General features: G+C 50.5%; 1 protein-coding gene across 3 annotated transcripts; it reads left to right on the top strand.

The window, feature by feature from the left end:
* Nucleotides 1-38,734: 38,734 nt before the first annotated feature.
* SPOCD1 (SPOC domain containing 1) lies at nt 38,735-67,116 on the top strand. 3 transcript variants are annotated; one of them, XM_058660822.1, is made up of 14 exons: nt 38,735-40,094; nt 57,133-57,177; nt 57,979-58,155; nt 58,633-58,696; nt 58,961-59,051; nt 59,343-59,502; nt 59,606-59,722; nt 60,966-61,091; nt 63,329-63,443; nt 63,617-63,746; nt 64,009-64,144; nt 64,594-64,683; nt 64,892-65,078; nt 66,144-67,116. In XM_058660822.1, exons 1-14 carry the CDS (start codon nt 38,784-38,786, stop codon nt 66,809-66,811), a joined length of 3,417 nt encoding a protein of 1,138 aa, XP_058516805.1. In that variant the 5' UTR covers nt 38,735-38,783; the 3' UTR covers nt 66,812-67,116. The 3 variants fall into 3 exon arrangements, with proteins under 3 accessions (XP_058516805.1, XP_058516807.1, XP_058516808.1); XM_058660824.1 differs by lacking the exon at nt 57,133-57,177; XM_058660825.1 differs by lacking the exons at nt 38,735-40,094; nt 57,133-57,177 and having other exon boundaries at nt 57,792-58,155.
* The last annotated feature ends 3,113 nt before the right edge of the window (nt 67,117-70,229 follow it).

Raw genomic sequence — 70,229 nt, 5'->3', positions numbered from 1 at the left:
GGTCTCTAGCTAGTTTTTGTTGTTTGGTGAGGATGCCATTGGTTTTTGTGTATCTATTCTGTCTGATCACGTTCCTGGGCTTACTCAACGTTTTTAATGCATCTTTATATTAAAAAGGGGGGAAGCGCCCCCTCTCTAGGTGTATTTATGTGTATATATATATATTATACACATAAATATATGCATATGTGTATTTATGTATATATGCGTGTATGTATTTATGTGTATGTATTGTGTGTATCTATTGTGTGTATGTATTTACGTGTATATATACATAAATATATGTGTGTGTTTGTATTTATGATCATACTAACTTTGCTTCCTGTCTGGAATCTGTTGCCTTGTTCATGGGTTTCCCTAATTAAATCAGCCAGGACTTTGAGAACGTTGTTCATCCATAGTTATGGTAGGTCTCCTTGATCATTCTCTACCTGTGGGAAGTATTTCTAGAGTTTCATTATGAAACATGATGTTTAGAGCTGGCTTGAGACATTTTAAAAAATAATCGTAAGAAAGTACCTTATTTTTAGTTTACTGAGATTTTTGAAATTTAGGTATGGATGTTATATTTATCAAATGCATTTTCATTATCTTTTTAAATATGTGGTTTTTTCCTTTCTACTTATTAATAAGATAAATTATATTAATAGATGTTCTCATATTGATCTATCTTTTTATTCCCATAATAAATACCACATGGTCATGGTATATTAGTCTTTTAAGGCATTATTGTAATCTATTTTCAATGATGAATTACATTAATAGGTTTATTAATATTGAACCATCCTAACATTCCTATACTAAACACCACTTGATCATGGTATATTTCCTAATATGCTGTCAGGTGCCCTTTGTGAATATTTTTTGAAGAATATGAACTCATGCTACAAACCCAGTTGTACAAGAAATACCACACTTCTTGTCTGCCACGATTTCCTTGGGAGTTTTGCATCCCTGTGAGTAAGCGAGGTTGCTCTGCTTCTTTTTCTTTCCTTTTCTGCACTCTCCTTACTGCTGTGGGCGATGCACAGGCGCTTCCTTAGGAAAGCCAAGAATAGCTGCTCTTCTCTCGGTGCCCTCGGACACTTGTCCCTGTCGATGCCACTCCTGAAGCACGGAATGCACCCTTCCCGTGTTTTCTTGAAGCCACTGTTCACCCTGCAGGACTGACAGGTCATGTGGCCTGGTGCCTGCTCTACCAGAGGACTGGACCCTGGGTACTTTATAAACACCAGAAGTGCACTTTCTCACCATTCTAGAGTCTGATGCGTCTCAGACCAAGGTGCTAACAGGCTTAGTGTTGGGGAGAGGACCTGCTCCTTCAATGCTGTCTTCACACGTGGCATTCTTGTGTAGCATACAGGGGGATGGCAGAGAGGCCTAGTTAGTTCCCCAGTGCCCCATTTTCTATTACCAATCCCTTTCTTGAGGACCACGCCCTCATCACTCAATCATTTCAGCAGTGGGCTTCCTGCTTCCTGCCCTTGTTGTGGAGTTCAAGTGCTGACCCGTGGGTTTTGGAGGACTAGGCCATCAGTGCATTGTAGGGGTTAGGAAGTTGGGGGGCAGGGACAAGTCAACCCGGCAGAAGTCTTCAGGGGAGGAGTTGGGAGAGTCCCCTTGGGAGATGTAATGAGGATTTCACAAGCAGACAGCTTACAGAGCTGACAGCAATGACAGGCACACAGCAAACACTACACAGACACAAGGTGAAAATACAAAGGAGCCAAACTCCATCAGGTTGCTTGGTGAACTGGGAATCGGGCTGAGGGAGAGGAGCCGTCCCAGGGCTGGCACCTGCTAGGCTCAGAAAAAGCCTCAGACACACTGCTGGTGGCGGGACACCCTCTATGGAACACACACCACACGGACTTTCTGGATGCAACCTCTTTCCCTGAGCAGGAAGACCACCTCAACAGCTACTTTCAGCCTGGAGGCCCCAGGTGCTCTTAAACCAGGGTCCGACGTGGTCCATCCTGGCCTGGGGTTGTAGCAGAGGAAAAAAGCGTTGAGCAGTCCATGAGAAGCCAATTCATAGATTTCCTGGCACATTTTAGGTGATGGCTAACTTAAGGTGTCTACTTGAAGAGCTTAGGGGGGTCAAGCGAGCTTGTAACCATCGTTGTTGGGTGTGTCTAACCATGTTTTCAGAAGAGATAGGCCTATGAAATTACAACACAATGTAATTAATGAATAAATTTAATAAAAAAAGAAAAAAAAAAAAGAAGAGATAGGCATTTGAATGTAGAGCGAGTGAGAAAGAGCCCTCTCCCTCCCTGCCACCCCATTGTGGGTGGACGCCCTCTGATAGTCTGAGAGTTTGGAGAAAGCCTAAAGACAGAGGAAAAGCAAATTCTGAGATCTGGGGCACCCATCCTTCCCCGAGCCCTTTGCCCTCAGCATTGCCCCATAGCCTCTCAGGTCTTGGGTCTTGGACAGGGCACACTACGGGCTCCCCTGATCTCAGGCCTTTGGTCAGCTTCCTAGATTCTGTAGTTTACAGATGGCACGTCATGGGATTTCTCAGACTCCATAGTCATATAAGTTAATTCCCTTAATAAATATCGCCCCCCCATCTGTTGTCTATTTATATCTATCTACCAATCATCTGCCCTCATCTGTCAATCATATCTATCTATCTGCCTGTCTATCTATCTATCTATTATCATCATCATCATCATCATCTTTCTGTTCATCCATCCTACTGTTTCTGCTTTTCTGGAGAACTTTGGTGAATACAGATAGGACCGTAAGAGTATTCATTCCTGGACTTGCTTCCTTTCCTTTCAATTTAGCTCAGTCACACCTTCCCATTGCCTGGAACTTCAACCCTTCACTCTCAGCTTCCACTCCTGCTGGAGGACCAGCCTGTCTCTGCCCCCAGGCCTCGCATTGCTCCCAGGCCATTCCCTCACTTCTCCACGTGGTGCCTGCTCTGGGAACTCAGCTCCAACGTGACTTGCACCAGCGAGTCAGCCTACGGGCTGATCCTCCCCCCCCCCCCCCAGAACCCTCCGATGCTGTGCTTTGTTGCCCTGAGGGTGATTTCCGTCTGCAGGGAAGACGATGAAGAAGGATTATTTTTGGTTTTAGAAATGGAGTCAGTTTATTAAAATTACAAATTCTACAAGCATGGTTCCTCCTTAGGCTTTTATGTTCAGTGTACAAATCTTATTATTCTATTTATCAGCCTAATAAATGTTAACAATAATTTTAAAGGAGATCTTGAATAATGTTTAGTCCCGTTTATGAACTTAGTTAATTAAACACCTTCACCATTGTAAAACTGCACTGATAAATTGAAATACATTTGATTTCTTTTCTAACTATTTTAAGTGTTCTCACATAACAAACAGAGCTTTCCTAAGTACAAAATAATGTCTATCAATCTGGAAGATTAAACTAATAAACATAGTGAGCCTATAACACACTTAGATGTTCCAATATTGTGCCTTACTTTAGTGAGGTTTCAACTTGACATCATAAGTTTTCATCAATTTCCTCCATTACCCATTCAAGTTGGAGCTGCAGGGTTGCCATTCTAACTGGCCAAGTATTCCCAAGCCTTGCAAATGCATAAAATACCTCATGCGAGGTGTTTCTTTGTTTTTTTTTTCTCCTTAGCACAAAATTACTAACACTGTGGTTTGGACTGTCCAAGACTTTTCCAGACTTAATTTAAAATTGTGATGGCTAAGATTTGTGCATGATTTTCCATGTTCCAGAGACTTGTTGAAACGTTTCATGTGTATTCAAATCAGTTCGCTGCCCACCATCCTTTAGTGGGCCCTGCAGGCTGCCTGGCAATTGACCCCCAGCCCCTGGTCCCTCACCTCTCCCTTGAGCCTCAGGAATCCACCTGGTTCCTTTTGCAACCCCCAGCAACCTTTCCTCTTTCTGCCCAGCCATTGCCCTGCCTCCCCATGATCTACTGGGTCATTCCCAGCCGGAAATCTGCCAGGAGTTGCCCTAGAGCCAAACAACCCAGAAGTATGGATGCGATTTCCCTGCCGACCCCACCTGCTGGTCTTCACTGCTCTGCGGCTGGCCGCAAAGGGCTCACAAGAGGTGATTTTACTTCTCACTCCTTCTTTCCAGACTCTTCTAAACCTGCCCCCAAGGAGTCCCCCTCTCTGCTTTCCTTTCGTGCTCTGCCGAGTCTGCCTTTTTGGGTCTTACTCCATCTGATGCAGAAGTAGTGTTCCCGGAGACACCGCATCCAGACCCTCACCTCCTCGCCTTTCCCCATTGGCTGCACCAGCCCTGCTTCCTGCGGGGTTGTCTTCTCTCTGTTCTTGACGTGAGATGTGCTGGGCTGTGGCCATGCTCCCTGGGGGCAATTCTTCTCATCTGCTAGGTTCCTGTTGCTCACCCAGTCCCAAGCACTTCAATACATTTCCTTCTACACTTAAGATTTCCCCAATTAAAACAAAAGTGATTTATTTACATGCAAAGTGACAGAAGGAGAGATAAAGAGGAGAAAGGTCTTCCATCTGGTGGTTTATTCTACAAATGTCCAAAACATTGAGGCTGAGCAAGACTGAAGCCAGAGCTAGGAACTCTCGTGTGGGTGGCAGGTGTTCAAGTACTTGAACCAACACCTGCTGCCTCTCAGGGTAAACATTAGTAAGAAGCTGGATTGGAAGCAGAGTCAGGACTCAGGCCCAGGCACTGACACAGTGTACAGAGCCCAAGCGCTGGCTTAATCCACTATGCCACAACACCTGCCCACAATTTTCCCAATTTTTGTCATCAGCCTGGAAGTCCTTACTTAGCTCCACACTCAAGTATCCAACCTATACAACCTCTCCACTTGGAAGTCTAGTCGCACCTCAGCCCCAGCGCAGTCCAACTGAATGCAGGGTCTACGTCCCACTCCCAGGGCTTGCTCCGCCGGCCACTGACTGGCCCCTCCCTCGCTTAACCCATATTCCAGTTGGGAAATTCTGTTGACTGCCATTAAAATACAACCAGAATTTGCCCGTTTCTTCTTAATATTGATTTATTTTAAAGATCTATTTGTTTGCTTTTTTTTTTTAATTGAAAGGAAAATTTACAGAGAGAGAGTAAGCCAGCTGGCTGGCTCACTCCCCAAATGCTACAATGAGCCAGAAGCTTCTTCCAGGTCTCCAATAGGTCTTGGGCCATTCTCCCCTGCTTTGCTAGGCCATAAGAAGACAGCTGTATGGGAAGTGAAGCAGCTGGAATATGAATTGGCTCCCAAATGGGATGCCGGCACTGGTAAGCTGAGGATTACCCAAATGAGCCGTTGCACCAGCCCCTCTGAATCAATCTTTCTTTCTTTCTTTCTTTCTTTCTTTCTTTCTTTCTTTCTTTCTCTCTCTCTCTCTCTCTCTCTCTCTCTCTCTCTCTCTCTCTCCTTCCTTCCTTTCTTTCTACCTTTTATTTTGTCTTATTAAAGATTTACTTATTTTTATTGGAAAGTCAGATACACAGAGAGGAGGACAGACAGAGAGGAAGATCTTCTGTCTGTTTATTCACTCTCCTGTGCGGCTGCAATGGCCAGAGCTGAGCCAATCCAAAGCCAGGAGCCTGGAGCCTCTTCAGGGTCTCCCATGCAGGTGCAGGGTCCCAAGGCTTTGGGCCGTCCTCGACTGCTTTCCCAGGTCACAAGCAGGGAACTAGATGGGAAGTGGAGCTACTGGGATTAGAACCGGCACCCATATGGGATCCCAGTACGTTCAAGGTGAGGTCTTAAGCCACTAGGCTACTGCATCAGGCCCAAAGGTGCCCATTTTTTTTTTAACCACCTCATCCGCTCCTGCCTGTGTCTGTGCCTCCACTGCCTTGTATTAAGTAGCTTTCTGCCTGGTCTCCTTATTTTTACCAAGCCCATCTTTATGTTATTCTCAGTGTAGTATCTACAAGGACCCCCCATATTAAAGGGAAACTAAAACCTTACCTGGGTCTCCCATATAGATGGCAGAATTTTCAAGTACCTGAGCCATCAGATGCTGCCTGCCAGGCGTATGAGTGGGAGGCTGGATTGAAAGTGGAGCAGTGAGGGCTCAAGCCAGGCCCTCTCATCTGGAGTGTGGGTGTCCCAGGCAGATTGACCTACTGTGCCTCGATGCCTGCCCTGCACTGACCTGCCTGATATTTTCCAACACTTTCAGGAAGGTACCTGCCACAGGGCCTTTGCACCAGCTGCTCCCTCCTTGTCCAGAAAGCTTTTTCTGCAAACATGTACTCTAATTTACTTGATGCTTTCAGATCTTCATGCAAATTTCACCACAGCCATAAAACCGTGTCTGGCAACCCCACTCAGCAGAGGCCTCTCCTGCTGACACTGTCTTACTCTCCTTTCTCCACAGCTTATGTTACCTCTGAAAATGTGTCAGGTCTGGTGCTGTAGCCTGGTGGCCAGAGTTCTTGCCTTGCAGCCACTGGGATCCTATGTGGACACTGGTTCATGTCTTCGCTGCTTCACTTTCCATCCAGCTCCCTGCTTGAGGCCTGAGAAAGCAGCAGAGGATGGCCCAGAGTCTTGGAACCCTGTACCCATCCAGGGATTCCTGGAGGAGGCTCCTGGCTCCTGGCTTCAGATGGGATCAGCTGTTGCAACCACTTGGGGAGTGAGATAGCAGACGAAAGATCTTTCTTTCTGTCTCTCCTCTCTGTAAATCTTCTAATAAAAACAAATACATTTTTAAAAACATTTTAAAAATTGTTATTGGAAAGTCAGATATGCAGAGAGGAGGATCTTCTGTCCGTTGATTCACTCTCCAAGTGGTCACGACGGCCAGAGCTAAGTTGATCCAAAGCCAGCAGCCTCTTCTGGGTCTCCCACACAGATGTAGGGTCCCAAGACTTTGGGCCGTCCTCGACTGCTTCCCCAGGTCACAAGCAGGGAGCTGGATGGGAAGCAGGAACACCAGGATTAGAACCAGCGCCCATATGGGATCCTGGCGCTTGCAACATGAGGACTTTAGCTGCTATGCTACTGCACCAGGCCCCTCAAAATAAATTTTTTTAAAGAAAATATATATATTTACTTGCTCATGATAAAGCCTGACAGGTGGAAGCACTCAGCACTTTTGATATGAAAGGACTATTTTTAAAATTAATTTTTTGAAAGACAGATTTTACAGAGGGAGAGAGAGAGAACTCCCATTGCTGTCTCACTCCCCAAATGACATCATTAAGCAAAGAAATGGATGGGAAGTAGAGCAGCTAGAAATGAAACCAGCATGCCTGGAGGAAGTATAACTTACTTTATCATTGCCTCGATCCACAAGAGAAAGACTATTTTAGCTCCATTTTACAGATGGGAAAACTGAGGCACAAAGAAGGTAAGCACCCGATGATAAGCAAGAGAGCTACAAGCTGAGGATCCAATTGCTTAACTGTTCATTCCCACTGCTGCTTTGAAGCTGCGCTTGTGTGTATGGCATGTAGTTCCTGTCCGGATTGGTCGCTCTTCTTCACCCGAGGATGGCTACACCTTACCCAGGCCAGGGCTGCATTGGCCTTTCTTTGTCTCAGAAAGTTCTGCATGCCTGATGTTCCACTTTTACAAGAAAGCCCTCTGCACTGGATGGGATCTTTCATGCTGTCGTGTCCTTTTGTGTCACAGCTCTGTGGACGGAAGATAAGCGCCACGAGCACGGAGGTTCTTGGAAACCGCCCGCTCCATCCTCATTCCCCAGGGATCCACCTGCTTTTCTGCTGCAGTGGAGCAGCATCGGGGCGGACAGAGTTCTCTCCTCTTCTTAGCTGGACTTGAGGTCAGAGTTCATCACGCCATTTCCCATCCTGGACTCCTCACCTGCTCTTGTGTGTTCTCTGTTGCCTTCGCGAGAGTGCGGCCACTCCCAGGGCTCATAGCTCTGTGCGCAGCTACCTCCAAGGCTCCACGTCCCCTGGGTCCAGTCACCTCAGCCGGGGATGTGGAGGGGCACGACCCCGCCTGGCGCCAGCCCTGCCGTTGTCTTCCTCAGATGTTAGGGCTCACGGAACCCACAGCTGCATGCACAGTGAGCTGGCTGTCCCCACCATGACTGGCAGAAGCCGCGGGAGGGCTGGCTGTCCTCCACAGGCTCCCCCAGGGAAGGGGGTGAATGGCAGTGAGGCTGCTGGGTGGTTGGTCTCCTGGGTCACACGCGCAGCATCTCCAGGGTGATGTAGAGTAACAGGAATTTCCTTCTCGCAGTCCTGCAGCCTAGAGGGCTTAGCTCAAGGTGCTGCCAAGCTCAGGGTCCAGCGAGGCCCTGGGCGCTGCCTCCAAGATGGTGTCAGGGCACGAAGGCGGGTCCTCACAGGGCTGGACGAAGGGGGGTGGGGTGCTGCTAATCCATTGCTGAGCTCAGCAGTCACATAGGATCTTAAATTCCTACCGGAAGAAGTTTTGGGAGAACACACAGTAAGACACTAAAGCCACAAGTGGAACCCACACACAAAGATACAGAGAAGCTAGCACTGTGGTGTAGTGTTTTTAAGCTTCTGCCTGTGGTGTCTGCATCCTGTACAGAGGCCAGCTAGTGTCTAAGCTGTTCCACTTCTGATCCAGCTCCCTACTAAAAAGGGGGGAGGATGGCTGAAGTCTGGGTCTCTGCACTCACGTGGGAGACCAGGAAGAAGCTCCTGACACCTGATTTCAGAGTGACCCAGCTCCAGCTCTTGCTGACACATGGGCAGGGAATGACCAGGTGGGAGCTCTCTCTTTCTCACTCTTTCTCTCTCTCTGTAACTCTGCCTTTCAAATAAAAATGAATAATGAAGGAAACAAGAAGGAGGAAAGTGAAGAGAAAAAGAGAACTGGGACTTGTTTTAATTTTTTTTTAATATTTATTTTTATTGGAAAGGCAGATTTACAGAGAGAAGGAGTGACAGAGAAAGAGATCTTCCATCTGCTGGTTCACTTCCCAAGTGGCCGCAATAGCTGGAGCTGAACCGATCCAAAGCCAGGAGCCAGGAGCTTCTCCCAGGTCCCCCATGTGGGTGCCAGTGCCCAAGACTTGGGGCTCCGGATTAGCTCAGCTTTGGCCATTGTGGCCACTTGAAGAGTGAACCAGCGGATGGAAGGTCTTTCGCTCTGTTTCTTGTTTCTATAAAATCTGATCTACCTTTCCCATATTTTATATGGGCAATATATAAATAAACTAAATACATAAATAAATCTTAAAAAAAAAAAAAGCCCGCTCATCTAAGCTAACAGAGGACTTCAAGTATCACTTCAAATGATGGAAAGAAGGACAATTTGAACAACACTCCAGGCCAGGTTCTGCAACAGGGACCTAGGTGTGAGGGCACCATGAGGTAGACGAGGATAGCCAACAGGTCTCACAGTTTCTCACCTCTAGCGTAAGGAAGCTGACAACTTTTCAGAACAATTAAGACCAACCACTTAGCTAACTCTCTGAGAACATTCTTTCCCTCCTCAGGGTCTCTAAGGTGACATCAATGGACCGTCTCCATCCTGGGCGCCGATAGAGTCTGACAGTGAAGAGCAGGCATTTTCTTCCCCTTCCCGCCACATCCCTACAGACATAGAAGGGAAGACGGAATCATTTATCTCACCCACCTTTTCCCCCAACCTTCCCCATCCTAATTGGAGACCTATGTGAGTGTGCAACCTGTTCACCCGGGTAATACATATTAAAATAATGAAAAAGGAAAGACAATATTATCTTCATTATTTTTCTACTTTGTTTATCTTGATCCTTTTCTAGGTTTTTAAGTTACATATTTAATTCACTCATTTTCAGCATTAAAACGATTTATTTATTTGAAAGACTGGCAGAGATAGAGAAGGAGAGACAGATTAGGTGGTCTATCTGCACTCCTGGCAAAGCCAGGTGTGGGAACTCAATCTGGAATTCCCTCGTGGGTTGCAGCAATGCAAGTACTGGAGCCAACACCTGCTGCTCTCAAGGTGTACAGCAGCCGGAAGATGGAACTGGAAGTAGATCGAGGACTTGAACCCACGCAGTAACTTAATCTGTATGCTACAACACCAGCCCTGAGACATTTTTTTTTTTAAAGGACAGAAAAGCTTGAACTGAATTTTAAAACATGACTTGGAAGGAAGCCTCATTGCTAGTCGAAACACTGACGTTGTTTGTGAAGCTGTGTAATGAAAATCACAGTGTGATGCAAATCAATAGGTTATGGTAACATACAGTCTGAGATCTTCCTGTGAGAAAAGAAGTATGAGGGGAAGACCAAGGAGTTTAAATAAAAACCCTGAGGTGTTACGTTTGAACTGGCGATATCAGCAGAAGTACCTAATCCATTTGTTGTTCCTGTTCTGGAATGTATCTTTCTCAGCTCTGTCCACTGAAAAAGTCTAGAAGCAGGAACAACCCAGCGTGGTCTCTCGGCCCAGCGGTTACCATGCCAGCATCCCACATCGGAGCACGGCGCTCCATCTCCTGACTGCAGCTTCCTGCTAATGCGGCGATGGCTCCAGTCTGTAGGTTCCTACCGCCCACACGGGGGACCTGGGGTGAGTTCCTGGCTCCTGGCTGTGGCCCAAGCCTAGCTCCAGCTGTTGTGGGCATGTGGCTAGTGAACCAGCGGATGCTGGTGCTCCATCTCTCTATCTTTCTCAAATACAATACAAGCCCCACTGTAAGGAGCATACCTGGTGCCCAGTTTGTGCCCTCCATGTTGCTGCTGCGTGAGGCACGAAGGATGCTGTCAGGGTAGCATCCGAAGGTCTTCAGTGCCTTCAGGGAGGAAATGTAAACATCAGGAAGAATAATGCCGGCAGGTGATTAACATATATTGACCATGTAGCACGCCGTCCTTGTATTGTGTACAAAGAGAAGAGATCTCAGTTCAGACAAACATCACCAAATACCACTGGAGGGAACTAAGCCCAATTCCTTCTCCTGAAAATTAGCATTGCCAAGGAAAGAATTAGGCCTTTATCCTGTCCTTTTCCCACGAATTCATGTCACCTAAAACCCCTGATTTATTAAGACAAGTTCTTTATTAAAAAAAAAAAAAACTCAATAAACGTGCAAGGATTGGTAGGATTAGAAAGCCAACGTTTTTATAACCCTTAATGAAATAATAGGCTCAAGCACCAAGCATCAGTGGATAAGATTATTAATAGCAAAAGTTGGTGAGGAATTTCATAATGGAGGGATCAGGTAGGGCCACCTGAGACCATGGCGAACCCCCCCACCGAGTGTGCCCTGTGTCTCGTGGAGTGAGGGACACGGCCCATTTCTACCTCAAGTTGGAGTCCCCAAAACACCAGATCCTGAGAAAAGGGGCCTGGGTGTATGTAGTCTTATCTGGGAGGTGATTCCACAAAGTACTGTTAAGGGAGTAGGGAGGAAAGGCAGAAAAGAGATCCAATAAAAAATGAATTCGTAAGAAGTCAGCCTTTAGTGCCATGGTTGAGACAATACTTGCACATCTGCATTCTGCCTTGGAGTGCCTGGTTCGAGTCCCACCTCCACTTTCTTTTTTTCTTTTTTTCCTCTCTCTCTTTTTCTAATCTGTTCTTTCTTTCTTTCTTTCTTTCTTTCTTTCTTTCTTTCTTTCTTTCTTTCTTTCTTTCTTTCTTTCTCTCTTTCTTTCTTTCTCTTTCTCTCTCTCTCTTTCTTTCTTTTTCTTTCTTTCTTTTAGATTCATTTTTATTGCAAAGGCAGATCTACAGAGAGAAAAAGAAACAGAAAATTCTTCCATCTGCTGGTTCACTCCCCAAGTGGCTGCAACACTTGGAGCTGAGCTGATCCGAAGCCAGGAGCTTCTTCAGGGTCTCCCACGCTGGTGCAGGGTCCCAAGCTTATGGGACATTTTTGACTGCTTTCCCAGGCCACGAGCAGGAAGCTGTATGGGAAGTGGAACAGCTGGGACACAAACTGGCAGCTGTATGGGATCCTGGAACTTGCAAGCATTAGTCAGTTGAGCCATTGTGTCAGGCCCTGGCTACACCTTTAATCCAGCTTCATGCTAATGCCTACTCTGCAAGGCAGCAGGTGATGGTTCAAAAGTACTTGGGTCCCTGCCGGCCATGGGAGAGACAAGTTCAAGATTCTGGGCCTACCTGCCAGGCCCTGACTGCAGAGGGTGTCTGGGGAGTGAATCAGTGAGGAGGAGAGCTCTGTCTCTCAGGTGTCCCTCTCTTCCTCTGTGTCTCTCTGACTTTCAAACAATTATACACCAAAAACATTTAAAAGGTGAACAACTAACCATTTTTTAAAGAAAGAAAGAGCAATTTTGTTTATTTGAAAGGCAGAGCTACGAGGCGTGGGGGGAAAAGGGGATAAGGAAAGATAAAGAGGGGAGAAACAGCAAGAGATAGAGAGAGAGGGAGAGAGAGAAAGAAAGAGATCTTCCACCTGCTGGTTCACTCCCCAAGTGTTCACAGTGGCTAAAGATGAGCCAGGCTGAAACCAGTAGACTGGAGCTTCCTCTGGATCTCCCAAGTAGATGCTGGGCCCAAGCACCTGGGCCACCTTCTGCCGCATTCCTAGGCACATTTGACATGAGGAGGATTGAAAGTCCAGCAGCCAGGACCACATGAGATGTCAGTGCCACAGGCGGTGGCTTTACCTGCTATACCTCAGTGCTGGTCTTGAACAATGAACTTGAAAAGAAATTAGTAAGTGGGCCACTACTGAGGCAATGGGGGCTCACTTCCTTTGGGGACCCTCTGAGAAACTGTACAGGACATGTCAAAAGCCTTCCCTAGCTGGGCAGGGAGGATGGGTCTTCAGCCATGGATTAGTCCCCTGCATCAGTCAAAGGCTGCTCTCAGGCCACAGAGCTCCTTTGGGTAGCAGACTCAGAAGTGCCAGGGGGTGGGGTGTCTTCCTGCAGGTGGCACTCTGCCCCAGGCACCTCTCAGCGGCGTGAGCAAATCTCCTATGGTTGTAAGGCTAGCAAGATGAGACGTTCAGCCTGGACTCCAATGTCCTTTAGGTGACAGACACCCGGGCACCTGCTCCCTGGCTAAGAAAGAAGACCCAAGGTGGGAAAACCGAGCAGAATTCTGGGTATGTTGGCAGTGGGGTCAGCTGAGGAGCAGGCAACTATCTGTCAGCAGCTCTGAGTCAGCTGGGAAGTGAGAAGGCCCAAGCATCTGCATGGTGTCCCAGCAGGTTCTCACGGGGACTCAAATACCACTTCCTGCTATCAGCTGCAGCTCCCAAGCACCCAGCTGGGTCCCTGCAGTGGCACCCCCACCAAGTACAGGCATGTCTCAGTGGGGGCTGCAATAAGTGTGCACTTGTGTGTGCATGTGTGCATGTATGTGTATGTGTGTGTGTGTGTGTGTGTGTGTGTGTGAGCTACAGGAGCACCCTGCAGCCCTATGTTGCTCCTCCAAGTCTCAGGTGTCTCACAATGTGGTTTAGCTGGGGCCCAACCCATTTCCTTCTTGCAGATGTGGGCTAAATGAACACCCAAATTTGACCGCGTCACTTACCCACTTAAGGCCATTCAAGTAGCTGCCCTTGATTCCTGAGTCTCCAGCCCCAAAAAGATGCAGAGTAGGGGATGGGCTGCCTCTCAGCTGCCTGGCTCTGACGCCTGGGCCCAGGGTACAGGGAACATTTTTACCAAATTGCTAATCAAAAATGCCTTGTTGGGAAAGGCATTTGGTGTAGCAATAATATTGTGACTGCCTGGGACACCTGTGTCCTATATCTAAGTGCCAGGGTTTGAGTCCCAGCACTACTGCTGAGTCCATCCTGCTGATGGGCGTTCTGGGAGGCACTAGGTGATGGCCCAAGTTGTTGGGTTCCTGCCACCCACGTGGAAGACTCAAACTGAGTTCCCAGCTGCTGGCTTTAACCTTGCACAGTCTATTGTGGACCTTTCAGGAATAAAGCAGCACAACAGTGGAGATCTCTGTTTTTCTCTCTCTGCTTTTCAAATAAATCATAAAATGTATCACATTTTAGATTTTCCTAATCAGCACTCAATTTCTTGTCATAAACTTATTAGATGTTTATATTTCTGTGAATCCTCTCTCTCTCTCCTTTTTCGTATCTTTTGACCACTTTTCTATTTCGTTATTGGTGTCTTATGTTGATTTGTAGAAGCTCTTTATATATGGTGGACCTCTTTAGCCAGGGTACACTGGACCATGATCTAGTTCTACTCAGCACAAGTTGCAGGAGGTCATCACCTCTGAACTCTTACTTCTTCTGTGAGAATCAAGAATCCCTTGGTCTTCTTTGGGAGGCTGATGAGTGGCCTGAGCCCTAGGAAAAGGAAATGCATGTTGGGTAAGTGTGGGTGGGACTCCACAGCAAAGCTTCCAGATGTTTCTGGGCGTCACAGCTCAGAGCCTTCCAGGTAGTGAACAACCGATGGTCACTGTGGCCCTTCATCGACATGGTCTGTGTGATGTGAGTCGTCGCGGAGGGTGTGCTATGGTGGTGCCCCACCAGGAAGCTCTCAGCAGTGCTGACAGGGGGGCTGGACTGTCTCTGGACGCTCCCTCCCCTTCCCTGCCTGTGGTCCTGAAGGTCCTGTTCCTTTCTTCTGCAAGGTCAAGCCTTACTTTCTCTTCCCCCCCTTTTTTTTCTGTCCTGGCGGAGGGAGCCCATTCACCTTCCCAGGGAGCCAAGGTCTCTGGCGGCTCCAGGTCCTTTTCAAATCTGAGGCGGAGACATCCATTTCATCTGCAGCCTCCTCCAGGACTGTCCCCTTTGATTTTCAAGAGCATTTTCTTCTCTGGGCAAAAGCAGCCTCTCACCAATCAAAGGCATGGCCTCTGTCTGATGTGGGCTTCAGTCAGTCTATCTGGGAAGTTGAAAAAACAATGGCGTCTAAACACCGGCTGTTTCTCTCTCTTTATATTTCTGTTATAAAAGCACTAATTCTCCGGGAGCTAAAGTGGAACCTCTGATTGACGGCAGAAGTGGGGAAAATGAAAGCAAAATTGTTATTATTGCAAGATAAGTTCTTGTTGCCTTTCCTGTATGTCTGCGCGGGTTTGTTTTCTTACTCCGTTGTCTTTTCACTTGGTTCAGAATCTTCTGCCACTCAGCAGTTCAATGTTTTGATGAAGTTAAATCGAGCCATCTTTCCTGTTTTATATATATATATATATCTGAGGCTTTTACAGAATTTTTTTTTTTCACAGTTAGGTCTTTAAATCAAAGCCTCTTTTGTGTGTGGGTTTGCTGTAAGACAGAGTCTGAATTTTATATTTTTCAAATTGGAGATCCGTTATCCTAACGCTGTGTGTCTGATAGCCTGGGTGTTCTTCATGGGTTTGAAATGCTACACTAGTTAGCCAGATGGATATGTGCAGAGGGATAACAGAGACAGATAAAAGACAGATAGATGCTACTCGGTTACAGATAGCTGGAGATAACAAATATAACTAGATAAATAATATGTATCTTATTTTACAGCACAATTTTATTTCTGATTTAACAAGCCCTTGTTTTTGCTCATTTAAAATGCTTCTTGCAGCAGGGGGAGTGGGAGGAACTGCTTGGTCATTGGCGTTTCCACCAAGGAAGCTGCGGACGTTCAGCAGGTGGGCAGTGGTACTGGTTGCACACTACCTGAATGATGCCACTGGACTTACCAATGGTTAGAACGATAAGTACTGGGTTCTGTGTATTTTGCTGCAATAAAAAACACTAATTGTTTTGAATATTCTGTTTTTGCATTTTTCCCCTTCTAGATTAGCTTGAGAATCAGCTTTCAGCTTCTACCCAAAATGCCTTCAAGGAGTGGTAAAGACTCAGCGTGGCTGCCCAAGTCCCCTGCGGGAGGGTTTGGCTTTTTAAAAAAATGTTGATTTATTTTTATTGGAAAGTCAGATATACAGAGAAGAGACAGAGAGGAAGATCTTCTGTTCGTTGATTCACTCCACAAGTGGCTGCAACGGCCAGGGCTGAGCCAATCCAAAGCTAGGAGCCAGGATCTTCCTCCAGGTCTCCCACGCAGGTACAGGGTCCCAAGTCTTAGGGCCATCCTTGACTGCTTCCCCAGACCACAAGCAGGGAGCTGGATGGGAAGTAGAGCTGCTGGGATACGAACTGGCACCCATACAGAATCCCGGCATGTGCAAGGTGAGGACTTTAGCCACTAGGCCACCTTGCTGAACCTGGAGGGCTTGGCTTTTCTGCTCTCCATTCCAGCTTTCTATGAACGTTCACCTTGGAGACAGCAGGTGACGGCTCAGGTGTGTGGGTCCCCACCTATGGGAGAGACCTGGATGGAGTTCTAAGATCCTAGGCTCATCTTGGCCCAGCCCTGGCTGCGTGGGGGGTGAACCAAGGAGATGCAAAATTCTCTCTCTCTCTCTCTCCCTCTCTCTCTCCCCGCTCCTCCCCCATCCACATTCTTGCTCACACTCTGCCTTTCAGATGAATAAACATTTTGGATGCTTTGGTCAGAATTGCATGAACTTTGTGGATCACCCTGGGAGTGCACACCTCTTTGAAGTCCTGAGTCCTTGCCCTGCTTCTCCTTCACTCTGAACTCCAGTTGGGGCTTCAGCAGTGCGTTCTTATTTTCCTCAGCTTGCTCCTGGGTAAGTGCTGCTGGGAATGGAATGCTGAGGCTGGCACAGAGCTTGTCACTCAGGTCTGTGCCCTGCTTGCCCCCAAGAATGCGTGACTCACTCAGGTTTGTGCCCCAGGATGCATGACCCACTCCCAGACGTGGAGAGCAGGAAGCACGAACTGTAGGTGTCAGTTTGCGACAGGCAGCAGGGGGTGGGGTGGGCAGAAGATTTGGCAGCCAGAGAGAGGGGATAGGTGGAGCAGAGCTGAAGGAGCCAGAAAGGCCAACAGGAGGGGACTTCATGGACACAGAACCCTGAGTTTGTCACTAAAGGAGTCAGGAGGAGGCAGACACAAATGCTGAAGAGGGCACTGGGGCTGAGCATCAGGGCCCACACAGCTAAGGACACCCCTTTCACACTGTAGGGCTCTGTCACTCACCAAGTACTTAACTTCACAGAGATTCAGCGACCTCACTAACCAAATAGGGCTGAATTCTAATGACAGGTCCCGCTGTTAATTACGTGTCTGTCTCCAATTGCAGAGACAAGCCCTGAGGGCAAGGATCATGTGGGCTTATTCATTCACGTGCAGGGATGCTGCCAGTCCAGGCAGTACTGTGTGGCATAAGAGTAGGATACTCTTTTGGGCAGTCACAGCCCTGTGAGATTGGGGGAGGAACGTGGACCTTGCGTGGGCCAGCATGCTTGTGTACCAGTAGCCTGCCCTGACGACAGTACCCAGGGCTTAGCACAAGCTCATGAAATGCACTGAGGGACAGGTGTTTGGCCTGGCAGTTAAGACGCTGTTGGAATACCATGTCGGATTACCTGGATTTGAGTCCTGCCTCCAGCTCCTGACTCTGTTTCTGCTAATACAGATGCTGGGAGGTGGCTATAATTCTTCAAACCATCAGGTCCCTGACATCCATGTGGGAGATCTGGAGTTACTTTGTAGCTCTTAATTTTGGCCCTGGCCTAGTCATAGTTAGGACATTTGGGAAGTGATGCAGTGGATGGGGGCTCACTCTTTGTGTGTGTGTGTGTGTGTGTGTGTGTGTGTGTCTGTGTGTCTGTGTGTCTCTGTGTGTCTGTGTGTGTGTGTGTGTCTGTCTGTGTGTGTGTCTCTGTGTGTGTCTCTGTGTGTGTGTGTGTGTCTGTGTGTGTGTGTCTCTGTGTGTGTGTGTAAAAAAAGAAATCGGGGGGAGAAGGTGCTGGCTCTACAGCTCAATGGTTAATTCTCCATCTTCAAACACACCAGGGTCCCACAAGGGCATTGGTTCATTTCCCAGTTGCTCTACTTCCTGTCCAGCTCCCTGGTTGTGGTCTGGGAAAACCGTAAAGGATGGCTAAAAGCCTTGGGACCCTGTGCCCATGTGGGAGACCCATAGGAAGCTCCTGGCTCCTGGTTTCAGATTGTCTCAGCTCTGGTCATTGAGGCCACTTGAGGAGTGAACTAGCAGATAGATGATCTTTCTGTGTTTCTTCTCTCTGTAAATCTGCTTTTCCAATAAAAATAAATATATCTTTAAAAAATGCATTGAATAAACAGCCAGATAGGTGCAAGATTTAGTAAGACAGAAGATATTTTGGGGAGCTCCTGAGGGTTCAGAAAGAAGGCTTCTGCTTCTAGGTGCAAAATAGCATGGAATTTTCCAGGTTCTTCAGTTCACCTATGTCTCCAGAGGCCCAGGAGGGAGTACCCCACCACCCTGGCTGAGGACACACAGGAAGAGGCTGGCCTGCTGAAGGGGCAGGATGTCCCCTACAACTATAAAAGGTTGGGGAGCCCCCAGGAGGTATCCTGGGCAGGTGGACCCTAACTTCCCAGCAGAGCCTCAGTGGACACTGCCCCCCCCGGGGAAGGGGTGTTGAAGGGCAGGGCATAGGGGCCTGAAGGATGAGAAGCGTGTTCAAGCCCTGGGAGCGAGTGTGTAAGTGTCCTGCAGTGGGATGGAGGTGGCAAGGCCCCTGAGGAGTTGGATGAAGACAGTGTGGCTGGCCCTCCATGTGCTGCTTCAGAGAGCTTTGCTGGTCAGGTGCTTCCCTGTCAGATTTATAGAGAGAAGGAGAGACAGAGGCAAAGATCCTCTGTCTACTGGTTCACTCCCCAAATGGCCACAATGACCAGAGCTGAGCCAAACTGAAGCTGGGAGCCAGGCCACAGCAAGGAGCTAGATGGGACATGGGGCATCTGAGACACGAACCAGAGCCCAGGTGGGATCCTGGCATTTGTAAGATGAGAATTTAGCCATTAAGCCATAGCACTGGGCCCAGTAGGTGCCCTTTGGAGCCTCCCTCTGCTGGCCTGCTTGCCTTAAACTTCAAGTTCAAATAAGAGGAATGTTCCGACCACAGCTCTGACCCCCTCAATACACGCAATTTCCTTTTGTATGTACCAGCTTCACAGTTGATACTTGTCCTATAACTTAGATCCTGGGGTCAGCATTGCAGGCTGAAGTCCTGGCTGCTCTACTTCTGTTTCGGCTCCTTGTGAATGCATTTGGGAAAGTACAGGAAGATGAGCCCAAGTGCGTGGGCCCCTGTACCCACGTGGACAACCACATGGCGTTCCTAGCTCCTGACTTTCACCTGGCCCAGCTCTGGCTCTTGTGATCACTGGGGCAGTGACCCAGTGGATGGGAGATCTTTTTCTCTCTTTGTCTGTGTGCCTGTCTCTCTAATAAATAAATTCACTGTTTTAAAAGAATCTTGGCACCACTGAGTATTGCTTGTGGATTTTCATCAGGCTTAGCCTCCTTCTCCATCTATAGAATGAGAATGAGAATAACACCCTTGCTGGGTTTTCAGGAGGAGTCTACCCTGGATAATAACAGCAAACAGGATAAGAACAAAGGAAAGGCAATGGGCAACTCCAGGTAATCTATAAAGATGCACAAGGAAGGAAATATACAAGCACCTATAAAACAAAGGTCAATGCCACAGTGATCCCTGTAAAATATTTATTATTTGAAGGTCAAAAACAGAGAGGGACAGAGAGCGAGAGTGTAAGCGAGATCCAGAGAGAGGTCTCTGGTTGGGCCACTCCTTCAATGCTCACAATAGCCAGGACAGGATTAGGATGAAACCTGGAGCCAGGAATTCTGTATGAGTCTCTCAGGTGAGTGACAGGGACCTAAGTGCTTGGGTCATCACTCGCTGTTTCCCAGATTGTGCCCTAGCAGTAAGCTGGGTCAGAAGTGGAGCTGGGACTCAAACCCAGGAACTCCAAAATGTCATGTGGGCAATCCAGGTAGCAACTTACCCACTGCCAGGTGTTTACCCTGACAACAGCCGTTAGGCTGTCTGTTTCTTTCTCGGGTTGCAATATAACATTAGACAAAAGCAGCAAGAGCGGGCAGCCTTGCCAGTTTCTGACTTTATGGCGAGTGACTGTAATGAGCTCTGTCAAGCATGGTCTCTTGGTGAAGCCACCGCGGGAATGGTACAATCTGGACCCTTACAATGAAATGGGAATCGTCTTGCTTCAGTCACTCCATGACCTTTGGCAAGCTCAGTGCTAAGGTTTCCTGTCCATTTCCCACCCCAACGCACCTGCTCAGCCCATCTCAAACACCCGGATGGTGGGAATCACACCCTAGGTGTTTTACAAGTCACAGCTGCCTGCCTTGGCAGCTATACTTTGCTTGTCCTGGAACACCCTTCCTGCTGTCCGATTAATTTATTTACTTGAAAGTCAGAACAACAGAGAGAGACAGAGAGAGACAGAGAGAGACAGAGAGAGACCTATCAGCTGATTCATGCACCAAATGGCTGCAAGGCCAGAGCTGGACCAGGCCAAAGCCAGCAGCCAGGAGCTTCCTCTGACACCTATGTGGGTGTCAGGAACCCGAGTGCTTGCGCCATCCTGAGCTATCTTCCCAGGTACATTAATAGGAAGCTGGGTCAGAAGCAGAGCAGCTGGCACTCTGATAGGGGGTCCTGGTGATGCAGGCATGGGTTTAACTCACTGTACCACAATGTTCATCCGCCAGTGCCAACTCGCCTCTTCCAGGGACACTCTCTTCTTGCCCCCTGTAGCTTTGGTGTAAGATTCAACACTCCCTCAATACACAGTCTTGAAGTCTTTGTTGAATAAGAATGTACATGCTAGGTTAACGTAAGGAAAAGATTCCTTTTTAAAAAAGATTTATTTTTATTGGAAAGGCAGGTATACAGAGAGGAGGAGAGACAGAGGAAGATCTTCCGTATGTTGATTCACTCCCCAAGTGGCTGCAACGACTGGAACTGAGGTGATCTGAAGCCAGGAGCCTCTTCTGGGTCTTCCACACGGGTGCAGAGACCCAAGACCTTGGGCCGTTCTTGACTGCTTTCCCAGATCACAAGCAGGGGGCTGGATGGGAAATGGAACCACCAGGATTAGAACTGGTTCCCATATGGGATCCTGGTGTGCTCAAGGCGAGGACTTTAGCCACTGGGCTACTGAGCCAAGCCAAAAATTCTTTTCTTCCAACAATCCAGACCATGCTGCCGCCTCAGCCTCCAGCTTCCCACACATGTTGACATATGTCGTCTTTTGTCTTTGTACTTGAAGAGCAGTTTGGCTGAAAATAAAAGTCTTGGGTCCCACCTTGTTCGCTGGATGGCTTTGTAGGTGTTGTTCGATTGTGTGCCGGTCTTGAGGTTTCCACAAAGGAACCCTGCCAGCCTTGCCTAGTCCTGTCCTGTATACAAAGGATTCTTTCTCCATCTCACTATTCCTTTTTATTAGCGTGTATCTTGGTATTGATCATTCAGAATCAATTCTGTTGGACTGTACTAATTGTTCTTCTCTCTCTCTCTCTCTCTCTTTTTTTTTTAAACTATTTTCTTCTTGGAGGCCAGCACTGGGGCACAGTGAGTTAAGCTGTCAGCTGCCATGCCAGCATTCCACATGAACAACGGTTTGATTCCCAGCTACTACACTTCTGATCCAGGTTTCTACTAATGTGCTTGGGAAGACAGTGGAGAATGGCCCAAATGCTTGGGTTCCTGCCATCTGTATGGGAGACCTGGATGGAGTTCCAGGCTCCTGGCCCATCCCCAGCCATTACAGCCACTGGGGAATGCACAAATGGAAAATTTCTGTTTCCTCTCTTTCTGTAATTCTGCCTTTCAAATAAATAAATCCTTTAAAAAACAAAAAAAATTATGCTTGCTTATTTCTTTTCATTTTATTTGAAAGGCAGAAGGACAGACCACAAAAGATCTTCTATCTGCTGGGTCACTCCTCAAATGCCCACGATATCTGGCTGATCATGCTGAAGCCAGGAGCTGGGAACTCCATCAGAAACCCCCACCTACGTGGCATGGGTCCAAATTCTTGAGCCATCTGTTATTTGCCAGGGTACATTAGCAGGAAGCTGAATCAAAAGTGTAGTAGCTGGGATTCCAACCAGCATTCTCATATGGGGTGAGGGTGTCCCAAGCAGCGATTTAATCAGTATGTCAGATACCCACCCTGAAAGTAGTTGGTAGGTCAGCCTCAAAGCCTGTGTTTCATGAGATTGAAACAGGTCAGGGTCATCACTGTGGCTGGCATGTACACCACGCACCTGCCAGTGTACCTGCTCTGAGATGTGGACTCTCGGTGTCTTCCCACACTCCATTCCGGACCTCCCTGCCCTTTCACCTAGTTATAATGCTTGCTTTTCTCAGTGTCGGGGGGGGGGGGGAGTCTTTTCTGGTTGCTTTTGGAGAGGAGGCCTGGGGGAAGCATCAGTTTCGATCTTTTCAAATGAGAAGTTCCAACTCTGAGGAACCCATCCACTGGCTTCCCAGGGTCTCACCATCTATGCTGGGGACAGGGTTGGCCTCTGCTGACCTCAGCAGGCCCTCACAGGCCTGGGAGCTTCCCCGCCCCAGGGCTTGTACCCAGGGAGGCTCCCTTTTCCTCGTGCTCCTGGCCAGGCTAACTCTTTCCCTCTGTCTACGTGTCAGCTGAGAAGGTCACCTCCCCAAGGAGCCCACTCAGACACCCTCCCAGAAGAGGCAACTCGGGCCAGGACACCCGGGACCTGTTTCCCAGGACCCATAGCCTCTCCCCACGTGATGCCCCAGCTCCATCCAAGGAGCATCCCCCTGGGGATTTCATCTGCCCACAGATTCCTACCCAAGACAAAAGCCTGGTGTCCACGTGTCTTTTGCAATACTGGCCACAGTCCTGGGACCCCATTGCAGAGGTACCCAGAGTGTCCCAGGGTGGCCCAAGAGGAAGGAGTCCCTGGTGAGGAGTGTGCAGGAAATGCCCCGTATGGTGAAGGGGCAGAAGATTCGGCAAGACTGTTTCCTGGTATTGTTTGGGCAAAAACCATGGACATCAGCCAACAGCAGGGTGGGTCCATAGCTCCGTGAAACTCTCTGGAGGAACAGGGACTAGCGAGACTGCCTTCTGGAGACAGCTTGGGTTTGTCTTTTAATTGTGTTTTAATTGTGCAGATGACATTTAAAAAGCACTAAAGGCAATGTTTAAAGAGAAAGCAACGCCACTGGCCCGCGTCCATCTGACACATCTGACGCATTGGAAAGCTCCCTGCACTTGGAGCTGCACACGCCAGGGCGGGCAGCCCGGCTGCCAGGGACTGTCACACCCCCTCAGGCAGCTTTGGCCGCCTCCTTGCTGCCCCCGCCGCCCAGTCTGGAACCAGGAGCCGCGCCTACCTCCGTGGGGCCCTAGGGCAAGTTGCAGAATGAAGTGAGATGACGCCGTGTGTGAGCTCTTGGCGTGGCATCTGGCATGCGGTGGGCTCTCAGTAATGTTTCCCCTTTTTATCAAAGCAACTGTTTGCATTTTCTTACATTTTCCTGCCAAGCCTTCATCAAGTCCAGATGAATACTTTGCACACTGTGATCATGCTTGAAATTTAATTTTGCAGCCTGCTTATAAGCCAACTTACCTCAAGCACTTGTTTCGACGTTTTTCCTAATTATTTAATGGCAGGACACTGTGCCATCGGACCAATATACCATTATTTATGGAGCCATTCTTCCGTTATTGGGCTTTTTTTTCACCGTTAAAAATAACTGCACTGAATTCTTCATTCTGGGTTACTGTGGCTTTCATTGGTAGTTCATCTGTAGTTTCTCGGTGGAGGTTGACTGTTCGCCCATGTTTATTTGCCATTTCTGTTTCCTCCCTGGAATTGTCTGCCCATGACCTTTATGCAGATAGCTTATAACAACTCAGCTACTTTTTTATTGAGTATATGAAATCTTCACATTAACTGTTTACCATGTTCACACTGTCAGCTGACATTTCCATGTTAACCGGTTTTGGGTATTATTAAGCTTTCAGGGTCATGTCTCCCATCTTTGCGATTGTGATGTCTCCGACTGAATGGATTCAACACGGGTGGTGTGAACATCTGGCCTGTTCAGCAGGAGCATGGAGAGCTCCTGGGGGCAGAGGACAGCGGGGTTCTTGGTTTCTGAAAGGCCCAAGTTAAGCCAGGGTGCAGGTGCAAAACCTGCCAACAGGTCGCTCACCTTAGCGCCAGAGCAGCACAAACCCTACAAGCAGAAGCTGCTCTTCCTCCAGTGCTCTCGCTGTGCCAGGCCCGCTTCTAAGAACATGTAGACAGTATCTCATTTAAACAACCTGTGACTTAGCTGCTAGTTTTGCTAAAGAGTTATTTATTTGAAAGGCAAAATTACAGAGAGAGAGAGAGAGATCTTTTATCCTTGGTTTCACCCCTCAAATGCCCACAGTGCCTGGGGCTGGACCAGGCTGAACCAGGAGTCACAAGCTGCTTCCAATTCTGTGTGGATTCAGGGACCCAAGCAAGTGGGCCATCCTCTGCTGCTTCCCCAGGCATATCAACAGGAGCTGGATTGGAAGAGGAGTAGCTGGGACTCAACTTGGTGCCCATGTGGGAAGGATCTGGCACCCAGATGGTGGCTTAACTTCATGCCACAGTACCAACTCCTCTATTTCTGTTAAAGATTTATTTATTTTTATTGTAGAGTCAGACTTACAGAGAGAAGGAGAGGCAGAAAGGTCTTCTGCCTGCTGTTTCACTCCCCAAGTGGCCGCAATGGCTGGAGTTGAGCCTACCTGAAGCCAGACATCAACTCAAGGTCTCCCATGCAGGTGCAGAGCCCAAGACCTCAGACAATCCTCTACTGTTTTCCCAGGCCACAAGCAGGGAGCTGGATGGGAAGTGAAGCTGCCAGGACACAAACCAGCATCCATATGGGATCCCAGCGCATGCAAGACAAGCACTTTAGCCACTAGGTTACCACGCCGGGCTGCGCTTCTCTATTTTTACGTCTGTTCTCTAACCATCACACTGAACCAACTCCCTAGGGTCAGGATGTCTCTTTGTAGGTGACAACAGTGGTGATAGTCCAGGAAGGCCTTCAGGGGGAAGTGAGTCAGAGAACCAAAAGAGAAGCAGCTCTAGAAGGAGGCAGGGGAAAGTAAGATGAACTCAGAGGGCTGCTGGTCCTGCAGCAGCCCACACTGTGTTAACCTGGTTTGTCATCCTGGGCTGCACATTACGTGTGGAAGACAGTGAGTGGGATGTGTAAGACACTGCCTGCCTGGAGCATACAGTCCAGACAGAAGCTGCGCTCTAAACTGGTCATCCCATATTGCCCCACCATTAAAAAATTATTTTCTATGAAGATGCACATTGTGGCACAGATGGTGGAATGCCTGCCTCCCACTTCCGAATGCCTGGGAGTAAGTCACACCTCTGCCTTGCCTTCCGATGCAGCTTCACAGGCGGTGACTGGGAGGTGGTCGGCAACGGCCACCATGCTGGGGCCAGCCACACACGTGGGAGACCTGGATGGAGTTTCTGGCTCTTGGCTCTGTCCTGGCTCAGACTGGCTGCTGTGAGCCTTTGGGGAAGTGAACTAGCAGACTCAATCAATCTCTCTCTCTCTCTCTCTCTCTCTCTCCTTTTCTCTGTCATTTTTGCCTTTTAAATTAAAACAAAACCAAACAGCATGACTAGTTGCAGTAGCGAAATGAAGACTCTTACTCACAATTCAGAATCTGCTTTAATTAAATCAGCCTCTTGTCCTGGGAGACAAAAGAACCTTCCAGGAGCAGTGAGCTGCTGGCAGAGAGGGCGATTGTGCTGGAGTAGTGCTGTATCCAGCAGTAGGGCTGGCCTGTTAGCAGCTCAAGATGCAAGATGCTGTTTCTGTTGGATGCAATGCTTTGCATTTTCCCAGGCTGGTGGATCAATAGCTACAAACACCTCAAATAAATGTCTGTCTCTACTCCTCACAGCCTCGGCTGGGGAGATGCTCAGGCAGGGAACGCTGCTTCCCTTCAGGAGTTCCTGCCCCCAGCAGCCCTGTTCTTCATCTTGCTGGATCCTCAGCGGTAGCTGGGGAAGTCAGGGCTTTGAAGCCTCTTTCAAGAGGCTGAGACTCAGAGCGGGGAAACCCTGTTATCCTTGAGCCCAGAGCTACTGGGGGGCGGGGCGCTCTGGGCCTCTTCAAGTGTCAGCTGTTTGTTATCATAGCAACATTGCCAATTTCTCAGGCTGAGGGGTGGGGGAGGCACTGAGGATCCTCCAAGGTCACACGGAGCCGGGAAATGGGCAATGGCAGACAGGAGAAGAGGAGGGTGTGGAATCAATGGGAGAGAGGCCTGAGACATCTTGATCTGTGTGTATCTGAGAAGGTCCCCGGAGGTGGAAGCAGGCCTGTCCTCCCCGCACGGTACCAAGGGTGGCAACTCACAGCTCTTGAAGGACCAACTCCCCAAGGCTGCACTTCTATTTTTAGCCTGGAATCCATCAATAAATGGAGCCTGGCAAGGAAGGCAACTCCTGGCTGCCTGACATTAAGAAGAGAGCAAGGGACCATTTATGAAGCACGTTCTGTGTGCTGGGTATTACGCCAAGAGCTGTGCATAGATTATCTGCTTAAATCTGCACAACATCCCTGTGAAAGAACTACTGAGCTAATCATCATTACATAAGCAAAAGGAAGCTCTATGGGGTTGGGGGGTGTTGCTGGAGGCCACGCGACCCACACTCAGGTTTGTGGGCCTCTAAGATCTTGCCCTTTATTCCTTAGCCTGGGCTCTAAAGAGTCACAACCTTGACCCTTGGGTAGCCTAGCCAGTGTTGGGGGTGGGGCACTTGGTCAGCAAAGAGTCACCACACTGGAGAGATGCCCTGAGCCTATTGTGTAGGAATGAGGTCACTGAGGCAGACGTGGCCTTGGAGCCCAGGTGGGGGAGGCTAAAAGGGCAAGGAGCACAGTGCAAGCCAGGGCTCAGAGAGAAGAAAGGTGAGGCCAACAGCAAGACTCCAGGAGCTGGGGGTATGGCACGATGGCCTAGTGGCTAAATCCTCACCTAGCACATGCTGGGATCCCATAGGGGCACCATTTTGTGTCCCCGCGGCTTCACTTCCCATCCAGTTCCCTGTCTGTGGCCTGGGAAAGCAGTCGAGTATGGCCCAAAGCCTTGGGACCCTGTACCCACTTGGAAGACCCAGAAGAAGCTCTTGGCTCTTGCCTTTGGATCAGCTCAGCGCCGGCCATTATAGCCACTTGTCTTTCCTCTCATAAATCTGACTTCCCAATAAAAACAAAAAACTCTTAAAAAAAAAAATATTCTGGGAGCTCTTGAATCCAAGGAGGACTCTGAAAGTTTGGTGAATGGAAGGGTGATTTTATTGTGTCTTTAGAGTGAGTGTAAAACATGGAGCTGAGAGAGAGACAGACAGATGTCCTCCTAGCAGTAAGAACTGCCAGGTGTGAAGCACCTGCTGAGTCTAGGTTATCCTCTGCTGCTCCACCTGTGGCTGCCGTTTGGAGACTGTTGTCACCTCCCTTTTACAGATGAGGAAACTGAAATTTGACAAATAAATGACTGCCCGGGATCATGAAAATTGGAATTCAAATCTGCTTGATTCCAGAGACCACAATCCTCCTCTGGCCAGATGGAAGGATGTGTCAGGTGAAGGGACATTGATCATGGGGTAGGCATTGCAATGCAGGGGTTTAAGCTGCCATTTGTGGTGCCAGTATCCCAGAGTGGACTGCTAATTCAAACCTGGCTGCTCCGCTTCTGACCCAGTTTCCTGCTAATGCACCCAGAAAGGCAGTGGAAGATGGCCCAAGTCCTCTGGCCCAACCACTGAGGATGGAGTTCCTGGCTCCTGCCTTCAGTGTTTATTTTATTTTTCTTTGAAAGGTAGAATTGTAAAGAGAAGGAGATAGAGACTGAGTGAACGATTTTCCATCCACCACTCCCCAAAGGGCCACAACAGCCAGAGCTGAGTCGATCTGAAGCCAGGAGCCTGGAGCTTCTTCCAGGTCTCCGTGAAGACTTTTAATTTTGTTTTCTCCTTTAATTAAGCTTGTGAAGTTAGTTTGGCCAAATGTTTAAGATACCTGCATCCCATATTGGAGTGCCTGGGTTTGAGTGTCAACTCCATTCTTAATTTCAGCTTCCTGCTAACACAGACCTTGGGTGCGAGCTGGAAATGGGTCAAGTAGTTGGGTAGCTGCCCCTCCCCGCCATATGAGACCACATGGAGCACGGGCTCATGGCTTTGGCCTGGGCTAGCCCTGTCAGATATGAGACCCACATGGAGCTCTGGGCTAGCCCTGGAAAGTGAAACCAGTAGATGGAAAATCTTTCTGTGTCTTGATCTCTCTCTCTCTCTTTTGCTCTCTCTCCAATAAACGAAAATAAATAAACAAAATTTTGACATGTAGATAAGCTTATTAATGCACAGAACATGGCCATTATGTCCTCAAGTCCCACAACCTTTCTGGGGCTAGGGCTGGAGTACAGACTCAACCAGAAGCCAAGGCATAGCTGCCACACTGCAATGGCTGGGGGAGGGAAGGGGAGTCTGAAGTCCAGCGTGTCCAGCAGCCCTGAGGATCTCTTAACTCGTCAGAGCGGCAGTTAGGGCTCAACTGTGGGAGTAACGGGTGAGGGCTCGGTAGCACGTGGTGTTGGGCAGGGGTGAGTGAAGAAGTGGGGAGTCTGTGTGTGTCTCCACTATTTGACATCACAGCATCAATTTCTCCAGGGAAGTTAGAAACCTGTTGCAGAGACATGGGCGCACACCCGCACAGGAAGCTTTTGGCAGTGTCAAAAGGCGATGTGCACTTAGCCTTGTGCTTAAAGCACCTGTGTCCTATGTCAGCATCCCAGATCTGGCTCTTCACTCGAGCTTCCTCCCAGCGCAGACCCTGGGAGGCCGCAGTGATGGCTCAGGAGACTGAGCCCCTGCAACCCTCCTGGGAGATCTGGATTGAGTTTCTGGCTCAGGGCTTTGGCTGTGTCCCAGCTTCAACCATTTGGGGCATTTGGGATGGGAGCTGAGCTCATTCTGCCTGTCTTTCTGCTTCTTCAATACATACATACATACATACATACATACATAAATAAATAAATAAATAAATAAATAAATATTTAAAGAATGTCAAGGAGACAGGAACCAACTAAAAGCTCCCCATGGCCCAAACTGAAACAGTTTGAGCAGCAAAATAAACGAAGTAGCATTGGATTACAACCCAAGTATAAAATAAATATGCATGAATCTGTACTGATATAAATAAGTGATTGAATAAATGACATAAATAAATGATGCAGAGGGGACAAATCTTGCAGGCAGAATTCCAAACGCTCTGTGTGGATGCTCCCTACTCAAGGAGGCAGCGGAGAAGTGCTCCTGCTGGGGAGCTGGCAGAGCATAACAACCTCCCTCCCAGTGATGCTGTGGAGGGCCAGGGGTGAGGGAGGGGGACCTTGTTAGTGGTCAAGGCCGAGAAGCACTTCATCTGCCAGGGGATCGGTGCCAACAGGAGGGGTGAGAAGGCACGTTGGCATCATGGGCCCCCATCAGTATCCTTAACCTGGGATCCTGAGAAATTGGCCAGCCAAGGCCGGAGTTTCCTGCAGCAATGAATAGGATGCCTATATCCCAGCTTGGAGTTCCTGCTCTGCTTCCAATGCCAGCTTCCTGCCAACACACATGCTGGATGGCAGCAGGGACTGCATCAAGTCCTTGGGTCTCTACCATTCCTGTGGGAGGCCTGACTTCTGGCTTCAGCCCTGGCTGCTGCAGGCATTTGAGGAAGGAACCAACAGATGGAAGAGTCTCTCCCTCTCTTTCTCTCCCTGATTCTCTGCTTTGCAAGTAGAATGAATATAAACTTTTTAAAAATTAAAAAGGGCCAGCTTTCTCAAGCACAGACATTTCCACCCTTAGCAGCTGTAGCTCCAGGAGGCCCCTGTCCTCGTGCCTGCAGTGTGAGAATGGGGTGTGTGTGTGTGAGTGGCTGATCCTTTTCTCCAAAGCACAGGAAATCCACTTCCCTTGGCCATGGCCAAGGACTTATAGGAGCAGCAACACTGAATGGTGTCTCCAGTGATTTCTATAGGGGGCAAAAACAATGTCCAGCGAACTAGGCAGAGGTGCTCAGCGCAGGGCCAGCAGGTGCAGTGACGTCGGATGTCCACAGGAGGCCCTAAGGGGACAGATGAGCCACAGTAGTCTTTCGTAGCCCAACAGGGTAGCATAGTGTCCTTTGGACAAGGACTGAGCCTTTGCAGCGGGAGCTTCCAGCCCTGTATTCTGGAACCTCATGGCTGAGCCTGAAGGACTGGTTTCCAGTTGGCCAGTTCCTGACCAGGTCCTGAAGGCCACCAGGGAACCCAGGAGGCAGTGTGACAGGAAGCAGCTGCATGTCGAGGCTGGGACTGGGCAACTCTGCCTGCAGGCAAGGCTCAGGCCGAGCAGCAACACTAATTTCTGCTGCAGGAGCAGGTGCACAGCAGGGCCCCCAGTGACATGAGCTGGGGGAGGGTACGCCTCTGCAAAGCCAGGCTGTTTCCCTCCTTGCCCCTCACCTGGCTGCTCAGCATTGCACAGACCTGCCCCCTCTCTCCCCTGTGCCCCCACATGGATAGCTGGAGATGCAAAGGCAGCCAGGGAAAATGAAATTCTGACCTTCCCAGCAGCTTCAGAGGCTAATCTACAACTATTAGATTCTCTACAGAAGGCAAGACTGCACTGTGAGCAGTGAGGCCCCAGCCTCTGAGCGCTGTGGTACACAGGAAGCTCTCTGGGGTTACCAGTGAGACCCGATTTCAGCTGACAGGAGGCCTCAGTGCATGGACCAGGGCACTGGGACGGACTCCCAGGGGACCCAGTAGTTGGCAACCAGTTATCAGGCATGCTTCCAGGCTGCAGCAAAGCTGGCCCCACTGGGCAGGCCAGGCCAGGCCACGTGCCCCCGTCACATCCCTGTCATCCCCACTCCTGATCCCGCTGGGATTTCACCCTCCCTGCCACGCCTCAACAGCCTACGGCTCTCCTCTCTGCTCCCATAGGTGCTAAGACTCCGAGTTTCGAGGCCTTTCTGTGGCAATGGAAAAGTTTATCTTTCCATAGATAAATATGCTGAGGAAGACAGGATGTTTTCAACTTCCTAACTGAAACACAGGCCAAAAAAAAAAAAGAAAGAAAAGAAAAAAAGATATATGTGTGTTGTAGGTAGGTAGGCAGCAGGGGAGAAGGAGAGAGGGAAATTGGGCGAGAAGAGAGAGAAGGAAAGGAGTGGAGGGAAGGAGGAAATTGGTCCTTGGAAGGCCATATGAGGCCATGCAGTCAGAGACTGTGGGCTCGCTGGTCGCGTCGCCTGCCAAGGGGAGTGGCAGCTGGCACAGGCACCTGGAAACATGGTAGGGCATTCATCTGGAAAGTCAAACAGCCACTTGGCCCATCTGGCAGTGGCCTCTGCAGCCAGAGTTCCCTCCCCCAGCTCACCAGGAAACCGCACCGCACCCAGGACTCAAGGCGCCCTTAGGCACCAGTTGCACTTTCTGTTTCCTGCCTGAGGTGTTCTCCTTTGTACCTTTGGGGTGTAGGGTGGGGACAGCCCCAGTGTTGCCAGGGAGTAAGGGGAAGTTAGCATTTGTGGACAGCTCTCAGTGGGTGGGGATGGGGCAGGAGCCCGCAGATAAAGGCTGTCCTTTCGGCCCACAATTCAGGGTTCAAGTCCCCCAGTGGTGACCTGGGTCTCATCCTCGCCTTACCCCTACTTCCTGGTATCTCTTCTAAACTATTTCTATCCTAAATTATCTCTGTCTGAAGTTCTGCTTTAGTAGGGTGGGGACAGCCAGGCTAAGACAACCAGTCATTGCACTCTTAGTTCCATATGCAAGTGAAATTCCTGTATAGACAGAACATTCTAGAATGTTCTTATCAGCACAAAACCTGGAAATCATCCAGGTAACCTGTGAGAGGAGAAAAGGCACACATTTTAGAAAAATAACCAGTGGAATATGACACAGCAGCCAGAATAAATGCAACAATATGAATGAAATTTAGCAGCACCACTGAGTGAAAAATAAATCACCAGATACACATTCAAATCACCTTAATATCCTTCTAGGACCTGACACAATGGCCCAGTGGTTAAAGTCCTCGCCTTGCACATGCCGGGATCACATATGGGCACTGGTTCTAATTCCAGCGGCCCCGTTTCCCATCCAACTCCCTGCTTGTGGCCTGGGAAAGCAGTCGAGCATGGCGCAAAGCCTTGGGACCCTGCACCCGTGTGGGAGACCCAGAAGAAGCTCCTGGCTTCAGAGAGGCCCAGCTCAGACCATTGCACCCACTTGGGGAATGGATCAATGGACAGATCTTTCTTTCTCTCCTTCTCTCTGTAAATCTGACTTTCCAATAAAAATAAATAAATCTTTAAAAAAAATAAAAAAAAGAAAGAAAAAGAAATGCCAGGCACAGGATTCACACACAAGTTGCTTTGGAAGGACAGAAGTCTGGAGCAGGAGCTGATGTTGCCTGGCAACTATGACGTCCAGGTTCCACACTGGGGTCCTGAGTCCAGCTGCCCGGCTTGCGGATGCTGACGGCAGCACTGATAACTCAATCGGTCCTCGACACTTAGGTGACAGCCGGGAGTTGCGTCCCTGGCTCTAGGCTGCCACCCAGCCCAGCTGTAGAAGCTGTGGCAATCAGGGAGTGAACCAGCGGATGGCATCACTTATTCTCTGTCCTCTAAATCAATAGATCAAATTAAATTCTAAAAAGAGAAACGTTGTGGGACCATGTTACAGGGCAGCTCGGTCACTGCTTGGGGTGCCTGCATCCAACACTGAAGTGCTGGTTCGAGTCCCAGCTCCTCAGCCTCCCATCCATTTCCCTACGAGGGTGTCTGGGAAGGCAGTGGGTGATGGCTACAGGACATGAGTCCCTGTCACTGAAACCAGGATGGGATTCTAAGCCTGGCCCAGACTGGGCCATGGAAGGAATTGGGGCAATAAGCCATGAAACAGAAGAGCTCTGTCTCTCACTGTTTTCACTCTTTCAATTAAGCAAACCTTTCTTCCTTAAAAGATTTATTTATTTGAAAGGCAGAGTGACACAGCCAGAGGGGGAGACAGAAATTTTCCATTGACCATTTCATTCCATCCAGTGGCGTCAACGGATGGAGCTGAGCCAGGCTGAACCCAGGAGACAGGAGCTTCCTCCAGATATTCCACTTGGACACCGGGGCCAATTTGTGGGCCATCCTCCATTGCTTTCCTAAGCCATTAGCAAGCAGCTGGATCAAAGGTGGGGCAGCCAGGACTTAAATTGGTGCCCATATGAAATGTCAGCACCACAAGTGGCAGTTTAGCTTGCAATGCCACAACACTGGCCCCAAAATAAATTTTCTTTAAAAAAAATAAATCTTGTTATTAAGAATTTGTTCCATAGGTATTTTCATATTATTGAAATAAAACCAAAAACACATTATCTTTTTTTAAGATTTATTTTTATTGGAAAGGTGGATATACAGAGAGGAAGAGAGACAGAGAGGAAGATCTTCCGGCCGATGGTTCACTCCCCAAGAGACCGTAACACCCAGAGCTGAGCCAATCCGAAAACAGGAGCTACAAGCTCTTCCAGGTCTCCCACACATGTGCAGAGTCCCAAGGCTTTGGCCCATCCTCTACTGCTTTCCCAGGCCACAAGCAGGGAGTTGGATGGGAAGCAGGGCCACTGGGATTAGAACCAGCGCCCATATGGGATCCCGGGCATGCAAGGCGAGGACTTTAACCAGTACGCTATCGTGCCAGGCCCAGAACACATTATCTTTTAAGATTTGTTATTTTTAAGATATATTTTTTTTATTCAAACAAAAAGGCAGGGTTATAGAGATTCAGAGACAAATCTTCAATCTGCCAGTTCATTTTCCAAGTGGCCACAATATCCAGAGCTGAGTGAGCCAGGACCCAGGAACTTCATCTGGGTTTCCTATGTGGGTACAGGGTCCTAAGACTTTGGGGCATCTCCCATGGCTTTCCTAGGCCATAAGCAGAAAGCTGGATTGGAAGTAGAGCAGCTGGAACATGAATTGGTGCCCATGTGGGACACAGGCACTAGAGGGTAGAGTAACACTTAAAATATGTATATATAAAATATGTATATATTTGTTACCAGGCATTGTGGCATAGCACGTAAACCCAACACCTGTGATGCCAGCATCCCATATGGATACCGGCTGCTCCACTTTTGATATAGCTCCTCCACTTTTGATCCAGTTCCCTTCTAATGGACTGGGAGAGCAGTAGAGACGGCTCAGGTATTTGGGCCCTTGTTATCCACACAGGAGACCCAGAAGCAGCCCCTGGCTCCTGGTTTGGTCTGGTTTGGCCCTGACTGTTGTGGCCAGCTGGGGAGTGAACCAGTGAACCCCAAAATTTGTTTCTCCTCTCTTCCTGTAGCTCTACTTTTGAAATAAATAAATCTTATTTTAAAAAGTATGTGTTTTCTAAGTTTAATTATTGAAGATTAGATTGAGAAAACATAATTTCCAGTTTGGTCAAGAAAATAAATGGGGGAGGTGATACTGCAGCACAGTGGGTGCTAAGTATCCCCCATGAAAATGCTGGTTTGAATCCTCACTGCTTTGCCTCTGATCCAGCTCCCTGCTAACGCGCCTGGGAGGAAGGCGGAAGGTGGTTCAGGTGACTGGTTACCTGTCAACCACGTGGAGACCTGGAATGGCGTGCCCTGCTCCTGGCGTTAGCCTGTGTGGCCTTTGGAGAGTGAACCAGCAGCTGCAAGGTCTTTCTCTGTCTCTTCTCTCTGTCACTCTACCTTCAAGATAAGTAAATAAAAACAATTTCTTTTTTTTTTTTTTAAGACCCTCCCGTGCTGCTGAATTCTACCAAACTTTTTTTTTTTTTTTTTAAGATTTTATTGTTATTGGAAAGCCGGATATACAGAGAGGAGGAGAGACAGAGAGGAAGATCTTCCGTCTGATGATTCACTCCTCAAGTGAGCCGCAACGGGCCGGTACACGCCGATCCGATGCCGGGACCAGGAACCTCTTCCAGGTCTCCCACGTGGGTGCAGGGTCCCAAAGCTTTGGGCCGTCCTCGACTGCTTTCCCAAGCCACAAGCAGGGAGCTGGATGGGAAGTGGAGCTGCCAGGATTAGAACCGGCGCTCATATGGGATCCCGGGGCGTTCAAGGCGAGGACTTCAGCCGCTAGGCCACGCCGCCGGGCCCAATAAAAAAAAATCTATGCTGGGTAAATGCTGAACAAAGACACATAGTGTGCCAAGGTTGGCCGCGGAAAAGGTGAACTCAGGCGAAAGAGCCTGACACCAAGAGAGAACGTTTGGCAGTGATCAAAGTGACAATCTACCAAAAAGGTGGAGACTTTGATGGGTTTCCACGCTCCTCAAAAGTGTTTGAGAGCGCTAAGAGAGAAAACAGGCAAGTCCCCAGGGGCTCTGTAAAATTCCCCCAGCACGTAGCTGAGAAAGGGGAAGACAGGGTCGATGAGAGGCTGTTGCACACCTGGCAGACCCCGTCAGGGCCAGGGACGCACCTGGCCTCCACACTCCTTGTACTGTCGGTGCTGCTGCCACGCACAGCGGAGAGCTACTGCCTGGAGTCTTCCCCTCCCCCCCATCCTCCCTCTTTTTAAAGATTTATTTATTTTTATTGGAAAAGTGAATTTACAGAGAGAAGGAGAGACAGAAAGATCTTTCATCTGCTCTTTACTCCCCAAGTGACCACAACGGCCAGAGCTGAGCCAAGCCAAAGCCAGGAGCTTCTCCTGGGTCTCCCATGTGGGTGCTGGATCCCAAGGCTTTGTGACATCCTCAACTGCTTTCCCAAACCACAAACAGGGAGTTGAGTAGTAAGTGGAGCAGCAAGAATTCGAACCGGCGCCCATATGGGATGCTGGTGCTTGAAGGGAAAGGATTAGCCAATTGAGCCACTGCACACTCCCTTCTCTGTTCAAAGTCCCTTGCAACTGCCATTTTAGGGGTGGATTCGTTTCCTCTGCTGAGGGTAGTTGGCAAGAACTGAGGGGCAGGCAAGAGTTGTGAGCCACCTTCCTCGGGCTTCCACATACAGTGGCAGAGCCACCGAATGGCCGTGTGGCATCATCTGGCCCCCGGTGCTGGGAGTGTTGAGAGGCAGTGCTTGTGTTTGTGTCTCTGTGTGGTCACCCAAGCTGTGGCTTTGGGAGCAGGGCTCCAGCGTGGGCATCTAGAAGTCTCACTTGGCATCCTCTCCTGCAGTCCTCCTGTGAGCTCCCAGGGAATGCTCACACTAGCTGATAGCGCAAGGGAACTCCAAAAGGTCCCGGGAACTGTGTTTCATGAAAAACTATGCATGCATTTCAAAAATGTTTCCATAAAATGAGTATCTTTTAATTCTACTTTCCTACAAACTTTTTGAAGTACCCTGTTCTGCCATATCCCAAAGGAAATCTTAGCTAACTACTCAAAAAGGAAAAAAAAAAAGAAAGAAAATCATCATTGGGGCTGGTGTGGCAGTATGGTGGGTAAAGCCGCCGCCTGCTTTGCTTGTATCCCACATGGGCATCTATTCATGTCCAGGCTATTTTTCTTTCAAACCAGCTCCCTGCTAATGGTCTTAGTACTTTAGAATGAGGGTGATGGGGCTGGCAATGTACATAGTGGGTAAAGCCACTGACTGTGTTGTTGGCATCCCATGTGGGCACTGGTTCAGGTGTTGGCTGCTCCACTCCAGCTTCCTGCTAGTGGCCTAGGAAAAGCCGTGCAAGATGGTGCAAGTAACTTGAGCCACTGGTATCCATGCAGGAGACTCAGAGAAAGTTTCTGGTTCCAGGCTTTGAGCCAGCTGTTGCAGGCATCTGGGAATCAACGAGGGAACGGAAGATTTTCTCTCTCCTTGTCTGTCGCTCTTTCAAATGCATAAATAAATCTAAAAAGAAATTTAGAGTGAGGATGGTAACAGTGCTTGCCCCACAGGTTGGCTGTGAGGATTGGTGCAGGTGCCCCAGCACAGCTGATCGACAAGGAGTTAGCACGAGGAACACGTGTAGCCAGCGGGAGTCAGGTGACTTGGTCAAACCCTTGCCATGACATCCCCAAGCAGAGGGTCATCTCATCGCAGTCATGACGGCTATGGTGACATCACAGGTAAATGTGGCTATTGCCTCATTTGGGACTGACAACCAGCTTGTGACAGATTTCAAGCCAGTCACTGGAAGCTCACTTGCTTTATCATGTATGTATTTATTTAGCAATGCACTTTTGTTTTCTTCAGAATGCTTTTACATGAAGATCTATGCAGGGAGCTCCCTCCTATGCCCCACTCCAGTGAACCTGCTCACCAACACCACGTTGCTTTCACAATTTGCCAGCTGATCTCCCTGGGACACCTTCGTGTTGTTGATTCACTTGGTGGAGCCAGGTAGGTTCCTGGTTCCTTGAGTGGAAAGCATCTTTCAACTCCACAGCAGAAGCGCGTCTTTACATAATCATAATGCAAGCCACGTCACTCAGTTGTCAACTTAAGGACTCAAGGTGCTAACGCACACCATGGCCACTCAATTGCCTTTACCAGGCCGCTGCAGAGCGGGGAGGACACGTCAGGGAATGGCTCTTCTCACCCAAAGGAGATTCAAGAGACAGACTCTAGGGGAGTCACAGACGCGGAAGATCATGCCTTAGAGGGAGGACAGAAATCAGGGAAAATCAGAAAATACCAATATAGGGGGCCAGAGCGATGGTTCAACTGGCTAATCACCCACCTGCAAAAGCCCGCATCCCTATGGGCACCAGTTCATGTCCAAGTTGCTCCACTCCCCTTCCAGCTCCCTGTTTGTGACCTGGGAAAGCAGTAGAGGATGGACCAAAGCCTTGGGAGCCTGCATCCACGTGGGAGAACCAGAAGAAGCACCTGGCTCCTGGCTTCGGATTGGCTCAGCTCTGGCTGTTACAGCCACTTGGGGAGTGAACCATTGGCCGGAAGATCTTTCTCTCTGTCTCTCCTCCTCTCTGTAAATATTTCTGATAAAAAATAATAATGAAGCATTTTTGAAAAAGAATTATAAAACAAACAAGCAAACAAGCAAAAAATAGGAAAGCTGGGAGGAGTAAGGAGAATTTCGCCACAGTAGGGCATCTGCAGAGTCTGTGAAAATTAGTGCTAGAAATGTGTTATCCACAGCCAGGAAGCCAAAAAAACAAAAACAAAAACACCAAAAGACCCTAAAACAAGATTAGAAAACAAAAAAGAGTCATTTCCAGAGGTGAGGGGAGGATGACTGGGGACTCGGTGGGGATTTTTTACTTTATTTCCAACCTTTGTGTTGGCTCTAGGCACATACTATCTATTACATGGATTATACTGAAGGCAATAATATTAAAACGACTCATTAAGAAAAAACATGTAGTTCTAAGGCTGACATCCACTCAAGAGGCTGGCACTTCCAGGAACTCCGCATGTCCGGGAACTTCGTGAACTTCTCCAGCAGGCCAGCCCGCCCGCGGGCGCCTCCTCCAAGAAGCCCTCGGCCGGGAAAGCGAGGGCGCCCTCTGCCGGGGGCGGGAGGCACGCACGCGGCGGGGAGCCGCCCACTGCGCAGCCTCGGGGACGCCGCCCCCGCGCGTCACGTGGTCGCAGCCCCTGCCCGGCTGCGGGGGCGTGCGGCCTGTGGGCAGGACCGGGCAGGTGTGGAACCCTGAGGCCAGGCCGCAGGGGCTGCTTGTGGGTGCCGTGTGCCCAGTGCCTCAGAGCTGGGCTTTGGGTTGGGGAAGGGGTGCTGTGAGCTCACGCAGGGCTGAGGGGCTCATCTACGGGCACCGTTACTGAAGTCACTTACGCCGCCCGGGGACCCATAGAAGCCTTCAAGTTGTGGAGGCGGATCCTGTTCCCTCACGCTGGGATGCTTGTTGGGCGCTTCTGTTCCCCATCTCCCATCCCTGGGCAGGCACCCCAAGTGGCAGGCAGCTAGCTGGGACCCGGGCTGATTCAGACCCCCGTCTGTGTCCACCAGGGCCTGCACTGAACTTGTGAGCTTTGTGGGCACAGGCATGTCCCAGGCCAGGAAGACAGAGGGCTCCAGCCCAGAGGAGGCCGCTGTCCTCAGCCCCGCACCAGCTTGCCGGCTTTCTCAGGAGGACATCGGAGAGGCCAACTCCAAGCTGTCCCTGGCATGGAACCTGAGGGCTCTCCCGAGATCTGGCAGCAGGAAGAGGGTCTGGGAGGGAAAAACCCGGGGAAATGCCAGCTCCAAGGCTGGTGGCACTGCAGAGATTGGCCTGGAGGGCTCCATGCCTGTGGCTGGGAGCCAGAGCCCCGAGTGCCTAGCTGACCCCAGGCCCCCCGGGCAGTTGCCTGCAGAGCCCGCCGGGCGGCAGGCCCAGGCCTGCAGGAAGCTCTGTGTTGCTCTGTGTGACTTCTTAGCTGAACGATGTGTTTGTTGCAAACCTGCGGTTCCCCAAAAAGCCCTGCCGAGCAGGGAGAGGCCTGCAGGAGTGGAGAAGGCGAGTGGCTCTCGCAGTGGAGGGCTGGGGTCTCCAGAGTGTGACAGAAGAACCCCCACACTGAGCAGGGACAAGTCCCTTCGAAAGGGTCCGGCCCTTAAGAGGGCCAGAAGGAGCTGCAGGACTGGTCGGACCCGTCCCAAGAGGAATGAAGGAGCTGGTAGCCTCTTACAGCTTGATGCCAGCCCGAGTGGGAATAGTCCCCAGTCAGAGGGGCACAGCCTACATGGTGCTGACCTGGCATTCCTGGGAGGTACCTGCAGCCCTTTTTATCCTGCGGGCGTGGGGTCCAGGTCTGGGGATGCCAGGGGATGTCAGACAGGGTGTGCCCCAGGACCTGAAATGTGGGAGCAGTCACCCTCTGTAGGGGCCCAGACCCCATCAGGCAGCCTCTCTGGGCGTGCCGATGTCCTAATGTCCCAAGGGGACAGGGCACTGCCACCAGCCACCCAGGCTCCTCCACTGAGCTCTGCCCTGGGCTTGGGTGAGTCAGGGCAGCCTTCAGAGGAGCGAGGAGGAGCTGAGCTGAGGGCGGGGGCTGCCGGCGACCACGGCCCTGTCACTGCCCAGGACTCGGAGCAGCAGACGGGCAGCGCCGAATTGGTGCCCTGCACTGGGCTCAGGCAAGAGCTGGTCCCCCTTGTAAGCACCTGTTCTGCAGAGCCTCCTGGCAGCCTCAGCTGTCCCCTGGAGCCTGGAGCCAGCACAGCCTGCTCAGGCCCATTCATGGGGCCAAGAAAATCCAAGCTGAGGAGGGGGCTGGAGCCCGGTACCCAAGAGCAGGATGCAGACAGAAGGCCAGCTGACTCCGGCCAGCGCGAGCAAGAGGAATCCGGCACAGGAAGCTGGTCCACCCCGGTGAGTTGAGGGTGAGCACGGCCTGGGAGCACTGAGGCTTCTTTCTCAACACTGTCTTGGTGTTTGCGCATTTCAGCCAGATGGGCTCTAAATGAACATGACTTCCCATACCCAACTAACATCAGCTGGGCAAACTGAGGCCCCAAGGTAGAAAAGAAGAAAATAAACTGCTGAATTTTTGCAAGGGGTTATTACTGTTAAGTTTTATGGAGATTTCATTATCCTTTTATTTAAAAAAAAGTTTTTTTAAATTTGCGGTGGAGACGCAAAGACAGAGATTCCCTCTGCTCACTGACCCCGCCCCCCATATGGCCACAACAGTGGGAGTTGAGCCGGGCAGGAAGGTGGAGTGGAAGGCAGAGCTGGGACTCAAACCCAGGGACTGAGACAGGGTGCGGGAGTCCAAGGGACGTCTGATGTGCTGTGCCAAATTCCTGGCCCTCCTCATCCTTTGGAGTTGGAAGGTCCCGGGTTCACATTTTGACTTTGTCTGCTTCCTAGCCGAATGATGCCGGGCTGTTGTTTCATTTCTCCATGTTTCCTCATCTGTAAATAGGACATGCTAATTTCAGGTTAATGGAGTTGTTTTGAGTGCAATTACAGTATAAAATAATGTGCTTACCACCGTGGAAGGTACAAGGTGAATTGCTTGCTTCATGTTAAATTTGCGTATTCTTAGTGTTAGTAAAAAAAAAAAGTTCTGTTATTTTAGTGCAGCAGTCGAAGTGGGTGATTATTTTTTTCCACCATGTGCATTCCCATGAATTTTTGAAGACCCCTCTCCACCCTTTGCTAGTAGCTGAGATGCAATAACCAAAAGGCAGAAATGAGGTGACACAACTTGTTTGCTGTGTGTCATTGTCGTTGTGCGGTTGAGATTTTAGCACGTCTGGCTGTCTCTTCTGTGCTTCGTGTTTTGCTTTCATCTCCACATCGAGCCCAGAGCACCCAGAATGCGTTAGTTTTACAGAGAGAAGGAAAGACAGAGAAAGATCTTTCGTCCACTGGTTCATTTCCCAAGTGGCCACAATGACCAGAGCTGAGCCGATCCAAAACCAGGCACCAGGAGCTTCCTCCAGGTCTCCCACACAGGGGTAGGGTCCCAAGGCTTTGGGCCGTCCTCGACTGCTTTCCCAGGCCACAGGCAGGGAGCTGGAAGGGAAATGGAACAGCTGGGACACAAACCGATGCCCATATGGAATGCTAGCACGTGCAAGGAGAGGACTTTAGCTACTAGGCTGTTGCACCGGGCCCCTACTTAGACCATTGTTTCCTGCCTCCTCCGGCTCATTAGCAGGTAACTGGGTAGGAAGTGCAGCAGCCAGGACTTGAACTGGTGCTAATATGGGATATCAACACTGAAGATGCCAGCTTAACCCACAGTGCCATAGCATCACCCCCACTGATCTTTTAGAAATAATAAATATAAACAAAAACAAAAAATAGAATTAATAAATGTTTGTCATAGAAAATGAAGAAGGAGGGCCTGGCTCGGTAGCCTAGTGGCTAAAGCGCTTGCTTTGCACGTGCTGGAATCCCATATGGGCACGGGTTCTAACCCTGGCGGCCTCGCTTCCCATCCAGTTCCCTGCTTGTAGCCTGGGAAAGCAAAGACGACCCAAAGCCTTGGGACCCTGCACCTGTGAGGGAGAGCCAGAGGAGGCTCCTGGCTTCGGATTGGCTCAGCTCTGGCTGGTGCGGCCGCTTAAGGAGTGAATCATTCGACAGAAGATCTTCCTCTCTGTCTCTCCTCCTCTGTATATCTAACTTTCCAATGGAAACAATAAACAAACAAACAAGCAATTCTTAAGAAAAATGAAGGAGTAAAACTGCTACAATATCCCCCTCAGAGCTAACTCCTGTGGGCTTTGTGGTGCGCCTGCTGTCTTCCAGGTTTGTCCTACCTGCATCTTCGTTCAGCTACAGCTGGAGTCAGATGTATCAAGTGTTGTGCTTTCCATCATTAGTACTTAGAAAGATTGCAAGATTTACTAGCACAGAGTGAGGAAATTTCCCTTTGAACATGTTACTCAGAGTCCCCATTAGATTTTCCCCTCCAGATGTCTGCAACATCTGGGGCTGGGCCAGGCTGAAGTCAGGAGCCAGGAACTCCATCCGGGTTTCCCACAGGGATACAGAGACCCAGCACTTGACCCGTAGTCTGCCGCCTCCCAGGGTATGCACTAGCAGGAAGCTGGACTGGAGAACGGTGCTGGGACTGGAGCCAGGCACTCCAGCATGAGCTGCAGGGGTCCCAGGCAGCATGCTGACCACTGTGCCGCACACTAGCCTCAGGAATGCCCTTGCAGGGCCGTCCAGTCTCATTGACCCCTGTTGGGAGCAAGCGGCTCTCCACTCCCTGGGCAAGCAGAAGCTCCCAAGTGTCCTGTTATCATGGGACTAGCCCTTTGTTTGCAGAGCTGTCCGGGTTCGTACACACTGTGCTGCCCAGTTTGAGCTGTTCCCGAACCCTGCATCATAGCTGTTGGAGGCTGGATTTATCACAGCCCCAGGCACTGTCAGGATGCGAGGATGGGCCAGGACTTCCTTTTCTCATTCCCAACCACACTGTGAGCACGGCCCGGCAGCCACAGCCAGCTCATTGGCCCTCAGACCTGGCTGGCTTTGGCACTGATTGAATGACCTAGGTGAGAGCCTTCACCTTTCCCCAGCTAATTCCTTTATCTGCAAATGTGGGTGTTGAAAGCGTCCGGCTCCTGGGCGGGTGACGAAGACAAGGTGATGTGCCTCTGGCATTTGACACGGTGCCTGCTCCCAGGCGAGGCTGCATGTGATTGACACAGTCCTGGCCTGTGTGAGCAGCTCTGGGATGTGCAGCCTCAAGCGTCGGCTTCTGCAGCTGCAGACAGTTCATGTGTGCCTGATGCCTGGCCTTGGGATTGCCCGGGTTGGCAACATTGTTGGAATGCCATAGCGGAGCCAGGACCCCCGCCTGGCTTGGCTAGAGGCAGCCCATGGTTGCTTCCTCCTCCAGGCCCCAGCCTTGACTCTGCGGGCACAGCCCATCATCCCACAGCTTCCCAAACAACCCGTTGCCATAGCAGCAGGTGCCAGCTGCAGAAGAATTGAGTAAGGCTAGGCTGTGACAGGGACGGATGGGAAGCTGAAGCCGGGGCTGAGAGGGGTGTAGGCAGGCACGGGCATGGTGCTCGGCTGATTGGCAGCTCCTTTATGCCCTTGCACCTTGCCTTGGTGTAGCCTGACCCACGTCAGGGGAGCCAGGTAGCTTCAAGGTCAGGCTCTGCCTCTCTTACTCCAGGGCAGCTTTGAATAAGAACCGTCATCTTTCTGCTTCCCCTATGAAGCAGGGAGCATCTGCTGGGCCCAGCATCCCATGGGAGGGAGCTGGCTGTGCTCTGCCTGGAGGGGTGTGGGCAGGCATGGGGTGCCATTGTCTTGTCTGCCATGAGCCCCCCAGGGTCCTGGGAAGCCCAGGATTGCTCTTTGGATGGAACAGCAGGGAATGTGAGGAAGGCAGCTCAGCCCCAAGTCTGCCCAGCACAGCTAGGGTAGGGATGACACACAGCTGGGTTGGCCAGACTCAGACCCTCGGCTGGGAGGGAGGCTGCCTACAGCTGCCCAGCACCCATAGGTGTGGGGCAGGAGAGGTCTTAGGGTCAGGTGGGCGGCTGGGAACAGCTCTTCTTATTCAAGTGTGAACACGCTCCAGGCGCTTTCCCAGTGTCTTCTCTGATTGCCAGGTAGTGTGAGTGAGTCCGTGTTACTGATTAAGAACGCTGGGGTTGGTGAACTGTGAGACACACCCGCGGGTGCACAGCTAGTAAGGTAGAGTCAAGCTTTGCATCCTGGCCTGTACGATAGCAAAGTCTGTGCTCCGACCTGCTGAACAAAGAAGGGGGCTCCTCCAGGGTCCAACAGTCTAGGAGGGGGAACTGAGGAGCCTGGCAATGGAAAGGCAAACTGTAGCCCAGCAGATTACAGACGCCCAGATTGGGGTAGGGAAGAGTGGAGGAGGACGCCCCTGCTGTGCTGGGTCCAGGCTTGGGAAGTTGGTGTTTAAGGGGAAGAGAGTGCGGAAAGTGGTGCCAGGCAGCAGGTAGAGCATGCGCAGGGGCAGAGGTACTGAGACAGAGGGAGGGGCAACTTGGCCTGATCCGGAAGTGGGACAACAGAGCTTGAAAGGAAGTGGAGAAGCTGCTGTGTGGTCAGGTGTCCTGAGGAGGCCAGAAGCCGCATCACAGCATCTTTAGCAGAGAGAGCACACTGTGCCCCAGGCACTTTTGTAAGCATCTGGATCGACAACCATGATCCCTGCATTAGCGCTACGAGATAGATCGTGGCCTTCTCCCCACTTTGCTGGTGAGGAAACTGAGGCACACGCAGACCCTGAGTGTTGGCAGCAAGTGTCCCAGCTGTGAATATGCCACTGTTTGTCTGTCTGTTGACTCCACATGGACATTTGGAATATTTTTTTCGTTGCTCCATGTGGTACCTGTATGAACAGTTTTGCACATGTATTTTGGGGGGACATTTAACAATGTCTCTAGGGAGCATCTGTGAATGGGATTGCTGGGTTGGGGACACATACATCTTCAAGTTAAATAGTGCTACAGGGCTAGCCTCTGATGCCGACATGCCCTATGGGTTCATGCCCCGCTGCTGCACCTGCAGTCCAGTTGCTACTAATATAACTGGAAAGACAGTTGAGGATGGCACAGGTGCGTGAGCCCATGCCACTTACACGGGAGACCCAGATGAAATCCTGTGCCCCTGACTTTGGCTTGGCCCTGGCCCAACCCCAGCCATTGCAGTCCTGTGGGAAGTAAACCAGCAGATGGAAGATCTCTCTGGGTCTCTCACTCTCTCAAATAAATGATTTTTTAAACAAAAATTTTTTTAAATGCCAGAAGTTTTCTGAAGTCATTGGGCTAGTTTATACTCCCACCAACAGTATATAAATATTCTTTCAGACTTGACTTTTTGCCAAAGTGCAGATATGCTACGATGCCTGCATATTGTTTTGATTTTTGTGTTTTTTTAAGATTTATTTATTTTTATTGCAAAGTCAAATATACACAGAGGAGGAGAGACAGAAAGAAAGATCTTCTGTCTGATGATTCACTCCCCAAGTGGCCGCAACAGCTGGAGCTGCGCTGATCCGAAGCCAGGAGCTCTTCCAGGTCTCCCAAGGCTTTGGGTCATGCTCGACTGTTTCCCCAGGCCATAAGCAGGGAGCTGGATGGGAAGTGGGGCCTCAGGTACTAGAATCGGCATCCATATGGGATCCCAGCATGTTCAAGGAGAGAACTTTAACCACTGGGCTACCACATTGGGCCCTTGATTTTTGTTTTCTTGCTAATACGGAGAAACTTTTTGTATGTTGGCCAGTTCTGTTACATCTTTGTTGCTATTTTTCTTTTGGTGTTGGATTTCTAGGGGTTCTTGGTGTCTTCTGGATACTGCTCTGCCACAGAGTCTTGTTGTACAAATCTCTTGTCCCAAAGGGTGGCTTGTCGTTTTGCTTTTCTTATAGTGTCACGGTAAGCAGAAAACTTGATCTTATTAGGGTGTCATGAATCATTTCAAACAACACGTTCTGGTGACAGTAAGTATTGTGTGGCTATTGTGACCATCCAACTTCACAACTTTTCCATCATCCTGAATGGAAACTCTAGACATACTAAATAATAGTCCTTCCCACCCCCTTCCCAGCCCTTGAAGCTGCTGTTAGATTTTTTTTGTCCCAAGGATGGGGGACTGTTGTTCTAAGCTCCTCATACAAGTGGAGTCTCATGGTAATTGTCCTTTGGTAGCTATTTTTTTTTCAAGATTTATTTATTTTTACTGGAAAGGCAGATATACAGAGAGAAATAGAGACAGAGAGAAAGATCTTCCATCCGCTGGTTCACTCACTAAGTGGCTGCAATGGCTGGAGCTGAGCCAGTCAAGCCAGGAGCCTGGAGGTCTTCTAGGTCTTCCAGGCGAGTGCAGGGTCCCAAGGCTTTGGGTCATGCTTGACTGTTTTCCCATGCCACAAACAGGGAGCTGGATGAGAATCGGGTCTGCCAGGATTAGAACCGGTACCCATATGGCACCCACTAGGCTACCACGCAGGGCCTGGGTAGCTGGTTTGTTCTGCTCAGTGTGTCATGTGTCTCCTTGCCGTCAGAGGATGAACTCTGTGGTGTGTCTAGCCTGTGCTGTGTTTGTTCATCTGCCCATGGAGAGTTTGCATGTTTTCCCTGGTGAGAACACGGCATGTGAGTAGCACCTGTCCAGTGGTTCAAACTTTGGTCTCGATCCCAGAAGTGCTCCAGCATTCCTTGCACTCAAATGCCCAGTTTAGCAGCGATCTCATGTATCCTCTATGTTTTGTAAATGCTTTTAAAGAAGTCCTTTCCTATGTCAAGGAGCCGAAGATGCTCACGTGGGTTGTGTTGTCTATACCCTCAGTTCTACAATCTGCCCAAGGTTTTTGTTTGCTTGTTTGGTTAGTTTTGGATAATGTAAGTAAGGAGCCCATGTCGTTTGTGTGGATGTTCAGTTGTCCCAACACTGTTTCCCAAAAAGCCTGTCCCTCCTTCCTATCTGCTGTGCCAGCTCTGTCCCAGAACAAGGCAGATGTGTGACATCGCTGCTGCTGCCTGCTCACAGCTTGTTCCAGTCTTCTTTCCCTTCGCTGACGTTGCAGGAGCTTAGGAGCTGTGGCGATCGGGCTCCTGGCTTCGCAGGCAGAAGCATCTTCCCTGTCACGCTGCCCTACCTTGCACGAAGCATCCAGTCAACTGGTCAGTTTTGATGCACACCTGTTGGGTGGTTGACTGAAGGTCTATCAAGCCTATGAACTAGTTACTGACAGCTCACACACGTGCCTCTATTCATGCTGAGCTTGGAAAAAGTTTCAGTACAGCTTTTTTTTTTTTAAAGATTTATTTATTTTATTACAAAGTCAAATATACAGGGAGGAGGAGAGACAGGAAGATCTTCCGTCCCATGATTCACTCCCCAAGTGAGCGCAACGGCCGGTGCCATGCCGATCTGAAGCCAGGAACCAGGAACCTCCTCCGGGTCTCCCACGCGGGTACAGGGTCCCAATGCAATGGGCTGTCCTTGACTGCTTTCTCAGGCCACAAGCAGGGAGCTGGATGGGAAGTGGAGCTGCCGGGATTAGAACCGACGCCCATATGGGATCCCGGGGCGTTCAAGGCGAGGACTTTAGCTTCTAGGCCACGCCGCCGGGCCCTTCAGTGCAGCTTTACATTGTTTCCCTAAAAAAATTTTTTTTTTTCCAAAAAAAGTAATAAAAAATGTACTTGGAGGGTGGGGGAGGGGAGAACATTCTGGTTTGCTCCCCACATGCCTGAAGGAGCTGAGGCTGAGCAAGGGCGGGAGACGAGAGCTGCTGCTGGATCTGTCTCCTTGAGGGTGCAGCAAACTTGGTTACTTGAGCCATCGCTGCTGCCTCCAGGGTCAGCCTTAGCAGGGAGCTGGAGAGAGGAACTGGAGCTGCGAATTGAACCCATGCATTGTAACGCGACGTGTCCTGCCCTCTAAAGTGAATATCCACTTCCTCCCTAATAATCACGAATGTCTTTCCAGATTTATTCTTGCTTTTTAAGAGTTTCTTTTTAAAAAAAAAAAAACACATTTATTTATTTGCAAGTCTAGTTACAAAGAGTGGGAGAAATCGTCCAGCCAATGGTTCACGCCTCAAATGGCTGCAACAGCCAGGGTTGGGCCAGGTGGAAGCCAGGAGCCCAGAACTTCATCTGGATTTCCCACAAGGGTGGTAGGGGCTCACACGCATGAGCCATCTTCCACTGCTTTCTCAGGCATGTGATGGAAAGTAGAGCAGCTGGCACTTGAATCAGTGCCAATAAAGGATGCTGGCATTGCAGGCAGCAACTTAACCTGCTCTAGCGTGATATCATCCCCATAGATTTATTCCAAAATGTTATACTTGTATCCTGTTTCACATAATGTGTTTCGTATCTGGAATATTATGGAAAATCTCCAGTATGCATAAAGGTAAACTGACCTGGAAGCAGAGACTGGCTCTTGACTTGGTCGCCTTTGCCAGTTTTGCAAGTAATTTGTTTTGTGTATTGACACAGGCTGAGGAGATGTTACAATGGCAGAGTTGAGTTGCTGGGATAGAGACCAGATAGCTGCTGTCAGAAATAAATGAAGCCAGACACTGGTTCCAGTGGTATGGACAGATTCGAATCAGTAATAACTATTGCAATAGGGAAAGCCTTCGGGCATGAGCCGAGCCCAACTGTGGTTTGTGCAGAAGGAGCCCGCGTTTGACCGGAGGAATGAAGGAGCGCAGGAGATGCAGGGAAGTGGAAAATTACAAAGGGTTAGTTAGCGACGATGGGATCCCGCCACATTTGTCAGCTCCCTGGCAGTTTTCAAAGTGAAGAGCCTCTTCTCCGGGGCGGACTAGGGGCTGGGGCCCTGTCCTCAGGGGTTGGCCAGACTAAGCAGTAGCCCTGGGGCACCCTCAGGTTTCTGCAGCAGATACTTGAAGCAGAGTTGTCTTATTAGTGTGTGGCCTGACGAGCTTAGAAACTGTGCGATCTCATGGCTGGCAGGTGTGGCCTGCCTGAGATAGGGGCTCCCAGGAGCCTAGTCAAATGGCGGGTCCAGAAAAGCAGCTTTGTCACCGCGAGCCCCCAGTGCTTCCCCTTGCACGTTCCTACGAGGCACTGTGGTCCCCTAAGTGAATTCCCGGACACGCAACCCCTAGTCCCAGGCCCCATGGGTCGTCTCACCTAAAAGGTAGCGCGAAGTCCATTAGTCACCAAGTTTCAACGTCCAAATTTCCAATATGCTCATAAAAATAATTTGTTTTATAGTTTGTCACTTTATTTTAAAAGGCTTGCTTATTGTATTTGAACGGCGAAATTACAGAGAGGAAGAAACAGAAAGAGATCGTGCATCTGCTGGGTCACTTCCCAGGTGTGCCAGAATGGCTGGAGCTGTGCCTATCTGAAACCAGGAGCCAGGAGCTCCTGCTGGGTCTCCCACATGGGTATGAGAACCCAAGCACTTGAACTAGTCTCTGCTGCCCTCCCAGGCACATGAACAGGGAGCTGGATTGGAAGTGGAGCAGCCGAGATTTGAACCAGTGTCTACATGGGATGCCAGTGCCACAGGCAGCAGCTTAAGGTGTTATGCCACTGCACAGGCCTCAGCCTGTCTGAGTTGGGATCCAAGTAAGGGCCACACTTTAGTGGTTTGATAGGCATTTTTAAGTCTCTTGAAGTTCTCCCTCCGTATGTCTTGTGGGGTTTTTTTTTTTTGCAATACTTCCTGGGAAAAAATGTAATTATTGGAAAGATGATGGGGTATGGGAAAGAAGAGAGATCACCCATTGGTTGTTCACTCCCTAATTGCTCACATCAGTTGGGGCTGGAACAGGCCAAAGCTAGGAGCCAGAAACTCAATCCAGGTCCCCCGCGTGTGTGGTAGGTAGCGACCCAAGTACCTGAGCTGTCATTTGTTGCCTCCCAGGATGTATTAACGGTTGGAAGCTGGGCCACTACTCAAACCCGGGAACTGGGACACCAAGATGCGCTGTTGCACCAAACACCAGCCCCATGCTATTTTCTTCCACCTGCCCTCCATTTCCTGGCTCTTCTGGCTAAGAGGGCTGCTGTGGCACAGAAGTGGTGGCAGTGGGGAACCTCTCCTCATTCTGTGATGTGAAGGAACTATGAGTGAGTGTGGTGTTTGCAGGGTCTGCATAGGTGCTCTAAGACAGGTGTAGGAAGCTCCGGACTAGTCCTGGTTTGCTGATTACAGTGAGGTGCCTGGTAAGGATGTTTTTCTCAATGACCCCCTGTGTCTGTATGGTAGGGGACCGGTGAACTTACATCGTGGAGTGATGCTGTGAGCAAACCCTGTGGTATTGACACAGGAAACTGCCTCACGGTGGGATCTTCAGACCATTGCTGTCATTGCTAATGCATGACCTGTCCTGAGCGTGTGCATTGCATCCAACATTTTTTCTCCACTTTCCCAGATAATAATGTGAAAATCATTGCCCTCTCATTCGTTAGTGTAGTACATTGAAAGTTATTTCTTTTTCATGTTAAACCAATTTTGCCTTCCTGGAACAAACCCAAGCTGCAAGTATTAGATCCCTTTTTATGTTGTTGTAATTCCTTTTGGCAATATTTTGTTTGGGATTTGTGTGTTTCAGCTAATGAGTTAACTGGCCTGAACTGATTTGTTCTCATTCTCCCCTCTAGCATCCAGACTGTGCTAGCCTCAAAGAAGGCTAGCAGGTGGCAGTCACTTAGCATAGCTGTCATGATGCCACTTCGGACACCTGCAGCACGTGTTGGAGTGCCTGGGTTTGAATGCTGGCTGTGCTGCCGATCTCAGCTTCCTGCTAGTACACACCTTGGGAACTAGGAGGTGGTGGCTTGAGTGACTAGGTCTCGACTAGGCATCCATTGGGACTCACATTGAGTTCTGGGCACTTGGCATGTGAGGGACAGAGCCAGTGGAAGATCTCTGTCTCTGTACCTCTCTCTGTCTCTGCATTTTCTTTCAAATAAAAATGAGATAAATTTCAAATAAAATAAAAATAAATAAACATGGAAAGGAAAGAAGGGTTAGCAGAAACGCTTTCTTTTTGTTTTTAAAAATTTGAATAAGATCGGAATGATGATTTGGGGACATTTTGGTACAAAATGGAATGCGAAGGCTGGCCGTGAACAAGCTGAATTGGTGTTTTCTTTAGGGAAGATGTTTGCTTCTCTGTTGATTCCATTTATGCTATGATTACAGGGTTGGATTTTTTCCCCCTAGAGTCTATTTTGGTAAGTTGGATTATTCTAGCTATGTGTCTGTTTCAGAATTTTTAAATTTCTTGGCGTTTTGGCAAGAAGTGTTGAACAGTGTCCTCTTACCTTGTTCACGTCTGTTCACGCGTTCCAGGCATTACACCTTTGCTCTTCTTCATCAGCCAGACCAGAGATCTGTCAGTTTTTGCTGTTTTCAGAGAGCCAATTTCTGGTTTTGGCGATCATCTGTGTTTATGTATTTGTACATTCAATAGATCTGTCTTTCAATGTATTCCTTTATAACATATTAAAAAGGATGCCTAATTTATACATTTTTTCCCTATAATCAAATCATTTTTATCATTTAGTCTCAGTATTTTATGTTTTTTGAAAAGCTTATTTATCTGATAGACAGTGATAGAGTGGAGGCATCTTCTGTCACCTTGGTTCACTCCCTGAATGCCTGCAGTAGCCAGCACTGGGTCAGGCTAACCCGGCAGGCTGGCACTGCGTCTCAGTCTCTGACCTGTGCGGCCAGCACTCAGCCCTGAGAGCCGTCACTGCTGCCTCCATCAGGCACTCTGAGATGACATGTCGGCTTGCCCAGCAGAACTTAACTAACTGCACCACAGCGCCCTCCCTGTTGCTTTAAAATTCATGATTTTCTTTGACTTCTGTGTTATTTAAAGAACATTCCGTAATTTCCAAGCATTTGAAAAGTTTTGTGTGTGTGTGTGTGTTACTGCTTTCTTTATTTCTTCTTCTTTTTTTATTTATGCATTTCTTTTTATTGGGAAAGCAGATTTACAGAGAAAGATCTTTCATCCACTGGTACACTCCCCAAATGGCTGCAATAATGGGACCTGAGCCAATCAGAAGCCAGGAGCCAGAAGCCTCATTGGGGTCTCCAATATAGTTTCAGGGGCTCAAGGTTTTGGACCACCCTCTACTGCTTTCCCAGGCAATAAACAGGGAGCTGGATAGGGAATGGAGCAGCCGGGACACGAACTGGTGTCCATATGTGATGCCGGCACTTGAAGCGGGAGGATTAACCGGTTGAGTCAATGCACCAGCCCTGGGAATGTGATCTTTATGAGGGCGTCTCACTACTGTGCATCTGTTGGACCTTGGGATTTGGTTAGTCCACATTGAGATGTCCTGTAAGTGTAATGTACACACTGGATTTCAAAGACTTAGTATTCCCTGCCAGGTTACAATCTCAGTAACTTTATATGGATTACCTGTTCAAAGATTGTATTTTTGACCTATTGAATTGAATAATGTAGAATTATTTTCGTTTGTTATTTTTACCTTTTTTCTGCTATGGCTACCAGAAAATGTAAACGAATGCTGTGATTATTATTATTCCTGTTGGGCAGTACTGACCTAAAGCATGGGAGTCTTTTGAAGTTTGTTGTTAATTGCTGTATTGTCCAGGCTATGGTCAGTTTTCATGCGTCCCTCATGTGTACTTAAAAACAATACATATGTTTAAGACTGGAGTTGTGGCATAGTGGGTTTAGATGTGGTTTACAAACACAACTTTCCTTATCGACACCCTGGTTTGAATTGTGGCTGCTCTGCTTTCCATCCAGCAGTTGGGAGAGCACTGAAGAGTACCCCAACTCTTTGGGCCCCTGCCACCCATGTGGGAGACCTGGATGGAATTCCTGGCTCCTGGCTCTGGCGTGGCCTAGTGCTGGCTGTTGTGGCCATTTAGAGAGTGAAGCGGCAGAAGAAAGAGCTCTCCCTCTTTGTCTCTCCCTCTCTCTCAGTTGCTCTGCCTTTCAAATAAATTTTATTTATTTATTTATCTTTTATTGTATTGTTGTTGACAATCTTTACATAGTTAATTGCGGTTAAAAAAAAAAAGGTTCAGGGAGTATAGGGAAGTGGGTAGTACTATTATGTCCATATTGTTTCCATAATGTATCTGAGGTAAAGGGGGATATTGAGGGAGAAGCCCCACCCAGTTTCCCGCCCACCCCAAGTCCCGGATGTGGGGCATGCTCTGAGATATGTGCTCGAGTGGTGTTAATAGTTCTGCAGTTATGAATCGCTGCCAGTTTCGCTCGATGAGGTCGTCCACTGATTGATATGGTCCATCATAAAGTCTCCGTTTGCCCCATATTTCGCTGCCAACATATAGCTGAGATGAATGATTGTCCTGTTCTGTCTTCTGTCTTTTCTCAAATAAATTTTAAAATCTCATATCTGGGCCCGGCGGCGTGGCCTAGCGGCTAAAGTCCTCGCCTTGAAAGCCCCGGGATCCCATATGGGCGCCAGTTCTAATCCCGGCAGCTCCACTTCCCATCCAGCTCCCTGCTTGTGGCCTGGGAAAGCAGTCGAGGACGGCCCAATGCATTGGGACACTGCACCCGCGTGGGAGACCTGGAAGAGGTTCCTGGTTCCCGGCTTTGGATCGGTGCGGACCGGCCCATTGCGCTCACTTGGGGAGTGAATCATCGGACGGAAGATCTTCCTCTCTGTCTGTCCTCCTCTCTGTATATCCGGCTTTCCAATAATAATAAAATCTTTAAAAAAAAATCTCATATCTATGTAGAAAGAACATATCCTCTAGTTATTGTAATCAATCTTCTGGAGTCAGACAAGCTTATGAATCGGTCAAGTTTGTTAAGTGTTTTCATTAATTATTTTCTGTTTTTGATGATTAGTTTGCCAGTCTGACTTATCAATAGCCACAGATATGCATAAACATTTGCAGCAATGATCTTTTTTCTTGTAGTTCTACCGATTTTTTGATGTATTTTGAAGTTATTAGATGCTTATAAGTTTAGATTAGATACAAGTTTAGTAAAACTGTGTGTTTAGCGCTTCTAATTATTTTCAGCTTCTGTCTGATTTGACAGTTATATAGCTTCAGAACTAATTTTGGTTGGAATTTGCCTGTCTACATATTTCCTATTTTATTATTTTGAAAGTTTTTGCATCTTATGTTTTAGAAAGGAATGTTACCAATACCCTATAATTACATTCTCTGTTGTGAGGGTCTGGTTGTTTTTGTATGTATCTGAAGTTTGCTTACATTTGTTGTAACTTCTGATTTATTTGTGCTATGTTTACTATTTATTTTCTTGCATCGCTCTACTTTTCCCCACGTATTATCTGGTTATGATTATTTTTTACCCCCTTTTTGTTTCTCTAATAATTCAGACATTTTCTGTGCCTGAGGTAAACAAGTATATAGTTATATGTTAATAATATAACTAAGTCATACGTTTATATAGTTCTGGGTGGTTCCCTTAGAAACTGTGCAGGAATACCTAGCTTGTCAAAATATAAAGGTAATTACAAGCTTTGTCTTTGCAGATGATACAGGATTTTGGTACCCTCTAATTCTGATCACACACACAATTTGTGCGCTGTTGTTAGACAGTGAATGGGTCCTATCTGTTTGTTCTTAATCACACAAGTTGCATACTGTTACCGTAGTTTCCTGTGGAGATTGTTTAGACTGAACAACACATTTCTCATTGTCTTTGCTCAGAATTTCTCCTCGCGCCTCAGTTTTCTAGCTGAGATAATTTTTCTTTCTTACTACCTCAAGCTCATCTTTTAGTGCTTTTGTTTATTGAATGCAGCAAAATTGTCAAGAAAAACAACTCTTTGTTTTCTCCACAATATCTTTATTTCATCCCCATTTAAAAGAAAATACTTTGGGCCTACAATGGACAGCTTTTTAAAAGCACATCAAAAATATTCTGGCATGTTTTACTTTTTGTGTTTGCCACGGAGAGAAGGCTATTTGTCTAATTGCCGTCCCTTGATGGATAGATGGCCTTTCATGGGGTGGCCTAGAGCCCTGGTGTAGCCCCTGGATTAACCTTACCTGTACTTAGTCCCTAGCTATTTGGTTAGGTGGCATAGTGTGAGCTGGAATGCTGCACTGTGCCTCAGTTTCCTCTTCTGTAACATGAGTGTAATCCTGGTCCCAACGCCTGCCTCCTGGGGTTGTGGTGAGAATGAACTGAACGGCCCCAGCGGGAGCAGCCCTCTTCCCGTGCTCTGAGCCTTAGCTGTTGTTTTCTCTCATTTCCTTAGCATCAGTGTTGATGAAGCTAGGTGTGAGTTTCCTTTCATTTATCCTGTTGGAAATTCACCAAGATTTTCACATCTGTGAATTGCTGTCTTTGATCAGTTCTGGAAATTTCTTAATCATGAGTTCCTCAGATACTGCCTCTGCCCCATTCTCTGGCCTCCGTCCTTCTGGAACTTGAGTTGACAGATGAGTCCTTGCCACACTGTCCTTGTGCTGTGAATCATCTCGAAATTTCTTGAAATCTGTCTTCAATGCACTCACTTGTCTAGGCTCTAATAGTTATTAAACCTACAATTTGAGTTTTTCATGTTAGTTATTCCAATATTTGTAAATTTCCAGAAGTTGTATCTGATTCCCAACCAGATCTGCCAGTTTTATTGCCTTTGCCCTTCACACGTGTGCTGGGCCTCTTTGCTTAGTAAGTGTGTTGCCCAAATGCTTTGGATTCTGCTCAGCCAAGTCCAACGACTGAAGTCTTGGCTGCCTAGCCTGAGGGTCCCTGCGACCAGGGCCAGTCCCGAGGCTGTACACTGGAACATTCCTGCTCCCTCCTCCACAATACCCTCTGTGTTCAGTTTTCCTCCCTGCTCCTCAATTACTGCTGTTTGAAGATGTATTTGGAAGGCAGAATGACAGAGGGAAAGTGGAAGAAAAAGCAAAAGGGAGAGCCACATTTCCATTTTCTGATTAATTCCCCAAATAGTGGCAATAGCTGAGGTTAGGCCAGGCCAAAGCCAGGAGCCAGTAACTCCTGCTGTGCTCTCTGTGGGTGTCAGGGGCTCAGTTCTGGAGTCAGCTGCTCTGCCATCTCCCATGTGCGTGAAGAGGAAGCTGAGTCAGCAGCAGACAACAGGGGTGGTTGTCAGGGAACCCACATGGTGGTGCAGTGTGTTAAGCCACCTCTTACATTGCCAGCCTCCCATATCAGAGCTCTGGTCTGAGTAAGGGTTGTTCCATTTCTGACCCAGTTTTCTGTTAATGTACTCGAAGGCAGCAGAAAGATGGCCCAAGTGGAGGCCTGGATGGAGTTCCAAGCACTTGAATTCAGTTCTGCCCAGTTCTGTTTGTTGCAGCCATTTGGGAAGTGAACCAGGTGTCTCCTCGTTCTCTCTCTCTCTCTCTCTCTCTCTCTCTCTCTCTCTCTCTCTCTGTGTGTGTCCCTCTGTGTTGCTCTGCCTTTCAAATAAATAAATGAACAGAAAAATAAAGTTTAAAAAGAAGCAGGGAGGGCGGGAGGCTGAGTAGGGCTTGGTCCAAGGACTGTGATATGGGAGGTGGTGGGGCTTTCAAGCGGGACATGGCACCCGTCCCTTGGTTTACTTCATACCCCTGGTTCATAAATGTGCACGCAAAAAGGAAGGTGTCCTTTGCAACACCCAGTCCCTCCCTGCCCTAGGGCGGGTGGTTAGGTCCCTACAGCTTCTTCCTAACATATTTCATGTGCATTCAAGCAAACACAAATTTAAAAATTCATTTTCTCTGTCACACAAATTGTAACACACTACACACATTGTTCTGAACTCGTTTTTTAATAAAAAGATATGTTCCTCATTATAAAAGAAATACATGCTCATTCTGAAGAACAAATACCCATGTGTCTACAAGCAGAAAAGTACAAGTTCCCCTGGAATGTCATTCCCCAGAGGAAGTCTCCATCATATATCTATAAATATGTATTTACATAAATGGGCTTATGCAACACACCCCGCTTCCTAACCTATTTTTTTCTCCTCTTCTCCCAATGATACGCCATGAAGCATGGGTTTTCCCGAGTCCCCACACTGCCTAGCCGTCAAGGGCCTGGGCTTTGAGGTCCATAGAAGTAGGTTCTGATGCTAAGTCGGCTCTGCAGGTTCCCAGCCGTGGGACCGTGCAAGGCTCCCTCAGTTTCCTTACCTGGAACTGGGTGTAGTTGTTGTGAGGCTTCAACCAGATTCTGTGTGATGTGTGGAAGCCCCCAGGATGGCCATTTTTATCCTGATTCCTTTACCCTTTGGAGTGATCTCACACAAGGTGTCCCGAGCGCTGTCACCATTTGTTAGCCATCTCTCTTGGATGGACGTTGGCTCTGCCCCAACTTCTGCGCGTGAAATGCCAGTGAGCAACCATCACTGTCCCTCACAGGAAGTGTGACTTCTCTGTGCGCTGAGGGAGGTGGAGGAACTGATCCTAATCTCAGGTCCTCTTTCTCTCCAAGGACAAAGAAGAAAGGCCCCATGGAGTGAAGCTTGTATGTTACCTAGTAGGTTTGCGCCTTTGCTTACTGCCCCTTTTCGTCCCCCTCCTTGGGTGTGATGGGGAGAGAGGGATTCCCCCACCATGGAGCTGCCCTGGTGCCCCGACCCACTGGGTTGCAGGGCATCCCCTGGTCACAGCTCCCCCGTGATGATGAAACCCAGACTTCTAGTCCCCTTCCCTGCTCAACCTTAGAACCAAGATGTTTCATTCCAGAACCTGCCTTCTAAACTGTTCCCTGTGGTTTACAGTAAATAAATCACCACACACTTAGAGTGTGGTAAAGGTTGGAAGGAAGCAAGAAGCTGGGAAGCGGGAGGGACAATCTTACTACAACTCCTCCCCCTCTGTCAGTCTTGGAAGGCTCTGCCTGAACTCCAAGCTCCCTGGCAGCCATAGCAGAAAAACATGGGAGTTGGGTAGACCCTGTAGCTCAGAAGAAGACCAAAATGAGCCCCAGGCCTTGCAATCGGTCATGAAGGGATTTCTCTCCAGGAAGTCCGAGGGAGCCTTATGGAGCGAGTAGCGGCTGCCTCAGGGGAGGGACACAGAGTGAGCCCATTATCTCCAGAAGAGCTGTGATGTGGGGCATCCCCCATCAGGAGGTTGAGGAAGGGGGCTTCCAGTTGCCTCTGGCTGTGGCTGGGATTGGAGATGGATGTGAAAGTGTGGGCAGCAGACAGACAGCTCTGCTGATCCCCGCTGTGTGTCAGGCCTGGCCCCTTGTCCTGGTGGTGCCTGCAGCCCAGAGTGGGGTGAGGAGGTTGAAGCAGAAGGGCTCAGTCTGAAGGGCTCATCTCTCCTGCAGCTGGGGTCTGGGCCAGTGGTCCATCTCCTGGGTGCTACCAGCCACCGCCCGACAGGGGGCCAGCCGATGCCCAAGCTGGAGGCTCTGAAGGATTTGACAGAGGTCATCTCAGGCCCATCCACAAAGAGGCACAGAAGGAAGAAAGAGCCCCTGGTTGAGGGCCCTACGGAGTGCCAGGTTCAAAACAACTGGGGTCTCTGGGTCTTGCTGGATGGGGTCCCCTCACCTCTGATGCATAGAGGCACCCCTGAGGCTCTGAGAGAGGCCATGGTTTGCTCACCATCACACAGCAGGACAGCCAGACACGGGCTAGCCTCTACCTCATGGGCTAGCCTGGGCTCTGGTCCTCTGGGTCCTGCCCCTCTAGACTTCAGAGTTTTACCAGAGGGTGGGATCAGCCAGCCTATCCTAGCACACCGAGCTCTGCTGGCATCTCCTGGAACTCCTGGACTCTGGTGGCCTATGCAACCTAGCCCATTTTCCACACACACACACACAAAAAAGCCACATTTTGCCCCTGGAAAGCCCAGCTGTCTAGACGTGACAGCGGCTACCCATACCCTGTGATCCCCTCATGCTGGTGGGGGTGGGGGTGAGGCAGTGACTACGGAAGCAGTGTCTCCTGGGCCAGAGGTTCCTCACCTCTCCCCACAGTGTGGCCCGGTGGAGGCTGAGGCAGAGGAAGCCCTACCCAGGAGGACAGAGGTCTCAGGCAAAGGTTGGTGGACATGGTTCTGACTTCCTGGCTTCTGGCTTCCTGGCTCCTGGCTCCACCCTCCTGGGGTTCCTCTCCCCATCACCCATCAGCCTGTGGTCCTTGCCCAAAGAATTGGAGCTGCTGGCTGCCTGAGCTTGCGGTGGGGGGAACAGGTCTCTAAGAATAGGACCCCCTCCTTGTCTACCTGACCCTCAGCCTCAAACTGCTCTGTACCCCACCACCCTGGGCACTTCCTCCCGGAGCCCAGACTCTGTCTCTCCACAGTCCAGCTCCAGTCCCTGCAGCAGAGGTCAACGCTGGACCCAGCAGTCCAAGGCACCGTGGTCCGTGCCATCCATGAGGCGCTGAGGAGTCGGTAAGACCGAGCTTGCAGAGTCCCTGAGCACAAACTGGAGACAGAGCCTTGGAGCTGGCTGCTAGGCTTGCTTTGCCACCGCAGATGTGGTGTTGGGCCAGCCCTGGGCTTCTCCAGGCCTTGCTGCTGCACCTGCGAGTGGAGAGCGGCAGGTGCTTCCTCCCCAGGTTGGGCAAAAACTAACAGGCTCCTGGCAACAGAGACCAGCAGGTGCCCAGGTGGCCCCCCTGGGGCCAGGTGCACTACTAATCCAATGGGCTCAGTGACTATGGCCCTGCCATTGTCCCCCAGCCTCCCCGAGTTGCCCGACCTGGCGCTGAGTGAGGAGGCAGTAGAGGCCATCGCTACCAGCATTGAGGCTGCCCTCCTGGACCTGACACAAGGCACCAATGGCCGTTACAAGAGCAAGTACCGCAGCCTGCTCTTCAACCTGCGTGACCCCAGGAACCCAGTGAGCATGGCCAGGCCCTTGTTGGAGGCCTTCCTGTGGATGCTGGGTGCTAGGGTGGGGCTAATCAGAAGAGGTGGTGTATCTTGGGTTCCCACCCCTGCAGGACCTGTTCCTCAAAATAATTCAAGGCGAAGTCACCCCCCATGACCTGGTGCGGATGACCTCCATCCAGCTGGCCCCTCAGGAGCTGTCCCGCTGGCGGGACCAGGAGGAGAAGAGGGTGAGCAGGGCAGCACAGGGGACAGACAGGATCAAAGGAATAGGAGACAGAGAGGGCAGGGAGAGGAGTCAGAGGCTTAGGGAGTGCCTTCTGGAGAAAAGTAGGAAGAGGCTGAAATGGAAAGGCTTGGGGTCAGGGGATTGGGGAAGATGGGGTGTCTACAAGAAGGCGGCAGATCAGGTGCTGTGTGGACCTGGGGACGGGTGACAGCTGGGATCTGGAGTCCAAGGTGATCAGCACTGGGGCTCCCTCTCTTTCCATCCCAGCCTTAGAAGGCCCAGGAGAGACTGGGGCTCTTCCTGTGGCCACAGACTCAGGCAAGGCTGGCCTTGGCAGCTGAATCCCCACATGCCCTGGATCCGTAGGCCTCTCCCTGTCTGGAAACTGCTGGGGTGGGGCAGGCAGGTGCAACATTGAGCAGGCTCTGGCAAGGGCTTGCCCACTGCTGGGCATCCTGGTGAGAGAAAGTGGGATGGGTGCAGGGGAGATGGGCGCCAGCGTGGAGGCCACTGCTATCCACTGGGTGTATCCATCCATTCTTCACTGACCTTTTGTCCCTGCCTAGTCCGTTGGTGGCCAGGGAGTAAGACCTATTATGTGATTAGAGGGTGGCATAAGGAGTGGAATCAAGATAGCATGCAAATACGGGCCTTTGTTCAACAATTGGGAATCCAGATGACAATAGTGGAGCCTTAAAACAATCATCCTGGCCTGCCAGGAATTGCTGGAAAGGGGAGACAGGTGGCTTTGAAGAGGCAGTCTAGGCAGGAGGACGTTGGTCAATGATAAGAATCCCAGCTGGCATTTATTGGATGCCACGCATCAGGCTGCATCCTCCTTGTGTGCTGTGTAGCACAGGTCCTCAATTGGTCCTAGCTGCGACTCAGGTCAGGGAGGTGCTGGCCCGAGGTTACCTGTGAGCCTTTGCTAGCCACCCCATTGGGTCTCTGAGCCTGGTATACCTTTCCCCTCCTCACATGTTCCTCAGGGCAGAAGGTGAGGCCCAGCCAGAGGCAGAAGTGCTTGGTCCAGGAGAGCTTCCTGGAAGGGGATGTGAATTAGCAAGTACATGCATGGACTATGAGTAGACAGGGCCAAGGGTTGTAAGATTGGCAGAATCATGGAAAGGCATGGCTGGAGGGAGAGCCACAGGAGAGAGGAGTTTGGGGAAGAAAGTGGACAGCTGAGCGTGTGGTGTCCCAGACCTCAGCCTGCTGTGCCTGGGCTGCTCCCGCCTCTGCAGGTCCTGGAGGTCATTGAACAGCACCAACAGGAGCTATGTGGACTTCCGGCCTCCAAGTTGACCCACAAGGGTGAAGTCGAGATCCCGCGAGATGACGATCAGACGCTGACCCTGGAGGATCTGGTGGTAAGGGGAGACAGAGCTGGAACTAGCAAACTCCGTGCCCAGGGACCCTGCCCCTCCTCTGGCCAGCCACGCAGCCTCCTGCAGGTCCCTAACATGTGGCACTAAGTCAAGTCCCCCCAACCACAGTTGCCTCCAGCTACAGCCATTGGCCAGGACTCAGGCTGCAAAGCAGAGGGGCCACATTGGTCCAAGTAGTGAGCTTTCCAAGGTGGGGAACAGAGGCCTTGCAGTGGACCTGTTTAGGGGTGCCCCAGGCAGGGACCACTCAGAGCCCAGGGTTGCTGGGCCAGAGGACCCTTTAGAACTTATCCTGGGTCTTGGAAGCCAGTGGGAGTGACTGGAGTCCAGGCCTTGTCTTGTCACTGAGCCTCTTCTCTCTGTTCTGAGATCCTCCCTCCAGGCTGCTCCATCCTGCGTGGAGTCTGGAAGAGTGGCTCAACAGCCCCTGGACCCAGTAGTCCTGCCTGAGCCTCTTGTAGCTCCCACCATCCCTCTGGAAGAAGGCACTCTGGCTGTGTTGGCCACTGCATGGGTCACGTGTTCACCCCATTCTGATAAACTGTATGTTCAGAAGGGTATAGGGCGGGTCCTTGAGTCTGCCAGGTGCAGGTAGGCGCTGGGGAGTTGGCAGTGAACATGCCAGAGATCCATGCTTCCCAGCCCACAACCAGTGACTAGAGGAGCCATGGCCTGTGTAGAGGGGGCTTCTAGGGGCATGACTGCCTCCAAACTGATCCCTGTTCCCTGTGAGGACAGGATCTGGGGAGACCCAGAGAAAAGCCCTCTGTACCAAACGTGGTTGAGAACAGGGAGCAGAGCAGGGGACAGGGGCTAGGTCACGGCAAAGCCCCTGCGCGCTCCTTTTACAATCAGTGCCTCACTCAGACCTCATGGTGCCCCATGGGCTAGCTCTGTCACTTCTAGTCTCCAGGGTGATCACCACCTGATGTGTGCTGGTTGACCAGGACCTGACTTTGGAACTCTGAAACATGCGGGCACCTGCTGGGGAAGGCTCTGCGAGGCAGGAGCAGAGTTTCAAAGTTGTCTGAATCTTGCTAAGCAGTGCTTGTTTTGTGCTTGAAGCCACTGCTGTTAGGGAAAAAGTGATATGGCAGTGGCATTGAGAGTCTTATTATAATTTTTTTAAATGTATTTGCGAGGCTAGGTGACAGAGGGGGAGACACAGAGAAACAGTGAGAGATCTTCCATCCATTACCTCACTTCCTAAATGGCCGTAATAGCAGGGGCTGGCGTGGGTTGAAGCCAGCAGCCTGGAATTCCATCTGGATCTCCCACATGGTTGGCTGGGGCCCAAGCACTTGGGTCATCTTCTGTTACTTTCCCAGGTGTAATAACAAGGAGCTGGATTGAATTGAACCTAGACTGAAGTCTAGGAACTTCACTAGGGGATGTGGGCATCCTTTCTGTGTCAGGAACCCACCCCAGAGGTCTTTAAGCATTCTTTCTCCCTGGTTCCATCACCAGCTCCTGAGGGCTTGTCCTCAGGGGATACGATGGTTTAGCAACATGCTCTCTGTTGCACTCTCTGTGTGTCATGGTGACAACTTGGAAATGACCCAGCTGACCTCCAGGAGAGGTGTTGCCTGCACTGCAGCTCTCCTGGTAGGTGTGGTGTCACCTCCAAGCGACTCCGATGTGCCTAATGAACAAAGCCAGACAGTGAAGTTGAGCATCCACCCCAGCTGTCTCCGTGACAGACCCAGGGCCTGGGTGTGGGAAAACCGTGATAAAGAAACGCCTTTGTCCCAACATTTGCCCCTGATTGATGGGACAAAGGAGTGGTTTTGCAATATTTCTCAGTAATTTTGCAGGTTTTATTTGTAGGTTGAAAATCTACTTTTTTTTTTTTTTTTTTTTTTTGGCAGGGGAGGGTAACTAATGTTATTTTTATTCCCAATCATTTTTTCTGCACTCAAAGTACTTGAGCCATCACCTGCTGCCTCCCAGGGTATGCATAAACAGGAAGTTCAAATTGGAAGCAGAGCGAGGCCTTGAACCCAGGCATCCCTTGGTGGGATGCAGGCATCTCAAGTGGTGGCTTAACTGCTGTGCCAAATCCCCATCCCTCGTGGTACTTCGTAATTAAAACAAAACACAAACAAAAACACTATTGAGAAAAAGCAGAACCTGCCATGCCTCTAAGGCCCACTCCCCGGGGAGGCCCTCAGCCTCCCCAGCTGTGCTCCCAGTGAGCTGCTCTGTCCTCTGTCTGCCAGGGCTTCCTGGAGTCCCCGGACCGCAGCAGCCCACCAGCCCCACCTGCCGCATCAGGAGACACCACGGAGCAGCACGAACACCACTTCCTAGACCCCAACTGCCGCATCTGCACAGGTCCGGGTGCCACATCGGGGCAGTGGGCAGACTGGGGCGCTTAGTTGGATTAGTTCAGCAGCAGCGGGAGTGGGCAGCCCAGGTTTTCTTAGGAAGAACCTTCCTTCCCGAAGCCCTAGCATAGCTTTCATGTGCTGGCTGCCTGCTTCAGTTTCTGCCTCTGCTGTCTGCAGCCTGGAACCCCATGAGTGAGCTGCCAGGCTTCCTCAAAGCCACCAAGAGCGGCGAGGATGGTGTCTTCCAGAGAACCCCAAGCCCGGCTACTGTGGCAGCTCCAGAAGCATCCACGAAGCCCCAGGACAGGTGTGGGGCTGGGAGCCAGCAGGGTTGGCAGCAAGGAGGGGCAGCCACCAGCTGGGATGCCAGATGCACAAAGCAGAGAGGGACTCTCCTGCCTGAGTGCCCCATCACCCCAGACTGTGGGCAGGAACAAATTTCCCATTCTCCTGGACCCCCTCTGCAAGGCCAGGTGGTGGGGACCCAGGAGCTGCTCTGAAAAGAGAGGAGAAACTGGGGTGGGGCATGTGGATGTTCTGCCTGGCCCTGTCTTTCTCTGTTCTTTTAGGTCCCAGATGCCTGCCGGGTCCACCAAGACCCTAACTAACCAGCCCCTCTGGGAGGGCATGCTTGACATGTTCTCCATCAAGCGGTTCCGAGTTACTGCTCAGCTGGTCTTGGGACATAGCTGTCAGCTTGCTCAGGTGTGCCTGCCCAAATCACCAGGGAACCCCTATCCCCAACTCACTGCGCAGCCCATCAACTACTGTCCAGTCCTGGACATTCCCTTGTCTGGTTTTTGCTGATTCTAAAGCAAGGCATTGCACCCTCTCTGTGCTAGGCATGGGGATAAACGTGATGGTAGCCCCACTCCTGCACAGACACATGGGGGTGGAGGACTGCCTGTAACCCAAGAGGGGCCCAACAGAGAAGGCTGCTGGTACCTCCCTGGGCCATAGGAGGGTTGAGGAGTGATTATTGAGTGACAGAGCAATCAGCTGACCTATCAGAAGAGGGCCAGAGGTGCAGGAGCCTGGCTGGACCAGCCACTCAGGGCCCAGGGATGCTGCCTGTCCGCTGTGGCTGAGGGTACATCTGCCTGCTCTGAGTGCATGGGGGGCTGGGGGCTCACTGACCTGCGTGCTTGCCACAGGCTCTGCCCGAGGTGATCCGCTCAGCAGGCTGTATCCCCCCTAACACCATCTGGGACCTTTTGGCCAGCATCGAGCCAGCCAAGGCCAAGGTACCCACTCTCTCCTGAGCACCGCTCTTCTGCCAGCCTCTCCTCTGGAGCAGAGGCCTAGTTTCCTGTGTGCAGGACCCTCTGCTTTCTCCTTTGCAAAATGGAGAACCCACTTCCCCATGGGGTTCTCAGAGGCTTGGGTGGTCCCAGGGATGTGTGCAGGGACAGAGGACGATGGCTGCTCAGACTGCTGCCGTGTAACCCACAGGACACGTGTGTGCTCAGACTGTGTCCTCACGGGGCTCGGGACACTCAAAACTGCCGCCTGCTCTACTCCTATCTCAACAACAAGCAGCGCCATGGCCTGGCAGCTGTGCAGCAGGTGGGCATGGTCCTGCTGCCCCTGCCAGCTTTCCAGCCCTTGCCTAGCAGGCTGCGCCCCCTGGGAGGCCCAGGTAAGTTTCCCAATGTTTTTATCACACCTTTCCTTCTCTCTCTCTCTCTCTCTCTCTCTCTCTCTCTTTCTCTCTCTCTCTCTCTCTCGATGCTATTTAGTTATTTGAAAGAATCACAGAGAGTGAAAGAACTTCCATTCACGGGTTCATTATTTAACCAAAATGGCTGGGGCTGAGTCAGGCCCAAGCCAGGAGCCAGCAGCATCTAATAGACCTCCCACATGGATGCAGGGGCCCAAGCACTTGGGCCAACCTCTGCTGCTTTCCTCAAGTCACTAGCAGAGAGCTGGAACAGAAGTGGAGTAGCCAGGACTTGAACCAGCGCCCATATGGATTGCTGGTGTTTCAGGTGTCAGCTTTACCCACAGCACTGGCTCCAGCACCCCTCTCTTGGTGACCGGTCTGACAGGGTCTCCTGTGTCTTAGGGGGCAGCTGGTACATCTCAAAGGGAAACTCCTGGCTGATGGGATGAGATAACAGTAACTCATTCCTGGATGTGAGCCACTGTTCTGAAAGCTTTATCTAGGTGACCTCTCAGTCTGCAGATATCCCTAACAGAATAGTACTCTCATAGTCTCCATTTCACCGATGAGGAAACTGAAGTAGGGAAGAGGCCAAGATTTGTCATTGCAGAGTTTGGTGTCACCCACAAGCAGCCTGACTGGCCCCTAGCCCTCCCCCTTTTCCCATCATGTTGTCTCTGGAGTTAGGCACCCCATCACAGAAACTCCTGGAACAGCCACATCTGACCCTGGTGCAGGACCTACAGAAGGGATTTTCCCTACTGCTGTGCTGGGCCAGGCTTGCCCCCTGTGCATGGGTGTCCTTCCCAGCATGGCCCCAGGAGAGGGCCTTGTGGAGTGGGTGGAGACCATCCCAGAACACCAAGTAGAGGTCCTGGGGCTGAACCAGCCACGCCCTTCCCAGGCAGGTACACACACCTCTGGGTCAGGCTCACCTCCACTTTCTTCCCATCTCTGGAGACCAGGTCTTCCTAGGCTCTCGGCATCCAACCCCCACCCCTGTGGCAGCCACAGTGCCCCTTCCTTTGCCTTTGTCCCCAGGTCTGGAAGTCACTCACTCGAGCCTCTTGCTGGCTGTGCTGCTCCCCAAGGAAGGGCTTCCGGACACGGCAGGGTCCAACCCCCTGTGGGGCAAGGTCCGCAAGGTGGTTTCATTCAGCAGGAAAGTGGAGATGAAGTGCTACCAGCCGGAGGACAGGAGACCGGCTACGGCCCCCAGGAGCTCCCCACAGCCGGCCCATGGCCAGGGCAGCCTGGTCCCAAGGGGAGGTTTGGCTTGGCAGAGGGCACCCAGAGGTAGGGGGAGGCTGTGGGTAGAGCCCCAAACCTGGCAGGGTCCCGGGCAAGGACAACAGCCCCGAGAACCAGGCTGGTGTCAGTTCCGGCACTCCTACTCAGTGGCACCAGCAGGCCGTGGTTTTGGCCGTGGCCAGAATCTCCATCAGGCTTTCTGTCCCCACCAAGCCCTGCTGCAGCACCTGGAGTCCCTAGTGTCCATGAGTCACCAGCTGCAAGCCTCACTGTGGCCAGCCCAGGAAGCCTTTCTCCTCTCCCCTGCAGCATCTGTGCAGCCCCCTTCTGCCCCTGGCACTGCTAGCTCTCCGGGCCTGCCCCCAGCAGCTGCAGGACCTCCTGGTTCAGCCCCTGACCCATCTTTGGGTCCAGCACAAGGGGATGGCTCTGAGCATCCCCTTCCTGGGGAGGTGTGACCCTGCCCGGTGCTGAACCCTCAGCTGTTTCAGGGAGTCCCAGGGAGGGTGGGTCTCCTTCCCCCAGCTACCCTCTTCCAGTTGCCTGTTCTTAAGTTTGGTATTGATGTTTAGTTCAATAAAGAAGTTGTCCAAGTTGAGGCTCTGGTTGCTGGCTCTGGGGAGGAGGCTGGGAGTGGAAGGGGAGTCATCTCCAGGTTTCTGAGCCCAGCTGTGCAGCCCGACCAGATGGTGATCCGAGGTCCTTCACCATGACTGAGGCTGGCACACAGATGTTGCCCCGGTGACCTCCGGAAGCATTTTAGGAGTATTGTGAAGGAAGAGGAGGTGGGCAGGGAGGAGTCAGGACTTGAGTGGAAGTGAGCTGAATGAACAGAGGTTTCTAAAAAAGCACCAACACCTAACGATTGCTTGGGTGGGAGCAAGTGGGGAGAGGGGAAGGCTCAGTGGTTTCCAGAATGATGTTTGTAAAATTTTTCCCTCTGGCAGAGGTGAGCAGGGAGGGGTGGCACATCTCCTTATCCTGGCCCATATCCCTGTTGTGTGTGTCTGTGTGCTTTTGTGTGTGTCCCTGTGAGTGTGGACGTGTCTGATTGCAGAGCGCTGCTAACACTTGGCTGCACCTGGTGCTGGCCCTGCAGCATGTCCAGGGTCTCGGGCCCAGAGGGAGGGCAGCCAGGGTGCTGTGTCAGCTGGTGCTCTGCCCAGTGGGTGCCTGCTTGCCCTCGATCCGCAGTGAACACGCACAGAGCTGCAGCTGGAATCTTCAAGTGGCTCCATGTGGGCTGTGTCCCAGGGGAGCTGACCTGGGAGCCAGTTGCCCCTGAGCAGCCCACCAGGTGTGAGGAACCAGGGCCAGAGCGGAAGGATGTGCCTGCTGCCCATTGGTCCTTCAAGCTGCACTTGTCACAGGGCCCTGCTGGATCGGGGAGGGTGGGGCAATGGGCGGTAGTGGGAGCCCCTCTTTTTTGCCCCAGGAGCTCGGCAGGTGCCCTACCCGCAGCCGACAGCAGAGGGGGCCCTCGGCTTTGGGATGGAGATGGGGCTGGCAGGAGCGCGGCTGAGCTGGGGGTAGGGCGGGGTGCAGGAACTTGTAGGAAAGAACTGCGATTAAGGGTAGGGGTGTGGTGCGGGGAGCAGGTACGGGTCGCGTGAAGGGGCTGGGCAGGTGAGCAAGGGGAGGAGACGGGGCTCCTTCAGGAACTTTCCAGGCTGTAAGGGAGCGCTACAGTCTCTGCGCTGTATGCAAATGACGCGCATTACTATGCAAGCCCGCAGCTCCTTCCGAGCCCGCAACTTGGGTGGCTTTCCCAACGCCGCTCGGGCTGGAGGGGACGACCCAGAACTTCCGCGCAGGGAGGTGCGAGGGCGCCCAGGGAAGGGCGGACTCTGTCATCTGGGCAGGAACTTAGGAACTTCAGTATTCCCCTCTGCTAATGAAGCTGATAGCACGCTGTCACACCTCGCCTGCAGAGGCAGACCCCAGAACTCTGCAACCCGTCTCGAGTCAGGCTGGTGGGAGGAGCCCCGTCTGCCTGTTGGCCCTGGTCCCCAGGAGGGCGGATGAGGCCTGACGTTGCTAGGGGGAGTGGATGGTGGTTGCTAGGCTCGAGGGACGTTGCTATGCGACGCTGGGCGGGGTTCTCGTTGCTAGGCCGGAGTTACATTCCCCAGCACTTTAAAGGCCCTGTAACTCGCTGAATTTTCGGGGATCCCGATGCTCTCCCCGAGTGTTCCTCGGGGCCCCAGCCGCCCCGGTTGGCAGCTATCTGGAAGGGTCCTTCCGGGTCACGCCCTTGGCCGCTCGGTGCTCCTCCGGGCGCCGGAGCGAGGAACCCCGGGTCTTTGTGCCTGTGTCTCTGGGCTTTGTGCGGGTGGTGGAGGGGAGTGTCGCTTTGAGATTTCCATAGCAACGCCTCCTCTGTCACCCCATAGCTCCCGAAGGTTTGTGCCATCGCTTGTGTAGATTTGCATGCATCTGCATATCATTATCATAGAGGCGGAGCCGGAACTTGTTTGGGCAACTATCCTTGGACAGTTTTTTTGCTTTGCCATTTAATGGGCACGCTGGCTGCGCATGCGTGAGTCTTTGGCTTCTCTCCGTTCCCAGATTGAAGGTGGGTAGCTGGCTCCACGTATCCTTGTTGAACTGTTGGCATAAATCTGTCCAGATACCCCTGATGGAAGGAAGTTTAATTACCCCTCTCAGTGGCCAGTTTTCTTCTCCATGACTAGGGATGAGCTGCACCTCATCAGATTTCAGGAGGGCTAAGTAGGATTGTACACACACTTATTGCTGCTTCCAGCACACAGTGGGCTCACAATGGTAGCACTCTTGGGCTGAGACCCCAGCTGACCTCTCAGAACCCAGCCACAGCAAAGCAGCTACCTTCGCAGCTCAAGACGCAGCGGCCGGACACTGGACCTTTGAACTGAGTTCTGAGGTAGCCATGATGCCCCCGGGTCTGCCTATCTTTTCTTGGAGTCTGGAAGCCAGGCTGGCTTAGTGTGGGCTCCTGTCCTTCCTCATTTACATCCCGTCATCCCCCCTCCCCCCAGCCGTGGCTGACTTTGTCCAGAGGCCTGAGGCAGGAGGCTTTCTTTGTGGAGCCAGGGTGTAGTGGTGCTTGGTCAAGCTCCCCAGGACTGAGACAGTGAGGCTCCCCACAAGGCTAGGAACAGAAACTTCACTTTGGAGCCACATGTCCTGCCTGTTCCTGGAGAGGCCCGAGGGCAGCCTGGGGCCACTCACTTGTCCTTTCTTGGCATTGGTCCCCCTTTGTGGAACACAGGGATGCCTGTTTTCCACTTGGAGTTGGGGGGCAGGAGGCAGCTCAGTGTCCAGGACCCTGTCCTTGCTGTTGTCTGGCAGCTGTGCCATGGAGGGAGGGAGTTTCTGGTTCTTGGGGGCAGTGCAAGCAGAAGCTGGGGGGGTGTAGGGGGAGGGTGCCCTGAAGGCATGGCTGGGACCTCCTGGAAGTCCTGGATCTGACCACTTCACACAGCCTGCTTGCACGCTGGGAAGTCCTGCCTGGGCCTCCTTTGGAGATTTTCCCCACTGGCAGAAGCCCCTTCTGGCCTGCCTATTTCCCAGTGTCTGTAACCTTAACGACCTTGACTGCTAGGGTCAGAGGGCAGGCTGGGAGGGTGTGGAAGGAGCCGGTCAGTTCCACCCCTGGTCTGCTAGTCCTCAGTTGGATTCAGAGAAAGAGAATAAATGAGGCTGGCTCTCTTCAGGGTAAGGAAGACTGTTGGTGCTGGAGGAGGAGGGTGTCTAGGAGCTGGGCTCTGACTGATTGATTGGCTTCCTGGAGGAGGTGGAACCGCGGGAGGGCCATATCCTGAGGTTGTCACTTTGACTGCCGGTGGATGGCAGTGGGCCAGCTGGTCCCCAGGAGCCACCTGTGCTCCTCAGGTG

The sequence above is a fragment of the Ochotona princeps genome, chromosome 2, assembly GCF_030435755.1.
Source record: "Ochotona princeps isolate mOchPri1 chromosome 2, mOchPri1.hap1, whole genome shotgun sequence".
Lineage (NCBI taxonomy): Eukaryota > Metazoa > Chordata > Mammalia > Lagomorpha > Ochotonidae > Ochotona > Ochotona princeps.
The sequence above is the reverse complement of the archived record's forward strand: the minus strand, read 5'-3'. Positions and strand labels throughout refer to the sequence as shown.

Bases quoted from the DNA above. Each gene is read 5' to 3' on its own strand.
- SPOCD1 (XM_058660822.1), top strand. From the start codon at position 38,784: ATGTCCCAGGCCAGGAAGACAGAGGGCTCCAGCCCAGAGGAGGCCGCT. The intron at 61,092-63,328 runs GTAAGGGGAGAC...TCTGTCTGCCAG, and splicing joins TGACCCTGGAGGATCTGGTG to GGCTTCCTGGAGTCCCCGGA. The intron at 63,444-63,616 runs GTCCGGGTGCCA...TGCTGTCTGCAG, and splicing joins CAACTGCCGCATCTGCACAG to CCTGGAACCCCATGAGTGAG.